This window comes from Dermacentor andersoni, chromosome 6 (genome assembly GCF_023375885.2).
Source record: "Dermacentor andersoni chromosome 6, qqDerAnde1_hic_scaffold, whole genome shotgun sequence".
Classification (NCBI taxonomy): Eukaryota; Metazoa; Arthropoda; class Arachnida; order Ixodida; family Ixodidae; genus Dermacentor; species Dermacentor andersoni.
The window spans coordinates 39,871,544-39,943,632 of record NC_092819.1 but is presented as its reverse complement, the minus strand read 5'-3'; the positions used below and the strand labels follow the sequence as shown (position 1 = coordinate 39,943,632).

Genomic DNA, 72,089 nt, shown 5'->3' with positions numbered 1-72,089 from the left:
CCCACTCCTTACATCAAAAGTATCCGCTTTTTATACCGTGGTCTTCCCTAGAAGATTACACTAGGGAACCTGATGACCGTATCGCGGCCAATCACAATCGTCTAATCGGTCTCAAAATATCTCTCCCACGATAACGCACCATTCCGCCAGCCTTCACTTCCTATATTGCACCTTCGCCCCCCGCATATGGGGCAAGCGCGTAGCAATTTGGGAATCCGAGGTCGAAGCGGTTCCCTCAGTAGCCTTCGACGTTGGCCCCTTTCATCAATTAGTTTAGCTTATCAGTGTCACGTTCAGGCAGAGGGATCTTTTGTTGGCCAGTCAAAAATCGCTGTCAATGATGCGTCGACTTCTGGATAAACGCTGATGAATGGGGGCGGGGGCTGGATAGGGCTTGTCTCAAGGGAGACACCTCAGGATTGCACTTTACCGTGTTGAGATCTAACAACGGTCAGTTTCGAAGCCGGAACAGTTTTTGTCAGTGCAATTCGCAACTACACATAGCGATACTACACACGTATTTGCTATTTCTCAACGCTTTATTTCAGCTTCGATTGCCAACCAACGCTTTGCCAATGCTTTGGGAGCCTCAGAATGTGAACTACTACTACTGTAATACACGTCAGAGAAAGAGCAAGAGAGAAGGAAGTGATACTAACGTCTGGCGTATTACACCATGGAAGGGGGGGGGGAGGTCTCAGAAAAGAGAAATAGGGATAGAAAGCAAGATATTTCATTCGAATTTATCTTTTATATATGCTAAAACCACGATTAATTCATTCAAATTGCTTAAGTTTTGAGCAAGTTAAAACAACGATAAAGATTTTAAAAATCCGAGGGCACCTAAGCAGTTCTTATGAGTTGTAAATGCGAAAGCATTAATGTCCAGTTGAACGCCGCTTCGAGTTTTGAACTCCTCGCGGGCAAGCGAGCGCGTAGAGATGCTTGGCCAACGCCTCCGAGGTAGCACAAGGCCGGTGCATATCGATCCGCGACGTCATTCTACCGTGCCCGACTGCCATAGAATCTAAGGAGGATGCTCCCGAATAAGCCGCGGTGATTTTGACGTCACCGCTTTCGTCACGCCGGGCTTGGCAGTGGAAATATTGATCCAAGTAGCAGGATGTCACAAAGCAGAGTGCACAGGCTTGTTACCCAGGAGGAGCTGGTTTAGTCCACTGGGTAGTGGGTAAGACACTCGGCTCCTGAACGCGGGGTCGCAGGTTCCATAATCACTACCGCCAACATTTTTCCTGTCCAATTTGTTCCGCGTTTTATAAATTATTCTTTTTGTAGCGGTTACCAAGGTGAAGTTAGAACGCAGGCGAGAGCTTGCGCGGTCAGGGAATGCGCGTCTAAGACAAGCTTCCCAGAGCGAGCGTGACGTGGCGTCGCGGCGATGCCCTCTCCCCTGACGTAACACTTCGCATCAGCGCGGTGGCAGGCGTTCCCTTATGCCCGTTCGACTCTGTGGAGACGTGCACGTTATGTAGCGTCGCAGCCAATGGGAATTTAGGCGCCGTTTCGCAACTACAGACGCCGGAGCTTTCGCTCAGTGGGCCATTCGATGCGTTCGCATCAAAATAAGCGCACAATGAACAAACGCTATGTTCGCGCAGCGTTGTGTGTATTAGATATCACGCATTGCTAAAACTGCCGCCGCGGCGCAAAGCTAGCGTGCATTGGTTCTCGTCATTGTACGATTACCTGCGTGTGCTCAAGGCCCAATATACGCGATCCCAAAACCAATCACGACGGCGCGCTTTTTCTGCAGTTTTCATAAAAGGGCCCTGACTTTGCCCAGACGAAGACGGGGCCTCTTAATAAAAAGCGTAACCATACGAAACACACAGGCTAGTGCGCTATATATATTGAGTATTACAGCTTCCTGCCATCTCATCAGGACGTGCATTCATGGGATGAAATTGGGAAAATCAAAAGAAGACACGAGGAAGCAGGCGGTACATTATTGCAGAGCTTTCATGAAATAGAGAGAAAAAAAACTTTTGGTGATGTGGCATTGTTTTCGCCGCTCACGGGGGAAGTGTCAGTTGCATATGGTATAATTATAAGATCCTCTACCATAAACACCGATGTAAAAAAAGAAATAGACTTGTTCTTTTTCTTCTCTTCACTCGAATAAGTGATCCTAATATAGAAGCGTCGTCTGTCTGTAGCAAAAAAATAAATAAATAAAAAACAATGATGATGCTATGGATAGAGCAATTCCACAGGTAAGCGCTCGGAATAAGGAACGAAGAGGAACAAATGAAATAGTAAACCCGGCCTTCGGAAGGACGGCCGACTGTCTCCACTCATTACAAATAAGAATAAATAAAATATGAATCAGTACCTCCAGAGAGTAAGCGCCATTTATAAAAGAAGATAATCAATGCAGAAGCCGGCCGTCTTCAGAGAAAGACACCAAAGCGCTGGAAAACGGACAGACCAAACTGAAGATCTAGCACATTTTCTTGTTTTGTTTTTTTCATGTGCCCGTAACGTTTAGGCCATTCCCGTTACTCAAAAGACCAGGCAGCCCCCTCCCTTACGATGCTCGGCAATAAAAATCGTCTGTTGTGAAATAGTTACCTCTTGTGGTGAGACTTTCCCTCTGCCCACAGCGTGAGCGCCTCCGCAATGGCCTCTTCTCTTTTCGTGTGAACTAAGTGGCTATTTCCCGAATCATTGTGGAGATGGTCGACAAGCCCAATGCTAAATGAATTAATACTTGATGAAGCCATCTACCACTTGGTCGCCAGCGGGCAACTCTTTACGAACGGCTTAAAATCATTAAAGGGAAAACTTTGTAAGCTGTAATCTTTGTACCATAAAAAAAGAGGCATCCATTATTTCAATTGAGTTAGTAGGACGCCTTGAGTGGACAAGGGTTCCGAGCTAAAGCATGAAAACATTGCAGCCCTCATAAAGGTCACTGGGACGGAGCAACTACTAACCTCGTAACCAGTAAAAACAAAATAAGTGTCTTGTTTAGATAGATCCATACTCTGTTCTTCAACACAAACATTCGTGAAGAGCTACGGACATAGAAAGGAGGAAATAATGACGAAGTTGCAGCAATTTCCGTGTGTCGTGGAATCATTTACAATGGTAAACGATTGCGCTCGCTCTTTCTTTCTCCGGCAGCTTCTTTACAAGGAGGTGGCTAAGAGCTGTTTCATTTTCTCCAGCACTTTCCACACACTGCCTCTTTCGCGTTACCTACCCTGACCCAGAGAACTTGTTTTATACGCAAAAGCGCCCAGTGAGTAGCCATCGCCGCTGACTTGTTTTTCTTTTTTCTTTTTAACGATAAAAGGCAGTTCAATGCCAGGAATTTCAGTTGCCGAACGGCGGCCAGTGAGGAATACGGTGCCGAATTGACAAAGCTTTTCGCTTGTAAGCACTTTCTGCCATTGGTCAGCCACCTTCAATAGTAATATCTCCAACAACCAGATCGGCTAGAATTCGCCTTTACGAACGATTCTAACGTAGGAGCTTTTTTTGAATACGGACATATTGCTTACGTAATATAAGCTTTCTTGAGAAATTATACTTACGTTCAGCATTCCTGGTCAGTATAGGAGGCTTGCATAAGCTAATTCGCTGATACTTTAATGCAACATTCGGATATGTATCCACAAATATATCTGCCGAGATAGACATCTACGCAAAACCCTGGGAAGTGGGCTAGGAAAGTATCGCTTTATATATAGGTACTGTGTTCATAGAGATGTTTCTAGACAATAAGGGCTGCTCGTAACATCAGGTAATAGCCACGAGGGAGAGAAAGACGTGAAATGTTGGGAGGCTAACCAGACGCACTTCAGGTTTGCTACCTTGCTCTGGGGGAAGGGCGTATAGGGACGAAAAGAGGGAAAGTGGAAGTGAAAGAGCACTAGTTGCAGAGCACATGAAGGCACGCGAAAAGTCTATAAACAGTCAGAGACCTCTCGACTCCATACGCTGCAGCCACGACCTCGTTTCTTTCTGAAGCCTGCCATGCACACGGTCATGGTCCAAGGATATTCACTATATCACAGCATCAGCTAACAGTGCTATAGAAGGTGGGCGACTACAAACCAACAAATTTGTCTAAATAACAGCTCCGTGAACAAGGATGCAATGCAACTGAAACAGCGGCCATATTCTTTTTTTTTTTGACAGACGTTGGAGGGCACATCTCCCTTACATGCCACGTTGGTGTGGGCCGTAGTAGCTAAATACGTATAGCACCGAACTCCTGCTTCTTTATGTTCACGTTTCAATATTCATTCTCGTGCTGTCGCAGACAGACGACACAGATGGCATTTAAATTACACAAGTGAAACAAAGAATTGCCTGCGTCACTTCAACATATTTCTCTCGGAGTAAGAATTTGTACACACAATCTCACTCGTTTACTTTCGAAAGGTCGAGTGGGGTCGGGCGGCTCACTTGACGACGACAGTCGTGAAGTGAGCCCCCCCCCCTCCCCCCGGACGTTTCTCTTAGCTCCATAAACGGAGAAATGAAAAAGAAAGAAAGAAACTCGGGGGCCTTTTCTCGGACTCTGCTTTGTAAAACGGACACGCCTTAACATTCTGCACGACACCTTTGGGATTCATTTTTTTTTTTGCAGTTTTCGGCTACCGTCACAATCACCTTGTACTTGTTCTCAAAGGTTGATTAAAATGGGTTTTCGAAGCCGGCTTTGTGCTGGCAGTCTACTCTGCAGCTTCTTCTGCTGCCACCGCTCCACGGAGCTCCGGCTATGTCAGCTTCAATCAAAATGATGACTTTGGATGAGTTGGTAGGATAGTAACGCCGAAAGCAATAATCAAAGACGGGCTTAGTGCTCAGAAATAAACTTTTCTAACCTCTGTTTCGTTTGCACTGCTTTTGTCTACGGTACTAGCCGATGAGAGACGCTTGAGGCCGATTTCGTACGCGACAGAAATCTCGCTGAGTCTTGAAGCAGCGCTGTAGGAGTGTTTATAACGGCGTGCCCCCGACGTTAACGCGCTTAATGCACTATAACGGGTCTTCGCGTGGCCACGTAGGCCGGTTTCTTAATATATTGCAATAAGAACGCGCTCGCGTTCAGAGATACAAATGCATGCTAAAGGGTCCAAGAAGTAACGAAATCAATTACAATAACGTTGGGGGTTAGAGAAATCGTCACGAAGTTGTCCAGGTATGATTCACTACACGCGAAACTGCATCGCCACGGCTGAGCTGCTTCTAGCTAACTGCGTCAGAATGCCAGGTTCGGCGCGCGTGCCCCAAAGTGTCCCAATAAGTATCAGAATAAATTATAATAGTGCTGTGGGTCATAGAAAGCGTCATGAACTTGTCGCAGCAAGATTCAGTACACGTGAAACTAACTGCATCACACAGTCGAGCTGCTTTTCGCTAACTGCGTCACAAAGTCGGCTGCGGCGAGGGTGCCGAAAAACTGTACCGAAGTAAATTACAATAATGTTGGGGCTCACAGAAAGTGTCGCAAACATCTCCTGCAGTACGAGTCATTAACTTAACTGCGCCAGGATGACCGAGCTGTTTCTCGCTGTGTTACAAGTGTCGACTCCGTGCCGTAAGTCTAATTGCATGAAATGCGTCGCATACTGTCCAACAACCTTTCTCACCTTACCATCGTGCAATAGTGCAGTATATAGTGCCGCGTCGAAGTGCAGAAGGAGCGCAAGATTATGTTGGGAGCCCACTATACCAGTGTACAAAAAGAGAAAAATTCATCAGCCATTCCACTCTTTGAAGAAGGACGAGTAGCGAAGCTGTGATCGACGCATCTATGTATATACAGGTATTATTATTATTATTATTATTATTATTATTATTATTATTATTATTATTATTATTATTATTATTATTATTATTATTATTATTATTATTATTAAACATAATTTGACTGTGGAGTCATTTATTCTTATTCTTTTATGAAGTAGTGACATGTGCAACTACCACTGCATGGCAAACGGAAATTCCACAATATTTACAGCTTCACTGTGAACTACACAATTGCGAAAAGTAAGTGAAACTTGGCTTAATGTTATAGTCGTTGTAGCGGTTAATTGTCCTATAATTTGTTTCGGGAGTTACAGTCGTTTTCTTTTAACCACGCTTCCTGGGAACTAACTAATTATTACAAGAAAATGAAACTTGGTGCAGTGGTAGAGACGTCGTAGCAGCCAATTTCAGCATGATTTGTTTTGGGATATTTTCTATAAAACAAGAGTTATAGCACTTTTCAGTAACCATACTCCCTCCGTAGACGACCGTGCATCAACACCAGACGGGAATTCTGTAACGTTTAAAACTTCAGAACTAACTAATTATGACAAGTAAATGAAACGCAGCGTAATATTACAGTCGTCTTAGCGGCCAATTTCAGCACAACTTTTTTAAGATACCAACATTATATTGAGAGCTACAGAGCATTCGTGAGAAACTGGAGACGACAATTTTTTTGTGTCGACGCGACGCGTAGACGGACGGACATCGACCACCACCGGGGGTGGCTATATACAGCCTCGCTGTAAATATGTTAAAAACGAGAGAGAGAGAGAGAGAGAGAGAGAGAGAGAGAGAGAGAGAGAGAGAGAGAGAGAGAGAGGGGGAGGGAGAGAGCGTGTCGCCGAAGAGGCGAACTTCCCATACGCAGCCGGCCTCGCTGGCTTCAGTGCTGTGTCTGGCGCATGTCGCATGTATCTGGCGCGTCAGGCGGGCCCTTAGCGAGTTGGTAGCCAACACGAGAAGAATATATATATATATATATATATATATATATATATATATATATATATAAAGCAATGTCTGCTAACTTCAGTTCACATCGCCTTTTTTCCGATGCTCGCGGTGCCTAACGGACTGCATTAATATTACCCTGACGTAGTTCCTGTTGCCAGTTTTCGCAGAGTTTCCCCTCTTGTTAATTTTTTTTTCTCTATGGCTCCGCTGTAAAAAAAGAATGAGCCGAGTGCATTAGTGAAACATCGCTTTATCATTGCATTCCAATTGTTTGATATATTGTTTTGATGGGTGATTGAGGGCTGAAAGCATGTACATTTCCTTGCATCTATGTCCTACTTTCGCTGGTAAACATATTAGCAGCTGTCCTGTCTCCAGATGCATGTGGGAAAATATTTGCAAACTGTTCATACGCTAGAATCATTTGCAAGAAGAGATTTCGAACAATGCAATATTATTAGTTACAGCGACTAGCCAATGTCACAGACCAGCTAAAGAAATATGGAGAGAGAGGGGGGAAGAAAGAAGAAAAGAAAAAATACTTTGTGCCTTACCCTTGTATTTTTCCAAGGTTGATTTAGTAAATGAACGAGAGGTCAATGAAACTAAATACGACCCGGGATGAAGGTTATTCGGTGTTTCATCAGCATATTGGTTAGAGTATACGTCAAGCGTATCGATATCGAGTTGCTCTGTGGGGAATAGACAGGGAAAAGAGTAAGTCAGCATCAATGGTGGATGCACGCGCAAAGAGAACGAGTAGGACGGCAACAGAGACAATATTTCCTATCCTTCTTCATCTCGTTTTAAATTTTTCTTCATGCATTATTGTGGCTGCAAGCTCCCGATTTAGGGAGCTCTCCCGTCCTTATTAAACAACTTGGGCGAAATAGAGCGCTGGCATCTGGCACGACAAAGCCATTACTTGCATTTGCTACCAGCGGCCAGACACATGGCAATCCGATATTTCGATATCAATTACATAAAAGCAGGAAGAAAAAGCGCCGGACTACTTTCGACAAAGCGTGTCACGCAATCTAGAGCACTGTTCTCCATACACGTCCCGTCATAATAAAGAGAAGGCAATATTTTTCGTTCAGCGTTTCTGGAGCTAACTTTAACGGCCTTTTGTCAGTGCGCAAAGACAGGGTTCATCGAATAGCCGTCGTGACATTGGTCAATATTCGAAAATCTTGCTTCATCTCCAATCTCTGTCTCACTTTTCTTCTTTGGGGCGTTGGTCCGTCCCCCCTGTACATTCTTGATGGGAATAAAATAGTCAAGTTTTGAGAGATAAAAAGAGAACGGCAGTAAGGTTATCTCGACATTGTCATGTTAGCTAACCTATACACGTGTGGAAGGGGTTGGGGTAGTGAGAGAAATAGAGAGAGAAACGGCGTTAGCCTAGCTCATTCACACGCATTAAGCAAGGTATCGTGTATCTACAGTCAGGCACTGAAATCTGTTGACTTCATGTACTGCACACGAGCTTGTGTGGCTTTCTAAGCTGACGAGCTTTTAGACCAGCCTCTCAAGAGCTTTGGTTCAGTAAAGGTTTGGAGACTTAGAAAATCGAATATGAAGCTGCCGTTGTACTTTCTGGGAAGCCCCTTATTAGCGCGCCTTCCTATAGGGTACCGCTTTCATATTTCACGTGTCCCCTTTTGTACGAAACACTTCTTTGTTTTACTATCATATCTAGACCCCTGGCGTTCTTGCAGAGAGGCTACGTGGCTATAGGAGGAAATTAGCGGCGAGAAAAATTTTAATGGTAATTTCGCTTTTTAACTAAATATGCTGATTAACCTTTTAATTACTTTGGGGCACGTGTTGTAACTGACAAATTAAGGCGTAGGAGCAGTAAAGTCTGGTCTGCTTAGCAGCAATCCTAAGACTGACACCTCTTTCGGTAGGAGACCTCAAGATGCGCTGTGAAAGAAACTTGAAGTTGGAATTAAGTTTCCCGAAAGCATATCTCTAACAGTTCGGGACGATCTCGACTGTAACACTAAGGCATTTTTCTGTAGATTTTGGACACGGATATCTCGAAAGTAGTGCCTGTCGTATGATTTCTTCTTAGCAGACATGACTTTATCATTTCTCGTCTTCACTTCTGCAAAGAATAAGTGGTTCTTGGTGGATGGCAGTGCACGATCTGCGAACCCGCTGCAATCTCTGCAAATTACTCCACAGGTGGAGGAATCCCTGAAACCAGCTTATGTTGATTTATGCGATAGCACTGTAGGCGGACGTCAAACACTTTGTACGTATCCGCCCTCGGAAAAACGAGGGGCCAACCACGGAGGCCGTGCAGGAAGTAAATGTGGGCCCATCTCTAATTCACTGCAGTCTAAAAACGCGCGCCCATCACGAAGGCCGTGCAATCTGCATATGTGGGCCGATACAGGAAGGTGGTTCACTATTACATAGAGTGTCTTGAAACGTTAGCTGTCACGAGGGAAGAATGCGAAGGAACTGGCACGTGACGAATGCGCGACACGTTAAATGTATGGACTTTGGCACGAGAGAAGCTTGTGGGTGACCATGGCCTAACAATCAGGAAATTGGGTTTCATTGCTGGAAAGAGACAGGTCCAAACCCACCATCGGCCCCGCAGTTCTTTATAGCATTCTATGCAGACTTCACTTTGGAGGTATGGAACAGAGAAGTCAATGTATGACGTGCGTACACGACCCAGTGTGCACGAAATCGCAAAAGAGATACTAATACGGAAGCGTGACTATAATAAATGAGATTGTGCAAGGTCGTCCGTAACGCACGAGCACGCGGCTCTCGAGACGTCGCAATCATCAAAGTATGCCTTCGCATACTAAACAATTAGCGGTGCTAGGTTATTGCCTACTTTTTTATTTTATTTTTTTCTTCGGCGCAGCTCAGTGCATTTGGAAAGGGCTATGCTTTTGGGTTTTTTTTTTTTTTTTTTATACGGAGCTTCTTGCGAACGCTGCTGCCTTTGCCACGTCCAACGGAAGTTTCCAGACATACTTGCTTCTGTTTAAGTATGCACAAGCTGAAAGTAAGGCTGAAGTTAACAACCTGTAAATATATATATATATTTAAAGACGTACAAGAAAAGAATTGCAGAGAGTGTACCGACTCCCCACTGCAACATTCGCGAAAATTTATCTAGGAAGAATAAGGAGGAGCTCGGCGGAGTGGGGGAGGGGAGGGGCGTAGGGAGCATTCCACTTTGTATTGAACGGCTGTTTGGTACTAAAGCTTGTTATTTGCAAGGAAGCAAAACTTTTAAATATTTTCAGTGTGTATATATGGTGTCTCTACGAAGACATTAAGTAATATTTAAACATAGCTGTTTTGAAATAAAGACGGTTCCTTCGGAGGCATGCCGTCAGTGCTGGCGACCATGAGGTGGCTAGTGGTACATGCTAATTAGTCGTTAGTTAATAACAATCCTTTAATAAATTTAATTTTTTTAGTTTCAGTGGGCTCATCGTAAATGGGAAATCGATGCGAGCTCTCCGTACAAGCAGTTTCAAATTTTGGATCTGGAAGAATGCGATTACACGTGGAACTGTGGCCCGACGAATTTCGGCTATCAGATCGTGCAAAACCAAAACTGGGAGGCTGCAAGGAACGCAAATGCCACACTTGTCGAGGCGACGTTCTATTACGTCACCTAGCGACGGGAAGCCAAAGCGCTGCAACATCGAGGAGGACGAAGCCCAGTGTTCTCCGACACAATGTATATATTTCTATAATTACCGCAGGAGGGCTAACGCACGTGGAAGCAAAAACGAAGCCACGTGGACAAGCGGTTTCCAAAGTGGTGCATTTTATCAGATATTGACTGGCAGGAAGCTCACAATGGAAGCTTTGGTACGTAGCCAACTTTCCGGCAAGCGGATTTGTCTTCGTCGGGGCCGCGACAAAGACAAGCTATATTTATGGGCTGATGCGTCACTTGCTGGCCTCAGTATAAGTCAAATGAAGCTTTCATCTTCGAGTGACACCTTTTTGTCTTATTCTCACGAAGAGGTTTCAGGCGCTACCAACCAACTAAACTCTGCCGTATCTCGCACCTTGCCTCGTATAGCTCGACTGGCAAGTATCCTTAAAATTTGAAATCATAGCGAATCCTGCAACCCGTCGCACCTGAAATAGAAGACTTTACCATCTTGAGGGCAATGAGCTCATCAACTCGTTCGCTTCTGTTGATTGGGGTAACTTAAATAAAAGGAAAGAAAAAGAAACTAAATAACGACAGTTTATCCATAACTGAATTCAGCCTGGCAGTGACAAACACGAAGTTGCCACACAAAAGGCTGCAAAACCTAACAAGAAAGGATACTTAACGATCTAGCGCAGGCATCATATCATGAACACGTGATATAGGGAAAAAATGCTATAGAGAAAAAAATGCTAAACGTATGCTCATAATGCAAAAAGAAAAAAGAAAATTGCTTCCAGCGCATATTCATTGGTGCGACATTGACATCGAATGTTCTTGCAGGTCGTGCAACTCTCCAACTTTAATTCCACACTGACCGAGTTTCGCTACACGACGTGATGTCAAAAGCAGGCGAAATGTGGCGCTCTCGACCCTCAGTGGCTCACGCTTTCCTATACTACTATGTATAACCACGACTTCCCAATGCGTGCACCGGCAAACTTCGCTGAAATTACTGGGCCTCTCATTTTCAGGCCCGGACTAGTCTGCGCCTGTACTCCTCGCCGCTTAAGCTAGGTAATTACAAGCCCGTGTGCAAAAAAAAAAAAAAAAGTGCTGGTCGGCTTGGTGTTGATACTAGCACTGCAAGCATCCTGAGTTGCCTAAATAGGATTACCGAATGTGCCTTTCGCTTGGAGAAAGCAATTTGGGGGTATTATCAAAATATCACGAAACTTTCCCAGTGGCTGTCGAGCTTAACATCGGCTTAGAAGTTTGAATCCGCCAACTTACACGTGCTGAGGCGATAATGTATCGATGTATGGCTGAAATCGTCGTGCTGTGTGTTAATGCATCTAACCACTAACTGCAGTGGCATATTCCACAGCTCATTTCAGAGTGATCTGTTGTTGCAACTGGGGTAATGCAAGCCATCGTTCAAACTTTATTACGAGAACAAGTGGGCTTTGCAGCTTTAATATCGCTTTGTTATCGCTTCTCGAGTCCCTTTGTGCTTTCAGTGGAGCTTAGTTTGTGTATTAGATAACGTCTGTAGGGCTGCCAGTGTGCTCTAAAATATCTCAGGAGATCAAGGAAAACTGGTACGTTGAATCATACCCTGAGTTTGCAGCTTTGCTGCCTGTATTTGCTTTATTGTAAGGCAAATAAGATAGACTGAACTATGAAGGGGAATTCATTGGGTATGAGAACATAAAACACAAATGAATTTTACGCTTGTTGCACATGCCACTGTGTCAGTGTGTTCTTACAGCGCAGCCTGAACTTCTGCGCATACTTCGTTACAATCAATCAATCAATCAATCAATCAATCAATCAATCAATCAATCAATCAATCAATCAATCAATCAATCAATCAATCAATCAATCAATCAATCAATCAATCAATCAATCAATCAATCAATCAGAGCTTTATTTTACACTGTCGAAAAGCAGATGTGTGCAATAATACTGTTCCAATAGCATATATACGGCTAGTATCTGTTTTACAATAAAAGTCACTGTAGGTGAGCCCCATAGCTATTAAAATTAATGGTGCGAGTCGAACGAAATACCGTCGCATTATTCGAGTCAGGTTCGCTGTCATGTTTTGCACTTTCTAACGTGTATAAACAACTACACACAAATCATGCGTGAGACTGTATACGTTGTGCAAATGCCGTTAACTTTATGTATTTTTTTTATCGAAGGAAGAAACGGCAAATTTGCTTTGAGCACCGTAAGGTACATTGACCATTTGTCCATAAATGCAATGTAGTTACGCATACTTGCGATTACGCGATAGATGATTTTTATACAAACCAGCTTATTGTACCAAAGCTTCGCTTTACATATATTCCGACATGTGCGTTGGATCAGCATAATTTTTTTTGTCGCAATACGTTTCACCGCATGCACACGAAGTAATGTTGCCTGCGAGCGTTACTCAAAACCGTAGCTTGTTCTCCTGTCATACGCAGATCTTAACGGTGAGCTGTTCATGGCACAACATCTCAGTTTCTCACAACGTTTGCCACCTCGTTATAATTCTGCACATGACAGGAACTCCATTAGTGAGAAAAGGTTGGAGCCAGCGTGACGGTCTTGATGACTATTTCTGTCCTCGTATTTTGCGCTGCATTTTCAAGCTCACCAATTGGTCAGCAGGGGGTATCCTAAACGGGAAAATTACAGAAGGTTTCGATGATGTCAAGAAAGAGCGTTTTACTCAAGTACGCTAGCTGCTTCCCCTTTAAAGTTGGAACGCAGTGGACAAAAATAGTTTCGTGGGGCCATTTTACATACCATGTTAATATTTGCGCAATTTCAGGCTTTGATTGATCGATGGCGCATGCCGGGCACATAATTTAGCGGATGCTGAGGGTGTAGAGCTACACGCAGAGCATATACATCACTTCTTTTAAACAAGCCTCATGTTTCCGTCACGTTCTACAACTCACTCTGGTGTTTGCCTGGATACGTCATAAAAACTGCAGCCTCCATGTGTCACAATAAGGTTGGGATTTAATAGTAAAAACAAGACACTGCGATAGCGATATTATACAATGCATCAGTAATGTAAACTGCCAACTCACGGCGTAATCCACGTCGGCTGCATTTTTTAAAAATGGCTACGCTCCTAACTTTTTTTTTCACTCTTTGTGAACGATTGACGATAGATTAGACGAACCTACAGGCCTCGACAAGCGTCTAGAGAGTAGACAGAGACACGTCAGCTTTGTGACATGTATTGATTGAGACTCACGACGCGTACTCAGAAGCACAACACCATCGCAACTGAGCGAACGTAGCGGGCGTCTGTATAATATGAGACACAGACATTTTGTTCTAGATCGCGTTGGTGTGTATAAAGTAAGATAGGGGGGGGGGGGGGGGAAATCTAGAGGAACTCAAATTAAATGTCCTGCTTTAATCGTACCTGTGGTTAGCAGAACAAAAGAAATAATAAAATGGTCTTTGTATTTAGTTTTCAATTGCAATAACTTTCAATCCCTGTTTTTTTTTTTCACTCTTGAATGTTAAATTAGGTTTTCGGATTTTACGCGCCGATGCCACGATCTATTTATGAGACACACCTGCTCTGGTTTTATTTTTACCACCGGCGGTTCTTTAACGAGCGCCCAACGCCCGGCACACAACTGCTTTTTTTTTACTCCGTCTACCATAGGAATGCGGTTGCCGTGGATGGCATCGAACCCACGTCCTCGAGTTCACCAGCGGAACTCCATAGGCACTGAACTACTGCGGGACGGCGGCCCTCTACGTGTTGTCATTTTAGCGATACTTAAGCTCGTCTGTGTATAAATCGCGCCTTCCTCACGAGCAACGCATTCGTTGCTCCGGAGCGATGACAATATTGTAGTATCTGGTCTCATGCTTTCTTTCATAAAACAAAGCTGAGTCTGAAAAAAAAAAAGAAGTAAAGCGTGTAGGACGAGGTCAACTAGCGAGTCGCAAAACGCATTTCTTTTTCTTCAAGCGCGCGTTCAAGTCAATCCTATTTTTCCCGATAGAATTTTGGCGCTTTTGAGTTCAATCTAATTAACAGCGGTTGTGTTTCCTATAGTCAGACTTCATTAGTTATGTTTGCCAGTTCCCGCCTGTGAACTTTAATTAGAAATGCTAACTCCGCACGTTTGTCTTTTTCCGCTCTGGCTCGCCTTTCCCATATCGAGAAACTGCAGCCACGAAGCCGTTCAGGGCGCACGACGGAGCTGATTAGACGGAAATAAAAAAAAAATTGTAATCAGAGGCAGTAATAGTTAGGTTAAGGAGGCAGTTCACGATGAATGCCGGGGACACTTATTTCGTTACTGACTGCGGAAGAAAGCAATATACCCGTCTCCAAGGAGGTTCAAGTATAACATCCACAAGCTAAAAGATTGAAAAACCCAATACCTGGATACGAGCAAGATGCTTGTGCTTAACTTCTGAGGAGAAGCGCTCTGAGAAGACAGCTCGACTCCGCCAATGCAAAAGAGGCGGCTTCTAGCACGAAAAGTCTTCGCGCCGTGAAGAGCAACGGAAGCAAGGCCACACGCACACTGGTATGCAGGAAAAATTTGCGGCATGGAATCGCCTAGCATGGAAACGCCTTGATGATCGTCCTTTACGCGTTGAAACCTTTGCGGAATGTAGTAATGCATGCTTACTGCGCTGTGTTCTAAGAATATTCTTTGATGAATGCGATGTTTTATCTATATATTAACACTTAGGCACTTATTTGCCTTGTTGGAATGACTTAAATGATAAATTTGAAAACAGCGCACGCGCGTGTGTGTCTATCACTCTCTACAGAATAGTTATCGGCACAGGCGGAAATCATTGGCAAGAAAAAGAAATAAATTTATCTAGTGGATAAACTAATTAGAATAACTAACTTGTTTGTGAAAAAGCTTGCGGCACATGCTTACATTGGAAAGTTGAAGGGGTCTAGTCGCATCTTTCTACATTTCAAAACGGTCAAATAAATTGAACTCACTAGTTTCACACCTCAGAGAAAGGGACAAACACTGACCTGTCTGGTAAAAAGCGCCCGTCAGCTTGAGCTCCCACACACACTGACTTATTTCGGAACGCGTTAGCAAGGAGGAAGAAAGAAAACTTGCTTTATGTACGTAAAGCACTGTTGCATTCAATTGGTTTAGGTTAAGCTAAACATATGGTATGCAAGACACCCAGAAAGTTCTCTTCGAATGGTCTTCGATCTAATACAATTAGTGATGACATCAATGCATGCTGGGCTACATTAACATATATGCGCTAAGGTGGCTGCCGACCCGGGCCCTCAACTGCCACGGGTCCCCACAAAAATGTTCCACAATATTAATGGGCACACTCCACCACGGCCCCGTTGGAAATTTCGGTTGTATACGCTAGAAGTTGTAACACGCCATCCAGGGAGCGTTCTGCCACAAGAAGGCATGTGACTGCGCTCGGGATATTTTTTAATATAATTTTCCATCGTTGTCTATTCTTTCGTTTTTTATTTTATTTTTATTTCCCATTACTTTACTATATTATTTTTGTCTCACTTATCATGGCTAGTAGCTAACCTTTACGGCTGCCCGCTACAGAATGAAAAACACCACGCCTTCGTCGTCATCATAATCATCATATTATAGGGTTTAGTAGTAGCCGGAACCGAAGCACATTATGTTTCAAATCAGAGCAAATGAGGCCCCAAGCCTCAGCTATTTTATCCTGCACTTAGTGCATGTCTTGGTGTCTCATGACCGGGGAGATGACACGCGCCTTTGTCCTCATGGAATCCATGCAGAGCTCTAGACTACGCGGAGTCCCTCATAAACCACTGCGCAGCTTGTGATGAAGTCAACGATGAACGCTTTTCTTGCGCATGTGTCCGTAAATGCTGCGAAATTCTCTCCTCCTTCTAATCTTTCAGCCCTCTTTCCCCCTGACCCTGTGCAGCTTAGACAGTCGGGCGGAGCATGGTGAGTCTCCCCACCATTTCTTTACAGACCTCTCTCTCTCTCTCTCTCTCTCTCTCTCTCTCTCTCTCTCTCTCGGAGTATTAAGCCCCCCAATCTAATTTATTTTTGCGAAAAAGGATGTGCCAGCTTTGTTGCCGTAAGTTTGAAGTATGAAGTTTATAAGAGTTTATCAAAGCATGATTACAGGAACACAATAGGCAGAAGAGGGCGCCAAGTTCAGGTGACAGTAGCGGGAAGCAAGTTACAAACAAGAAGAGAAATGAAAACTCATTGATAGATGATTTAGGAATGTTTTTTTTCTGTTGATCGAGCAAAGTGAGTAGGGTTAACATGCGTCAATGAATTGAAGGGAAGGAAGTTGTACGTGAACACGTTATTAAGCATAAGCTGAAAAGCATGGTAATTATTATGAGCAAATAAATAACCAAGTTCGAGTCATATATTCTCCATACGTATAATATTAATATTATTATCTCCACTAATATTACAAGAATGCGTAGGCGCAGTGGAGACAGACGCGAGGCAGGACTGTGGAAAATGGCACGCCTGTCTGTGTCATGCATTAGGCTGACGCCAAAGTAGAAACGTCACAAAACAATAGCGAGAGTCAGCGGGGCACTCAAAGGGCGAAGGAAGAGACACTGGCAAGAAGCTCACGCTCGATTAAGAGGGCCAAGTCCAACGGCTTCCTTCAGTTGGCCGTGAAACCGGTTTTCCTCTCCGAAGACGAGAACGCTGTTATTCAGCTTCGCATAGCCATAGGCGCTGTCGACGAGGAAACGCTTTGACCAGTTTCTATTAAACCGGCCCCCAGGCACCCATCGGTGTATCCAAACTTGGTTGCAGCACGCCGCAACACAAAAGTGCTGCGTAGGCTGCGGTAATCTCGCTTCGGATTGCGACTTTGTATATTTTTTGCACTGGTGTGAAGAGCTAAAGCAAATTCAGCCGAGAATAAGAAATGAAACGTTGGGAAGGTCGTGTATTCTCGCCCGTGAATGGTGAGTGGCCAGCCTTTCCACTCCTTGCTGCCCGTTCTGCCGGGCGAGTGATAAGCGAGCAGGATATTTGTTTTCGAGGAGCAAAATTGCACTGACTTACAAATATTTGCGGCAAGATGATAATAATAATAAGCTAGGGCAGATAGCCAGCTGGCCCATTACAGTTACAGAAGGGGTGTCAAGGGAAGGGAAGCGCAGCCGAGGACGGCAGAAAATTAGGTGAGGTGATGAAATTAGGAAATTTACAGGAGGGCAACTTCAAATAACTTAGTACAAGACAGGGGTGATTGTAAATCGCCTTCGTCCTGCAGTGGAAATAAACATAGGCTGATGACGATGATGATGATGATGATGATGATTGTAGCCACCGCGATTCCTCAGTGGCTATGGAGTTGCGCTCCTGAGCACAAGCTCGTGGGTTCATGCCCGGCCGCGGAGGCGCCGCATTGAGATAGGGGCTTGATGTAGAAACGCTGCGGTGGGTAAAAATAGTGCACTGGGGGCTCGTTATAGAACCCGACTGCCACAGTTAATCCTGTGTCTGCTACGGCACTGCACTCAAAAGGAAAGGCGGGTCAACGAAAGACGACGCGAAAGAAGACGAAGTCGACGTATACATGCATTGTAGATGTAATATATGTGCTGAAATTGGAGCACTAAAGATTCCCTTATGCAATGTTGCATAAGGGAATGACATTTTTCTGTATTATTTGAATTTTCGTAGTTACGTTGTGGGGGCCTAGATTTGATTCCGGACTCTCTTTTATTCACAGCTTTTCCTTCATTTCTCTTTCTGTTTTCTCATATTTTTTTACGCGCCCTAGTTGGCGTTGTTTTCCTTCGCGTCGATTTTGATCAACGCGCCTTCCCCCCTCCCACTTTTTGTTTAATCAAGAGGACAGCTGGGTCGATTCTGAAGATTGTGCGGACAACAGTGCCATGTGGTTAGTTTTTGACTATATTGGCGCTAATTGCGCTATTATACTGTTAATTTTACCTCCTCTGCGTTAATTATTCCTTCTTGTTTCGTTGAGACCTACGACGCTCTGGAAGCGCAAAGGGGCTATCCTAAACCAAAAGGCCAGATCAACACCCAAATGCTACGCACACCAACACCGGTGTGAAAGAGCCGAAGAAGACCGTGTCTTCAAAACAATGCAACACGACCAAGCCGAATCTGTATGCGGGGGTGATCATATTTAAGGTTTATCAAATTTCAGAAAACGAAGTGTAGCGAATATCATATTTCTTGTTCTATAGCTGTACTGACCAGAGAGGTGGACATTACTTCCATGAAAAATCGAAACGCATATTCAACTAATAAACAAAAATCCGCAAATTCACTTCTTAAATAATCACTGTACGGCACACACTGTGATTTAAGAATAGCAGCCGGCGAGTTTTTCAGGCGTAACCACCTGAAATGAATTCACAGAACGACACAAATTTGGAGATATGCGCCATTAAGCTCGCCGTAAAAATGCGCTCTTGGTCCACTTGCCTTTACAGCAAAGCTGTATATGGTTAGGATTCAACGTATTTTTGTTCTCCGTGAACAAACAGTATCATCATCAATGGCTCATACCCACATAAGGCAGAGGCTACAAGCACTAAGGAAAGTGCAGAAAACAGCGCATATATTCTTTGTTTTGTTTTGAAAACATACATACACTTGAAAGGAAAGGAGAAGCGAGGAGCAGGCTGGCAACTGCCACCGAAAGGGGCACAACGCCTGTCTACTCTATAGAAAGGAAACGACATTATTATTATTATTATTATTATTATTATTATTATTATTATTATTATTATTATTATTATTATTATTATTATTAGTATTATTATTATTAAGTATGGAAACATACAAAACACGAAGGAAACCGGGAGGGAGCAAGCTGACAAATGCCACCACGAGGGACACGACGCCTGTCTGCTCTGTTGGGAGGAGGGAATGAAAAGAGGAGAAGAAGAGAACAAGATAGGAAACAAAGATATAGGCTAGAAAATACGAAATAAACAAATGACAGAGACACGGACAAAAGAAACTAGGAACATGGAAAAACATGTCTATAGACGGGAGGCCTACATCAGCTTTTTGCATCCAACCAACAAGGCTCTATGGGCCCGATCGCGTTTAGCAACGCTCCCTCTGAGAAACAGGAAACCATCAAGGGTCATACACTTGAGACCAGTCCGTCCATATTCCTTAATTAGCAGTGCGCGTTGTGTGGCGAATGCGGGACACTCCAATATAAGGTGTTCAAGTGTCTCACAGGAGCCACAGGACGTACGCGACGGACTGTCCACACGTGCTTGACGATACAAACGTTCGCGCGCCAACTCACAGCCAACTCTTAATTTCACTAACAGTACTCTGGCACTACGAGGCAAGCCACGACCACGTATATGGAGAGGGAACGATCCGTTTACGAAACGCTGGTCTGTTTGCTGCTTTAGAAGGTATCGGCGGATTAACCCACGGGCGTTGTCAATCCAGAAACGTAGGAAATCACGCATACAACATACAGAACAGCATACGTTTCAATAAAGAATAAGTTAAAAAAGAAGCATCCGTACCGCATAATTGATTATATAGGGCGCTCGTGATAGCGATGCGAAGCACGTAGCGCTCCCCGCACACGTTTAGCGGTAATGATTACTGTTGCGCAAGCTGCCGCGGTGACGCCAGCTTTCGACAGGGAGTGCAACGTCCCCAGCCTGTCGTTTATAAAATAACCCGCCTAGGAACTGATTTCAATGTCGTTGCAGCAACGCTTTGAGCCGTGGTGTGCTGTCAAAATTACGACTACTCCCATTCCTACCATTGCTATGTGCTGGCGTCTGTGCTGTCGGCACAACTGCCCGATGAATGGAGAGTGGCCCGAGTCGTTCCAATATTTAAAAAAGGAGATCGCCTAAGATTACAAAATTATCGTCCCATTTCTCTGACATCACAATGCTGCAAGCTCTTGGAGCACATCGTGGCAAACTATATAAAAGAATTCTTAGCTGAAAACAGTGTGCTCACGGAGTTTCAGCATGGCTTCAGAAAGGGTTATTCGACTGTAACGCAATTGGTATCAGTGATTCATTCATTTGCTTTATCTCTAGACAATTGAATTATGGGGTTTTGCGTGCCAAAACCACTTCCTGATTATGAGGCACGCCGTAGTGGAGGACTCCGGAAATTTCGACCACCTGGGGTTCTTTAACGTGCACCTAAATCTAAGTACACGGGTGTTTTCGCATTTCGCCCCCATCGAAATGCGGCCGCCGTGGCCGGGATTCGATCCCGCGACCTCGTGCTCAGCAGCCCAACACCATAGCCACTGAGCAACCACGGCGGGTATCTCTGGACAATAATGACCAAATAGATGTAATATTTTTAGATTCCAGGAAAGCCTTCGATAAGGTTCCGCACGACAAATTAATCTTCAAACTTAGAATTATTGGCATACCTGACATTTTCATAAACTGGATTATTGCTTACCTGAGCAAACGCACTCAGTACGTTACAATAGGTGAACATAGCTCGGCCACTCTCCCAGTCACATCAGGGGTGCCCCAAGGTAGTGTCTTGGGGCCTTTACTGTTTTTAATTTATATAAATGACATTGTTAAAACCATAACTCCTGGTGTGCAAATTAGACTGTTTGCCGATGATTGTATTTTGTACAGTGACATAACTTGTCAGAATGATGAGACCGTCTTTGAAAAGAATTTAAATAACATATTAAAGTGGTGTAATGAATGGGGTATGTTTATTAACGCTGATAAATCCGTATTTCTTCGTGTTACTCGTAAAAAAAGCCCACTAACTTTTTCTTATACGCTAGGTTCTTCAGCTCTGCGTGAAACTCACAATTACAAATACTTAGGTGTTACTTTGACTTCCACATTGTCATGGAACATGCTCATTAATGATATTTGTTCTGCTTTCCGCAAACTCTGTTTCCTAAGATACAAACTGAAAAATGCCCCTCCTAATGTGAAATTACTGTGTTATTTTACATTTATTAGACCAAAGTTAGAGTATGCATGTATATCATGGGATCCTTACACTAAATCAAATATCGTGCGTCTTGAAAAAATACAAAGAAAGACAGTCAGGTTTATATTTAATAAATTCGCAAGACTGGACTCTCCCTCTAAAATTATGACAGAAAACTCCATACCTACTCTTGAATCGCGCCGAAAGCTGCCAAGAGTTGAATTCCTTTCCCTTCTTCTCAACAACAGGCTTGAAATTAAACCATCGACTTATATAACGCCTGCAATAACACGGCAAACAAGACAGCATCATCCGGATTCACTAACACCCTATTATGCTCGAACTGACACGTTTAAATTTTCTTTTTTTCCCAGAACAGTATCAGACGGGAACGACAGTTTACGGACACAGTGTGACTAAAATTTGTATAAATTTGTATTTGTTTGTTCTTAATTTGTTCTCTTTTGTTTGTATACATTCTATTGCCCCTCTGCTTGGTCCGAAAGGTCTGCAGTATGTACTAAATAAATAAAATAATAAATAACACTGCACTATTAGCGCTATACTCTAAAGCCATAAAGCATTGCATACCACCCTCAGCAGTTTTCGTGGTCGTTTTCAACAGCTTCGCTGGTCATGCAGCTTCACAGAGTGTAATGGCTCACGTTTCTTTTCTTTTTTCTTTTCTTTTTTTTTTTTGACAAAACGCTCTTGTATGCACCGAATCACAAAATTAACTGGAACGCCCTTGTATTCCATCCGACCCTTTGGGAAATACTATCTCCAAATCGGTGTGATACCGGAAATTAATTTCAAGTCATTTCGTCTTTCAAACTCACCAGCTACAATGCTTAAATTGGAGTATGAGCCGTAAAATAAGTTAATTAAAAAGTCAATATGTCAATAAGTCAAATGTCCGCCTCTTCGAATATTCTAAATCAACGACAAAAATTATGCTATCTGTCACACGCGATTTTTTCCAAATTTCCGTAAGACGTAGAAATGATCACCATGTATACAATATGGCCAATTGAAAGGGCTGGCCTTATAAGACGTGTGGAATGACAATGGACAACTGCCCGTAGCAACCGAAATTATTTTTGTGCATCGTATGCTAGAATTCCGGCAGTTGAAATTCAGCGAATGGACAACGGTACCGTAAATGCTTAGAACTTATTGACGAGAATAAACGCAATATTCGCAGCACCGATTACGAATATCGGATAATATTAAATGCTATAGCGATGATGTTGCATAAAGTTGTGGCTTGGCTTGGCGCGCAAGTATACACAAAATGCGTTGAATAAAATGTGAAGAATCAGTTTTTGTGGTTAACCACGTGCCTTTTTGTATGTTAGTGCCAAAAAACGGCAACAATGATGAACCACGGGAGAAGAGAAAAAAGCAATAAAGAAAAAGTTCGGCTGCGTGCGTTAACTAAATGGCTGCCTGCGGATTGCTTCGTTCGAGAAAGTTTGCAACAACATTGGTTAAACAGGGAATAGATGTGGGTGCTCCATGCATCTCGGTTTTCGTTTTTCTAAGCTTACGTGTACTTGGAAGGCGCACAAATCGGGACGAAATGCAAACGGTGAACCGACAACAATGGCGTTTTTGTTTTCTTTCATCTATTTAGTCAGCGCTGGCACCGAACGATTCAGCCGCCCAAACATGTCGTAAAATCAAAGACGTCCATGGAACTGGGGGATCTTGTGTTTCGTTTGCGCCGATAGCTGGCCGTCAGCTCAATCACGTATATTTATTTTCGAGTTTTTCTATACAAGCGAGAAACACTGCTTTGAGAGAAAGGGGGAAAAAGCATCTCAAACTACCTTATCCCGTTTAGTTCTAACAAGATTCCTATCCTTGTAAACAACTTAGTTTGGGGAAACTCTAGACTAAACAATAATTTTCAGCATGTGCAAAGCCTGTTGCCATGCTGCATACCAAAAGCTCTGGTCGAAAATACTGAAAGTGTAGAAATAGGAAAAGCACTGGCTACGTGGGCTCAGTTTGAACAAAACTGGCGGCAGTCTCCTCGCAGGCGAAGCATGCCGAACCAATGTCCACCGCTTTTCACTGTACATTCCTTGAGAGCCAGTCGAAAAACAGTTTAACGCCATACCGTTTCACCCGGAAGGCAGATAACGACTACAGGTTGGGCGTTCTGGTTAAGAGCTGACCTGCATTGCTTCGAAATAACGAAGGAATACCGATGGTTTACGGATATCGAGAAGAAGCTTAGTCCGAAACCCGGATGAAGGAATTGCAAGCCATCCTATGCTGCATCTTTACGAGGCATCGTTGTGCACTTTCTAACACGAGTGCGGAACGGGCAACAGCGCACACAGTAGTAGTCAGAGTGCAGTAGAATGGCAAGCGGTGCTAAAGGCGAATACCGATAGTTGGCTGCGTCCTTTGTATATCTCTGACGCAGGATTATTACAATGGGTGTTGTTCGAAGAGATAGCTTAAATATACGCACTGTGATGTTCTTCCTCGTTAGAGCTTATTTACGCCTCAATGCGGAATACCGCTGCAGCACCTCTTTTAGCTTCCATATCTCTCGTCGCAAAACATGCTTGTAATCCGAATGTCAAATTATTGTTTGTTTTACGTATCGTTTCCCGGGCTTTTACAGCAATAAGTGTCGCCTACGCTTGCGCTGCTTCAGCTCAGCGTCGCTACGGTATAGGTTAGGCATGACGAAACGCTAACACCCTATACCTGTGCTTGTCTAGCATCATCTGAAAGCATGCTGGCTTACTTTTCTTCTCTCGGCACTATTTACTTGACAATTAAATGAGAAGCATTTCTTGGTGAACACTTGCCACTTTGACAGTATCTATCTAACTGCCTACGTCTTGGTGCTCACATGGTCGTGTCGGTAACTTGGTATGTACCAAAATTGGCATACTATGACAAGAGTGTATGATGAACATAAATAGAACGTAAATGATCGGTCACGACATGAATATCAAGATATGCCTGTCATGTAAGTCATGAAACATCCGCCTACGTCTTGTTACGTACCAAAATTGGCATAGTATGACAAAAATGTATGACGAACATAAATGATTGGTCATGACATGAATGACACTGCATGCGTGTCATGTAAGTCTTGAAACAGCCGCCTACGTCGTGGTGCCTTCATGGTCATTTCGTTAACTTGGTAAGTGCCAAAGTTGGCATATTATGTCAAGAGCGTTTGACGTACAATAATGATAAGTCATGACATGAATGTCATGATATGCGTGCCGTGTAGGTCATGAAACAGCCGCCTACGTCTAGGTATGTACCAAAATTGGCATAGTAGGACAAAAATGCATGCAAACATAAATGATAGGTCATGATGACATGAATATCGCGACATGCATCTCATGTAGGTCATGAAACAGCCTCTTATGTCTTAGTGCTCTCATGGTAATTTCGTTAACTTGGTACACTCTCCGCACATTGCTTCGCATAACATCGTTTCTCACAGGGCGTGGGAAATACCGTTTTTTTTTACGTGCGCCTATTTAGAATAATTATTTCTTTTGCCCTGCTTCCTACCGACCGATTCCTGGCCTATCTCCCTTAGTGGGTACACGCCATAGATTGGGATCATTATAATCACCATTTTGTTTGCTGCCGCTCGAACAACTTAGTGTGAACGCGGTTGGGTATTCGGATCCACACACTCTGAACGCAACTCTTTTGTTTTGTAAGTTTTTATCTTATGCAGCTATATATGTAGAAATCTTTCTCTTTGTCCCCTCCAACACACACACACAATGAAGTCTCATTCTGACTGGTGATTGATGACGATAGGAAGCAACACGAATAGATTACATTATTATTAGATAGGTTTGTTTAACAGACAGATGGATAGATTAATATATATATATATATATATATATATATATATATATATATATATATATATATATATATATATACATTAGATTACCAAATAGACAGGCAGATTAATATATACATACATTTGCTTAACAGGCATACAGACAGACGGATTAACATATAAATGGATTTGATTAACAGACAGACAGACAGACATATATAGATAGATGGATGGATGAATGGATGGATGGATGGATAGATTGATGTATGGATAGATCAGCGAAGGGCAAGTTTTCAAGATCCCATAAAAATATGGCACAATAAAGGATAATAGCATGTATGAAGCTTTCGTACTATGTTTCGGCCGGGGCTCGGTTATGGCTGTTCTGGTTTTAGTAGAAATAAGGATAGCAAGCAATTCTTACAATAATAAATGTCAGTAGGTGGGTGATACTTTTGTATGTATACACTTGTTGAACGGGCAACAGTATATTGTCCTTACTGGAAAAGATTTTGCGCACGCAGTAACAGGGCTCCGCCTGGTGAATTATCGGCATTATCTTTTGCTGCCAGAAATATGAAGCCAAAATATGCGGGGCTAAGTGATATGAAGAACGAAACAAGAGATTGAATGGAGTGCAATCATTCACATGCGCCACCTATTAACTGAAGCTTCGTGCACGTCATTAGGGCTAAAAGCGTCGCAGTGTACCGGGTGATAATTTTTAAGTTTTGTGGAATTTTGAAAAATCACCTGTCTTGACATTTTTGTCCTTGAGCTGGAATATTCGTTGAGGTGTACATTACTAGGACGATAAATCGAAACACATATTCGACTAATTATCAAAAATAACAAATTAACTTCTTTATAAAATATTTTAGGGCACAGTTTGTAATTTACGATTGTAGCCGGTGAGGTTGCAAGGTGTATCAACTTGGAATTAATTTCCAGAATTACGCCAATCTGGAGATACGCCCCATCATAGTCGCTGTAAAAATGCGCTGTTGTTCTACTTACTTTCTTTTTTAATAAAACGCTTTTTTATGCATTAAACCGCAAAAGTAACTGGAACGCCCATGTATTTCATCCCAAACTGTGGTAAATATTATCTCAAGACTGCTGTCATCCTACAAATTCATTTAGAGTGGATACGTCTTGCAAGCTCTCCGGCTACAATTAGTAAACTGCAATATGTGCTGTGAAGAAATTAATTTAATTAGTGATTTTTTTTAATCAGGTGAACAAATGTTTCGATTTCTCGTGCTAGTAATCTCGGCCTCTTCGACTAATCCAGCTCAATGCCAAGAATTATGCTATCTGCCACAGGCGATCTTTAAAAATTTCATAAATCTTAAAGAGAATCACTCCGTATAGAGCTGCAGTCATGCAGCACTGCATGCAGTCATTAAAGGGAGGAAATACGCCCAACTAGTGATGATACGTCCGCGTAATAACTGTTGACGCTGAAATATTCTTGTGTGCAAGAGAACGTGAAGAGCGTGAAGAACAGCGTGATGCGGAAGGACTATTTAGAAAGCTAAAATACTATGAATAATATTTGTGTGTAATTATAGCGCTCACAAAAATAGCCGCAGTGATGTGGGATAGATCTGAAACGCCATAGTAATATTTCGTGCGTATTTTGTAACAATTATTCTTCTTCATTTTTTTTATTGTTTTTGCCCTCTATCATCGCATTTCACGCAGCCCCATCTCCGCCGTCACATGGATCAGCCACTCGCAGCGACGGATAAGAGTTCTATCAAATCTAAATAACAAAACCCTTTCATGATAAAGCCTCAAGATGTTTTCACAATATGTCTTTTCACGTGGAATCGCCGGAAAACCCGAGTGGAGATGAATTATTACAAACTAGCTTATAGGTGCTCCTATCTAAATACATGTAGAAGGAGAATTCGTTTTTCTCGGCAGCCACTGCACCATATTTGACGAGGTTTGTTGCATTTAAAAGAAAAACGTAAAATCTAGTAACTGTTTATTTCGAATTGTTTATTTAGGTCTTCAATGTATTTATCATAAATTGGCAAAAATCGAGAATTTTCACAAAACGAAACTATCAAGTTTACAACTATCTAACTCAGCAACGAAAAATGATACCACACTTCTGTGAATTACACCTAATAGTACATCTAAAGCAGACAAAATTGATATGTTACAGAGGAATAATACAAAAAATTTTAATATGGAAATAAAGCTTTTGCAGAACCCTTTTTAAAAACGTAACAAATGCACGTAAGATATATATTGACATATTCAATTTGTCCGCTTTCAACGATATAACGGACGCCGTTTACAGAACTGCGAAATCTGTTCATGATGCAGAGCTATTAATTCGCAAACTTCGTGTTCCTATGTTTTAATACCATTGAATTTTTGAAAATCTCTTTATGAAAATTCAGGCTCTAAATCGAAATTCCGCTTCCAACAGTCATTATAATTTAACCTTTCTCTCTCCAATACAACAAATTTCATTAAAGTTGGTCCAGGGGGTATCACAGAAAAACGTTTTTGCGTTTTACATGTATTTGAATAGACCACGTTGAAGTTGGGCCCGAGCTAAAGCTTCCTCTTAAGTCCGGAGTCACCGTTTTACTTTCAAGAAATCCGCCTCTAAAGTACGCTGGCTGCATAAACCGCAATTCAAAAAGTGCTCCGCTCGGGAATATGTGAAAAAGTTCTGTCCGCAGTGCAATATCGGAGTTTAAGGCAGCTAGTCTCTGTGGCAGCAATATACGCAATGCCTAATTCGACGTAATAAGAACTTGCCAGCGCGAACCACTTGATGTGGCATAAAGAAAATCACGAAAGAAGAACAAAAGGAACAGTGGAAGAAAAGTGGCAACGAAAGCTCTCACAGAGTATGTTCTTTTTATGTAACGTCTAATGTAAACCAGCAGCGACAAAGCAGACGAAAGCCGAAAAACGGTTCGAGGCCTGATCGGTTGTCGTCCGTCCCCAATATAGTGCGGCCTTGTACCGAAAAGAGACAGCCGGTGCTCCCGGGACAATTCACCAGTCCCGACGGCTAAGCCATACTCCGCATCGGGAGTGGTTCCGCTATAGCAACGCGATTCACTCTTGCTCTCAGCAGCCGCATGGGATGCTCGTAAATCGCCGCAGGCATCTTGGGGATTCCCTTCTTTGCAAGGACGACGGTCTACATCGGCTGCTTGGGTTGGCCGGTTGGCTGTGCGGGCGCACTTTTTCATGGCACTGATAGGGAAAACAGACGGCAGCTTTTGCGAACAACGCGACGAGCCGGGGTACGATAGCCTAAAGGGATGCCGTCGCTTTCAGATACGGAGCAGTTGGCGTTCGCCTGCAATGGCCAACCAATCTCGGTGCTCTCACACGTGCGGAATTCGCTTATTTATTTATTTATTTATTTAGTTAGTTAGTTAGTTAGTTAGTTAGTTAGTTAGTTAGTTAGTTAGTTAGTTAGTTAGTTAGTTAGTTAGTTAGTTAGTTAGTTAGTTAGTTAGTTAGTTAGTTAAATACTGCCGGTCTGTAGTTGAGGCCTTAGGCAGAAGTAGATTCACAGTTGTGTATCAGAACATTCGCTACATGCGCAGAACTGCGTAACAAAACATGCGTGAAAATCCAGTACGAGTATAAGAATACAAGAATTTGCTGTCACGTACACTGTGAAGAATGTACATGTGAAATACAAGAAAGAGCAGCACAAGCTTTAAAATACAATCTTCGAGAAACACTAATCACACTTTTGACTACAAGTTTTACAACACAAACCTTGAAAAACGCCAATTGCAGAAGTATTTATTAAACTGTATGTAGGTGAAGTAAACGTACAGGTACGAACAACATGAATATTACATATAGGAATGATCAAATGAAGTAACGCGAGAACATTTGGAAGAACACGAAGCTGTGTAGTAGTAGACATAATAGATGCCATGTGGAAAAGTATTAACAGAAAGTTCACAGTTCAATACTTTTTTTATTCTTGTACCCTAAAGGCCGTTTTACAGGCATTACATAGGGGTTTACATAACATTACACATTACGGTGAATAAATAATGAAAACGAGCGCCATTTGCTGGGAACAGAACTTGATAAAACCTACTGAAAAATACTCTGCAACACTAAGAACATACTAGAAAAAATAGAACTGAAATGGTAGTGGAAACAATAGAGAATAATACAATTCCAAGCAGTCAGTACAATACAATTCTAACAGTCGGCGCGTAATAAGCACATCAGTTTGCTAACAAAAGCGTCGTGGTTATTGACAGAAACGATTTTCGCAGGCAGCTTATTCCAATGGTAACTGGCAAGGAAGAATGGCGAATGACACATAAGCTTGGTACGAGCGATCTTTGGTTATACTTTAAAGCCGTATAGTTTAATCGGGAAAAGATGCGATGTGCCGGTGTCCGGTGCTCGCTAAGTGGAATCATTTTATTGTGACTGCTATCCCACAATATATATATATATATATATATATATATATATAAGTATATATGCTGTTTCAGCGAATACTTTCAAAAATTCTTGCACGTTGAAGTGGCAGATAGCACGATTCTTGTTCGCGAGGTGGTCTACTCGAAGCGGCGGACGCTACTTGCAAACAAAATTGAAATGTATAAACGACTAATTAGCGAGAATTCTCTAATTAACTTTTTAACTAATTACCTTATGGCCTATATTTCAATTTACAAATTCTAGCAGCGGAGTTCGCACGGCGGATCCACTTGCAACGAATTATACCAAGGGGACACCAGTTTCGAGATATTAATTCCCTAACTTTGCGGAGAAATGCATTCGCGTTCTAGTTACTTCTGTGCTTGAATGCGTAAAATGAGGTTTCGTCGTTCTGTTCTGGCCACACATCTAAGAAAGGAACAGCGCAACATCAACGCGACGATGGCGTGTACAAATCTCTAGCGATGTTGAGTGAGAAAATTCTCATGGCAACTATACCAATGGCTTTTCGCACCTAAAAATTGCTACTTTATTTTGCATCGCCTATGTATACATGAAATGGAAGCCTGTACGTGTGTATTAGCAAGCTGCAGCGGTTAGAGGGCGGTGCGACGCTCTCGAAAGAAAACACAAATAAGAGATAGGCAAAATGCTAGAACGGGATAGCTGCAGCAAACCCTGATTAGATGAAGCAGGCTGGGCGATTTATTTGCCACCGCGCCGTTTCAAAGGGGATGCCCACTAACAGAGTTTCCTACAATAATTACTAGAGGGACCTCTGGCACCGCAATAGTTCAGCCACCACGGTAATGATGGGAAGTACATGGATTTGTCTGATCTTTGTACTTGTGGATTCAGACGTTCTTGAGGCTTTGTTTATTGCGCTTTATCTGTCTTTATTGTCCTAAATTTCAAAGCTATCTATGCTTCTTGAAGCATAGATTGAAGCGAAGCTTGTATTGGCTCACAAGTTTCGGTGGCGTTGTGGTGGTCACGCAAAAGAAGAGAAAAACCAGTTGCTCACAGAGCAGTCAGTGCAGCTGTGGGAAAGGGTGGTTTGATGAGTTGACAGCTGCACCGGCGCCGGAGCGGGAGTCATTATTAAGGATTCCAGCTGCACAGGCGCCCGCGAAAGGGCTCGCCGTCGACGCGCCGATCCAGCCGTTAGAGCCGTTTCGCGCGCGCAGCTACCGGGTTCGTTTCCGTCACGGGGTTTCCGTTCAGTTCACTCACAGCAAACGGATGGGACGGCCGCGCGTTGTGCGTTCCCCTGAGGAAAACACCGCCTTCGACGAGCAGCGGCGAGAACTCGACCGTGAAACGGCTCGCTGTCGGCGCGCCGATCCAGCCTTTAGAGCCGCCCGAGCCCAGGCAATCTGACAGAAACGAAAAGATCCCAAACTGAGGGAGTGGGAGGCCGAAGCAATCTGGCACCGTTTCCTCTAGGTTACTTAACAATGTCGAAGGTCAGGTGCACGCAGGTCAAGCTTCGCTTACCCCCATTTTTCGGTAGGGGATGGGTCGGTCATTTTTTTTATTTATTTATTTATACGCGTTGCTAAGGCACGGCGTGCGCTGGACTACAGATTTTGTCTGAGTTAGCGCACAGCACTTATCACAATGAATGCGGAGCGTTACACGAAGAAACGTCGGGCTACGTTCGTTCACTCCCCGTTACACAGGCTCCAAGAGCACTACAAACGGAAAAATTGGTAGGTTAAAATGTTTTCTAAATGATTATATGGGTTCTATGCTGTCTTGTCCGGTAATCGATGGGCATGAACACATGGTGCTGCACAGAATTGTGAGTGCTTCAAGGACTCTGTGAAAAGGTTTTGTATGCACCGCTATATTGTGAACCATATATTGTGGCCATAACACTTTTCATCCATCGAAACGAAAATTTTTGAGTCATCTATACTGGATGCACAATTCTAGGAGAATAAAACTGAAGTAGCTTTTGAAACCTCTCTCGCAATGTCACTTATTCACATCTTATGTTTTCAAGTTCCTGAGGAGTGTGCTGTAGCAACCGCCGTTATTGACATCCTAATTAGGTTCACTTTAAAACGCAGGCCCATTCCTATAGGTTACCTACACGCTGACACTCAGAGAAGAAAGATTGCCGGACCCTAAGTAATTTCAAACATTCGCGCCAAGTACTGTAAGTTCTCGACGCCCCTTCCGCCTCCGGTTATGATGTCATGCTTTCTTCTTTATTATTTTTTTGTTCTTTACAGAAGTAGTTTTCACGACACACCAATCGCGGCGGTTGCGACAAGCCACCACTTTCTAAGACATGTGGGCTTCTGCGGAAGCTTCGCTACCAGTTTCCACGTATACCTCGAAATCAGCACGTTCCTCAGCTCGCAAGCGTCGCCCACGTGAAAAAACCGCTTTCGGAGTGGCATAGCAGGCATAGGTCGTCGCAGCTGCGCCTGCATGGTTCCACAAGCGCTCCCAATTTCCGCAACAGAATTTGCAGCACCCGGTGTCTTTTGTCGACCCTCCCCACCACCAACAGCTGCAGCGTATGCACTATCCCACCACTTGTTTCGCGGAAAGCACACCGCGACGAAAGCCTCTGTGGTTTTCAACCGCCACTTGCTGCAGAGACACGGCGAGCCGCCGCTCGACAGCGATTATCAGACAACAAGCGTATCTCATTGAAAGCCAGCGGAGTACGCTCTACCGCCCCCCCCCCCCCCGCACCCCCAACCCCGCACCCCTACCCCCTCCATCTTCCTTACACTCCCTTTCACCTCCCCCCAGCCGAGGCGAGGCTGACAGGGCCAAGGTCGACGAACCACTCGAATCTTTTGCCCGTACTCGTTCCGAGCTCATCGCGAACGCTGTCTCCTAGCGCTCGGCGGTGACTCCAAGGCGCAGTGCGCTATATTTACGCGTTGGGTCGACGTTGAGTTTCAACTCGCAAACTTCTCGCGTATACTAAGTGTTAAATAACACGCGTGGCTGTGGGGAGCCTGACGGGGTTGACTTTGCGCCAGGAGTCGTCGAAGGAAGTCACTCGCAAACATGGAGCACCCCGAGCGCAGCACGTCGCCACGCTTATCACGTAAGTTTGAAGATGAACGCTTTTCTTTTTTTTGCTCTCGTTTAGTTGTTCTACAGCGCCCCCGGGCAAAAGTTGTCTCGAGCGCGCGGGCGTGCAGAGCGCTGGGAGTTCGAGAAATCGACATCTTCACCGCAAGTTCGGGGTTTTAGGCAAGGCGCACGTTCGTGAATATGGTGTACTTCTACATTTAGCTGCACGTTGGCGCACAACTTCTTTCAATTTACGCAACGCAATACGAAATCGCGTTTCTTCGTCATTTTCGTTTGTGCCGCTGCAGCAAAAATTCACCCGCGCAAGATGCAGATGCATTTGGAGGCGCTATACAAGCCTATGAAATGGTCTTTTAAACAGGAATGGCGGTATGCGTTCGTGACAGGTCCGCGATGGCCTCGTCGAAGCTGTTTCAACTGCCGGGAAATTGTAGAATCACAGTTCATTTGTGGAAATTGGGTCACATTACGGGTATTTATTATACACAAAGAGGCCCCATACTTAAATACTCTATAGGGACCTCCTGTACAAAGACAGCTATGAGAGTTTAAAACTCAAAGGAGCAGTAGCAGATCGATAAGGTGCTGCAGAAAAAAAGAATACTTAACGGAACAAAATACCGCAAAGTATAAGAAGGTTTAGCTTATCTCATGGTAGCAAGCAAAAGTGCAACGTAAGAGAAGAAATGTATGGATATGAAAGAAGACGAGAGTTTATTCTTATTGTTAGAAGTGAACTGATTGAAAAAAAAAAAAAATGGACACAATAAACCTTCTCGTTATTCTGTCCATATTAAGCGCATTTTTACTTTTCTTTTAAATTTAAATAAAGATCTTGCGTGTTTCATTATGAGTGGTAGTGTGTCTCATATTGATATTGAAGGTAGTTTTACAGTCTGTTTACCATAGTTAGTCCCGACTCTCGGTAAACGAAAAATGTTATTCTACGCGAATCTGGTGGAGCTATAAATCATTAGGTTAAATGGTTTAAATGTTATCGGTGGTAGGTCATTATTCACAAATCTAACAAAAAAAAAATACGTAAGTTGTATTTGGTGAGTCCAGAAATGGCAAGGATGTTGTTCTGTGTAGCAGGGATTTGCCATTAGCAAAGTGTTAACTGCAAGCAATAATGCTCATGGCTTACTTCTGAACTCTGTGTAGGGACATAATTTGAGTGTTGTATGCGTTTCCGCAGCATATTATGCGATAACTAATATGTCAGTGAACAAAAGAGAGGTAAAGCTGCTATTATGACAACAGACTTGGTTGTTTATCGACGCCTCAGGATTCGCTTTTTGCAGCTGTCACGTGCGTCTATTATTGTCACGCGTGCCTTTGCGTTCCTAATTGCAATCAAAATGACGAAACTTGAAAAGAAGTGCTTCACTCTCCCACGAGCTGATTCTTCATTCATCCCAACTTTAACTGCACTCAACAACACAATAAATGGCCTGGCTATACGAGACACGTTAATTCCGAAGATAAGTACCGTCTTCTTTTTTTTTTTTTTTGCGAAGATGGTACACCAGGTGAAACGAACAATCGCCGTAAGAATCAACGACCGCTGCTCGTTCAACGACGGAAGGAGCCTCAGCGGAGGAGCAATAACGCATGCGCAGTGGTAGACAGACGCGTGCTGAGACAACGTGGTTTCCAATAGAAGCGCGTGCTGGGATCCGGCATGAACGGGCACCTGTGCCCTTGCATTGAAAGCCGCACTCTCGGGACGTCACTTCCAATACAATGCTGAGGTGGAGCAGCCTGTGCGACATTTCCTTGCATCGCAGGGCACCGAGTTTTACCAGAGTTAGTTTCTTAAAACTGATTGCACGCTACGACGAAAGTCTCAATGTCGGTGGCGACTATGCGGGAAAATAGTGCAAGGTGTATAGTTTGTGATGTCATGGTGTATCTTTCTTTTTGACAGTTAAATTTCCGTGTGAAAAAAAATGACGAAATTTACTTTCGGAACGTTCCTTGTAAATTAAGGTGTAGTGAGATTTTGAAAAGTGGTAGGTAAGAATTGAAATCAGTGGTGTCATTAATATGGTTTGCTTCTTCAAATGTTTTTCTATGGTATTAGTTATAGTCTGGCTGCTTATAAAGAGAAAGAGAGAAAGAAACATTTATTATTCGAAACAGTGACCCCAGTGAGGCCCGGTATCACCCTAAGGTGGGAGTCCAGCAACCTTCTGGCTTCGACTGCCCTCTTGGCCCTGGCGAAGAGTTGTCGTTGGTCTTCCAGGTACCAGAGGGTGAGCTGGGCCTCCCACGTTTCGCATAGGTGGTTTGCTTCTATTGCTCGTTTTGCGTGCGTTTCTGGTTGCATTTCACTGCCTTCCTGCCACGGGCATTCCAGGAGCAGGTGCGCCACAGTGTCGGGTGCATTGCAAATTGGGCAGAGGTAGCCGTGGAGCGTCGTGTAGAGGCGATGCATTGTCGTTCCATGAGTCACGGCCGGTCTCTAGGGGAGCGCGCGCTTTCCTTCTTAAGAAGAGAAGCGCGCGCACCCCTCGAGACCGGCCGTGCATGAGTATACGTGTTAGTTTGCAGGCGTCAAAGGATCATGCTTTCTTCTCTGCCGAGTTTAGGGTGCGGTGGAGGGCACACTCGACGCTCGAGCCTGTAGTGTTGTAATATGGCCGAATAGTTGGTGGGTACAGCCTCCGCCTCTTCTGCCGCGGGTCGGAGAGCGCGTGGGGAGAGGGGAGCACGGCTGGCGTGCTCGCGTGCAGCGGCGTGGGCCGATTCGTTCCACTCTAGTCCCTCGTGTCCGGGTACCCACGTTACGCAGGCGCACGGGAGCGGAGTGTTCCGTCTTTTTAGCATCTTGAGTGTATCGGCCGAGATGCGGCCCCTCGAGAAGTTTCTACAGGTGGCCTGAGAGTCGGTGAATATAATCGCTGCGTGTGTGCATGTGGTGGTGGCGAGAGCGATTGCCGCTTCTTCAGCCGTTTCCGGGTTGCATGCCTTGGCGGTTGCGGATGCTAAATCGGAGCCTCGGGAGTCTACGACGCTGAGAGCGTACGTAGCTCAAAATTTTTAGAAAGTCATGTTTCCGTTTTTTGTTAGTATAGATGTTGATTTTTCCCAAATTTATCTTTCTTGTCAAAGACTACCAGACACAGAGCTTCGAAATTTTGCAAAATGAAGGAAAATGCTATGCTATACCGCTGGAATTGGAACTATATCTATCTGTAGGTATGTAAATGAATTGAGGCAAGACAGATAACCTTCTTTTATGCTGTCCGACAGCCACTAGGATGTGCTTCTTTATTTGCTACAAGACTACTATTCATGTGCAGATAATAACTCTAGTTCCATATTTGTACGAGGCACTAACACAAACGACAATAAAATTTAAATCACACAGACTCAGCGCTCTCAGAAAGATGCAAATAAAGTGATGTAAAACTGCTTGATATAGCAAAACAACTCAGGGTTAGTCTGTTTCGCTGTAGAAATTGGCGTACCTTTCTTTTTTTCTGTACATGCGGTCCTTTATTTGCTCTATTGCTTCAGCTTTAAGTTTGAAGTCGCTTTTATTTTTCCGCCAGTGATAGCGCATACATGGAAGCATACAAATGTCCAGGAGTGATCTCTATACTTTGGCACGCTTGAATTGTAGCATTTGTCATAAAACTCACGTCGTTCTTTGTATCGGTAGTTGTGTTCCCCCCATCACTGACACCGAAAAAGGCACGAAATTTGTCTCTGACGGACGGGTGTACTCTACGAAGAGCGCGTTCCACCACAAACAAATAAAAGAGGAGCGAACGATAGCTACCGAGTCGTCCCTAATGACTGTAGAATGCATTACATGGAAGAAGAAAGTCCCAAAGAAAAAAACCGGAACTTGGTTCATGCACAAGTTGTTTTCATGCAATGAAAGCTTCGTAGGAAATTTAGATTCCACGACGGGGCATTCCCACTTACCAGGCAACGCAATAACTAAAATGAAATAAATATGTGTGTTAGAAGCGTCATGTATTTTTTTAAAGCTACACACATTCGCTGTAAAGAGATGGCAAAATAAAGAAATCGGTATCTTGGACCAAACAACGTCTCACCCTGCATGAACGTGTCGGACACTCCCATGTTCTTTTGTGTGTGTAAATCGAGTACGTGTTCTTCTTTTTCTTTTTTTAAATCTCTATCTTTTTCTGTAAGTGCTTCTCATTTTTATCTTTCCCTATCCCCTCACCTATTACCCAGTGCAGGGTAGCAAACTGGATATTTATTTTCCAATTACCCTCCACACCTTTCGCATTTTATTACTGAACGACAAAATGTCCCACGGAATTCTATGGCCCAACACGAGGTCACGTGCTCGAATCGCAGCTGCGGCTACCGTTTTCCGATGGAAGCGCAGCATAAAAAATTAAAATTAAGCCTGTTTCATTCGGTGTGCCTGGCGCCCGTTCAAGAACCGACGGTCGTCAATACTTACCTGTTGTCTTCCACGTTCCACGCGATGAATCAAGCAATACTGTCATACATCTTAACAGCAAGGTGATATGTTGGCATGAAATGACCTAGTTGGAATTGAGACCACGTGCATTCACCGACTAAAGACCGGATTGCACGTTCTGAATGTTGTAGTGCTATAAGAAGCTCTTGTTTACTTTCTGTCTCCTGAAGTCATCGTACTCACGTTTACAGCGAATTACTAATGACGCGTGCCTTGCGAATCGAACGCAACAAAGAGGAAAATGGCACATGCTTGCCTGATCGTGCGCATAATAACGTTTTTTTTTGTTTGTTTTTGTAATGTACCCAATGTGCTGATTGCGTCGCTCACTGGTGGGCTGCGAATTGCATAACGTAAAACATACTCGGCCGCTGCACCTGACGCACGACGATGTTCCCCGTCCGCGTCATTTTTAAGTTGATGTAGTTATTGCTTCTATCAGCCATGCGACGTGTATTCGAACTGCATTTAGGCTTCGGAACCGTGCGCAAGCCACCGCGCATCGCCAGTGATTACGGGTAGTAGGAAGACTATCTCTTTTCTTTTAACTTGAAATGAGAGTGCCTTCTGGACACTTTGTTAGAAATGGTCCCCGTGCAGAAGTAATGTACCCGCCGTGGTAGTCGCTATGGCGTTCTACTGCTGCAGCACGAGGTCGAGGGCTCGTTTCCCCTACGCGGAGGCCACCTTTCAAAAACGACCATTCACTTGGTTTTAGCTGCACATCACAGAACCTTAGGTTGTAAAAATTATTCTGGAGTCCTCCACTACGGCTTCCCTCATAACCCGCAGTGCTGTTTCGGGACCCCGCAATTAAGGGATGTGATAATTATAGCAATACTAGTTATAGTTACCTCTTGTTCAATAAGTAGGCTGCATTGCAGAAAAAAAAGAAGCATAATGCCTGTTACTACACTCCTGCATATAACATGCCAACGATTTCCAACGGGGGTAACTGCATAATCAAGAGTAACAATCACCTTCCTATTTTCTTCAATAAAAAATATTGTTTCCAACCTCAGAATCTTTTGCAAATCTTTCTTTTTTACATTTGCAGTGTAGCTCGGCTTAAGACATGAAAGCGTGAGATCCCCTGCTGATGATGATGGCCTCATATTATGGCTCATACCCACACTGGGGGATTGGCCAAGAATCTCGTTCTGAAGTGATTGCCTATTCTTTTGAAGTGCTACTTATTCGATGAGAAAAAAATATAACAAAGAAAGATAAGGAAACCTACAAAAACTAATAAATTACAAAAGAACAATAAAAAAGTTATTCGTTTTGTTGATTGTATGTAACCGCAGACGGCATTAAACACGTCCTTGTGGCTGACCCCTATAATTGACGCACGGAAAGATAGTATGATTTCTGATGATAATATTAACCCTAATTTAGCAAGCGGAAGTTCTAGACGTCTTAACAATTTGTATCGCCGACACAGCAAAAAGTAGGAATCTAATCATTTTATTTCTTGGCAGTATGGACACAGAGGCGATAGCGTCATATACCAGTCCTGTGTAAATATAGCTTTAATTGAGGGACACGGCAGCGTAATCTCGTGATCACTATTTCTGATTGTCTTTATGGGCGCCACTGGATTTTCCACGCAAATTTTAGGTGCTGATATTCTGTCCATGTTGTTATTAATTCATTGACATCTCTATGAATTGCATATTTTCTATATCTATTTGCTGTTATGCGCACCTCTACTGGAATAACCGAAATTATCAGTCCACTCAGGAATGCTCGTGCTAATGAGTCTGCCATTTAATTTGAATGTAAGCCACAGTGGTCAGGTACCCATAATAGTTTTATAGAATTCAACTGTGGAGGAACTAATGTTAGAAACGTCCTTAGAGTTGCCGAATTGGATGAAGCTGTAAGCGAAGTACAGACCGAAAGGGAATCTGTTATAATAACCGCACTTATTGAGTTTGAAAGGAGTTTCCGAAGCACTAAAATCACTGCTAAAAGTTCGGCTTCAAAAACGGGTGTGAAATCTGGCAGTCTCAAGGAGAATGACCAGCCAAGCGGAAGCGAGAAAATGCCTACGCCCGCCTTTTTGTTGTTCACTGAAGCGTCTGTAGCTATTATGTTATTTGTTTGTACGTGCTCTAAGTAATCTTGCAACAAGTTATTTAAAAAAAGTGGCTATGCCTCAGGGATTCTTCTTTCTCCTCGTATCGATATTGTTCGCTACGACAGCAAGATTGGAAGATTTGCGATAGAGACACGTATGACTGACACCACATGGATTAAGCGATTCACAAAGAGAATGAAGTCATAGTACAGCATTACAGTCTAACCTCGCTTCATTGATTGTTTCTATAGAGGCCCATGCAATCTTGCATTGTGTTACATAATCAGATCTCATATATATATATATATATATATATATATATATATATATATATATATATATGTAAACGAGAAGAAAGGGGGTTAACCGAGGGACCCGATATTTATTAGTCATATAATGAGAAGCCAACAAACACTGACGCCAAGGACAACATAGGGGAAATTGCATGTGCTTAATAAATGAAATAAAGTAACGATAAATTAATAGAAATTAAAGTGGATGAAAAAAGAACTTGCCGCAGGGGGGAACCGAGCCCGCAACCTTCGCATGTCGCGTGCGATGCTCTACCAATTGAGCTACCGCGGCGGCGTTTCCCCATCCACTTTCTTGGGTATTTATGTGTACTAGTAGAACCCTGGGAGTGTTAGCCAGCGCCCCCACTCACAGACCTTGGCGGCGGACGTGGAACGTCTTTTTTGCCGCAGGCGTCACGAGAACGTGATCTTTTCGGGTGAAGGCAACTGGTCAATAAACCCACATATGCTACCTGAAGGCATCAATGTTGCCGGATTCGAGACCCTCGTTATGTAATAAACGAGAAGAAAGGGGGTTAACCGAGGGACCCGATATTTATTAGTCATATAATGAGAAGCCAACAAACACTGACACCAAGGACGACATAGGGGAAATTGCATGTGCTTAATAAATGAAATAAAGTAACGATAAATTAATAGAAATTAAAGGGGATGAAAAAACGGATGTGGATGGGGAAACGCCGCCGCGGTAGCTCAATTGGTAGAGCATCGCACGCGACATGCGAAGCAACGTTACTAGACTAGCTCCAGTTTTAAAACTCGGCGCCGTTGCGCGGAACCGCCACCCGCCCGCGCCTTCGTGGCGCTGCAGTCGCGCCCGGCTTCACTTCCTTACTAGCCAGCTACGCGGGCGGGCCGGACTAAGCACGCGGTACAGCGTTGGTGTAGTCTGTGGTTCGTTGTTGACAGCGAATTTCAGCAAGCATGTCATCCGTGTCATCCTTCGCCGAGTTTCTTAAGAATATCAGCAGACGATGCCGACGTGCTGCGTACCTGGCTGCATAGGCCGCTATCGGAACGATGTCGACAGTTCGGCGCACGACTTTTTCTGTGCTCCCGGCAATGCGACGCTTCGCTCGGCGTGAAACAGAGCGATTCCTCGTACCGACCGGGAACTCACTGCGAAATCAACGGCATGCGCTCGTGTCACTGCTCCCGCGTTCGTCGTCGTCTTCCACAGCTGGCTGTGTGGCCGTTCATCTTTCCAGCGTAGAATTTCACTTCACTTCTGTCGTCGTAATGGGGCGGCCGCGTTTACGGGGGTATGAGCCATTGCTTAAGGGAGTATGAGCCACTCATGCTCATACGTAATGGAAAGATTTAATTTTCAAGAAATTTAATTTCGAAGTATCACAAGCGGCAAATCGCAGGCGAAGGCTGCTAACCACTCTGCCGAGCAAACTCGAATCATCGAATGCAAGCGACAACTGCGGACATACCGTCAGTGACGTCGTTCTCTCTCGCAGCCGATTGTGTGTGTAACCTCATAACTGAGAAATACTTTAATGAACCCTCGGGATTAACCCAGTGATAAACACAGGGGCCGCACGTTTCAGCTTCGCTGATTAAGCGTCTTCATGAAATAAAAAATCCGACTTTTTGTTGTGTGTGTGTGGCTTGTGTGTACAAAGACCAACCTCATCTTTATTTTTGTAGCGCTTCTTTGGCGTGGTGAGATGCTTCGGTGGGGATGAAGATCATCCTACAATCACGCACTTTGGCCAGATATTCAGGCTCGTGAGCCTAAACTGCGCGAAACGTTAAGACGACAGGAAGAAACGACATTTAGAAACGCAGCTTCTGCGTTTCGCTGTATGCGTTTCTTCGTTTCGTGCAGTTTACCCTTCTTTCAGTATTAACGAACTGGCGCGATAAATCTTGTTGCTGTAGGTGGATACCGCTTTCTCGTGGTATCACTAATTCGGACAAGGGAGAACGCCAGCGAGCGTGAAACACGCGCAAACTGCCCGTCCGCACGAGCTCAAGGCTGTGACGAGGCGTCTGCAGTGGAGCCCGATGGAACAGCGTTGCCCTCTGGCGGCTGTCACAGAAGTGGCGACAGCGGCTGTAAGCGCGCGGGCGGGGAGTTTTACAACTGAAGCTAGTCTAGTAACGTTGATGCGAAGGTTGTGGGTTCGGTTCCCACCTGCGGCAAGTTGTTTTTTCATCCACTTTAATTTCTATTAATTTATCGTTACTTTATTTCATTTATTAAGCACATGCAATTTCCCCTATGTTGTCCTTGGTGTCAGTGTTTGTTGGCTTCTCATTATATGACTAATAAATATCGGGTCCCTTGGTTAACCCCCTTTCTTCTCGTTTATTACATAACGAGGGTCTCGAATCCGGCAACATTGATGCCTTCAGGTAGCATATGTGGGTTTATTGACTAGTTGCCTTCACCCAAAAAGATCACGTTCTCGTGACGCCTGCGGAAGACGTTCCACGTCCGCCGCCAAGGTCTGTGAGTGGGGGCGTTGGCTTACACTCCCAGGGTTCTACTAGTACACATAAATACCCAAGAAAGTGGATGGGGAAACGCCGCCGCGGTAGCTAAATTGGTAGAGCATCGCACGCGACATGCGAAGGTTGTGGGTTCGGTTCCCACCTGCGGCAAGTTCTTTTTTCATCCACTTTAATTTCCAGTAATTTATCGTTTCTTTATTTAATTTATTAAGCACAAGTAATTTCCCCTATGTTGTCCTTGCTGTCAGTGTTTGTTGGCTTCTCATTATATGGCTATATATATATATATATATATATATATATATATATATATGCTGTTACTGGTAAAACCATTTTCAATTTTTAGACGGGGAAGCATATAAAATGTTATCGAATAACTAGAGATGCGACTTTTTTTCGTGAGAGGTGACGTGTTGTCGAAATCCCAGTGGTGTCACCGGCCTGGCGCGATATCCAAGTGTGAAGCTGCCCACAACGTTCGGCACCTATATAATATGCGAATACCAAGAGAAAGATTTCTGCTTATTTTCCTAATTACTGAAAGCGAGATTCCTCGAAGACATGCATAATCAACACTTTCCTAGTTCATTTGAACATTAGACATGCAAGGATTAAGTTTAATATCAGACCAGTGTGCGCTCTCAGGACTACAAAAAGCAGCAGTTTATAAAAGTGAAGCTAAAGAAAGCGAAAGAACCTACAGGAGGCAAATTAGCGACACGGTAACACGTTGCCGGAATTAGAAAAGGCTGTAAATAGATTCTGGCAACGATCAAGTTTCACAGAAACAACGGATAACACAGGAACCGGGCAGATGACATCGATAAACTTGTCCAAGGAACACATTCAAAATATAGCCTTTTGGGACACGCGCAAGCACTTTCAAGGATACAAAAGAAACGAATACGCACAACAATGTTCAAATGACAGTCGCAGCGTAAGAATAGAATGGAGAGTCGGGAGCTTATAGCAGGCGGATGGTTTGAGACCGTTGTTTGTGATAAACGTCAGAACGACTCCCGCAACCAATAATTTATGGACGAGGTCTGCGCTCACAATCCCACGGTTTTCCTGAAAGGCATTAATAAATGAAGCAAGCTTGCATGCGCCATTTCATTTTACTGTTTCTTCGCTCAGCCCTCCAAACTACAATAGCATCCACGGTGAAAGCTTTGTTAACAATCGGGAAATATGCCAATATATAGTACGCGCAGTTTTATTATTTTTTTCTCCGTCTTATTAGTCCTGTTCACGCTACGCTTACACCATTATTACGCTGTTATAACGAAACGTATTTTGCCTGGGCGGGTAACAAAGAAGTTATTTTAGCGAATCCCCTTTTTTTATTTGTTTCGCGTTGGTACACCTTCCCGTTACGGCTATAAAACTCTCATACAATTGTTTTTTGCATGGCATTCGCTAAATCATTAGATTAGCTTAATAAACGTAACACTTAATTAGAGAAACAGCAGTGTAGGGCACTAAATGCTTCCTATGAACTAATTATTTCAAACATATCTCACAGTCTACCAATAATATATTTATTGACATAAAACATTTGCTTGCTTTCCTAAATATAGCGACCTATATATGCTCTTAATGACAATGCTGGAAATATAAAAGACTGTTCCGTAAAACGCTAAACAAAGCAACAATAATAAAATTAAATAGGAGAGCTAGGTTTTAAAACAACTTTATGCTACCAACACTATTTGTTCTTCCCTGCAAGATTTTTTAATCTTTTGATAGGCTCCGCCGAATCGCGATTTCCTTGAAAAGTTCTTCTTAGAAGGGACAAAGAAAGAAGACCGAAAGTCTGGGATTTGCTTTTCATTTTTTTTTTGCGTTGAGGCCTAGAGAACATGAAGCTACCTGGAGATACGTGTCCCTGCGTCATATTTCACAATTCTTTTATCTGCCTCCCCACTTGATTTCTCAAGTGTCGAATAGTCCGTGGTTATTCCAAGAAAATAAGATCTTTAATCACGGGAATAATTTTTTCCTGTTTTGATAACATCATAAATGCTGACCCTAACGCTGACGCTTAGGTGACGAATAACTTTATTACGACGATGCGCAAAAAGAAAGCGAGCTGTCTAACTTGGATTCACTGAAGGTCTCACCATATCCTTTCACTCAGGATTTAAGATCGTGGATAAAGAAGCAACATACTTCTGGCCTGCTTTCTTAATGAATGAATGAATGAATCAATCAATCAATCAATCAATCAATCGGTTGTTTGATCGATCACTCAAGACATAGCAGGTGAAAAGAAAATCGAAAATCCGACGGACGTTAAGGGAGATCCGTCCGCCGTCAACTTGTGCTCTATATTTGCCCCCTTCTGAAGTAATCTCGCTTTAATTTTTCCCGCAGGCGTGCAGGTCATGGACAGGTCCTCTCTCAATTTCTTCTGGCACTGGTTCCTCCCGATCTGCCTATTCTTCTTTGTGCCACACGTTATCGTGTGCACGATCTCTTTCGTGGTCACCTACGGGTCATCCACGGGAGACGCATTTGAGCGGGGATTGCTACCCTTCTGGTACGACGCCTGGACACTACATGGTGTCGGCACACCACAGACTTGGGTCTTCCTCGCGTTGTTCGCAGCTTACAGTGGTCTCTCCCTTCTGGTTCTTCCCGGAAAAATATACTACGGGCCACCAACGTTAACGGGCCACCGACCTGTCTACCGCAACTCTGGCTTCACGTACTACGTGATAAGCATGGCCTTGGCCGCATTCATTCTTCTCGTTCAAGATGCGCGTGCCTGGTCCATTTACAGGAACCTGCCTGGAGTGGCTGTTGCCCTCACGATAATCGGCTACGTCGTTACGTTGCTCATATACATCAAAGGCAAACTTTGGCCGTCTCCGGGAGAGTACGGTTCGACTGGGAGTGTGGTGTTTGACATCTACTGGGGCCTGGAGCTCTACCCGCGCATAGGAGACCGCTTCGACGTGAAGCAGTGGACCAACTGTCGCTTTGGCATGATGATGTGGCAGCTTCTGGTGCTGGTCAGCTGGAAGGCTCAAGTGGAGACGACGGGCTGGAATTGGCCCATGGCAACCACAGCTTTGTTGCAGACAATCTACATCGCCAAGTTCTTTTGGTGGGAAGACGGATACATGCAGACCATCGACATCATCGTAGACAGAGCAGGTACGCCGAAAACGTTTAACATTGCTTGGCGGGTGTTTCTTCCTCCGCGCGATAATCCGGCTGATAACGTACTAAGCGTGCAGTATCATCGAGTACAAACGATACCTTCTTTAAATGATCTGTCTTCAGTTTATGAGTTGTTGGCATGAATGGCAAACATTTCTCCGTAGACGTCTCATGCTTCCACAGCAATTTGCAGTACGATGATCCTCTTCACAACTCTGATGACACACCTGCAGTGGGGGCGAAGTAGATTTGGCGTTGCACTGCAATGCCCGAGGGCGCGGCATCGGATCCCAGCCGTGGCGGCCGCGTTTGCAAAATGCAAGAATGCCCGTTAACGTGCATTTGGTGCACGCTAATGAACCCCAGGTGGTCAAGATTATTCTAGAGCCCCCTTACTACGGCGTGCCTCGCAATCATATTGCGGTTTTGGCACCTTAAACCCCAAAATTATTATTATTCACAACTGGCAATGAAAAGCAAAGTGAACCTCGTTTAGTTCAAAAAACAGCCACAATCTGCATATCATTGTGAACGCATTGTTTTCCTTTAGAGGCATTGTTCTTCATCGACATTGTCATGAGCGATAACGATTACGTACCCGGTCGTAAAATTTACGGGAGCTCCTGACCAGTGGACGCCACATTCTCTTTAACGCAAATTTCCTAGTTTCCTTATATATTTTTAATTTTTATTTACCACTATTTGCGAAAGCAATAACTTAGAACGTCGAGAAGCCACATCATGTGCCGGGAAGCCGAGCGACGCCACTGGGTTTTAGCTTGCTCACAATCTTATATCTTGCCATGGCAAACATCATATCCCAATTATTATAAATATAAACATCTACAACCTATAATCTTTAGAAAACCGCTAGCTACACAGCAGTTACATTCTTCATACAACCGTTCTCTACAAGTCATGGATGTATCGCGTTACGTAGATGTCGACTACGCTTGACTCCGCAAAATTTTTTTGTCATTACAGGTTACTACATCTGCTGGGGCTGCATCTGCTTTCTGAGCCTGATGTACCCTCTAACGAGTCTCTACATGGTCGAGAACAGCCCCGAGTCCGGCCCTGTCGGGGCAACGCTCACGTTCCTGATAGGCGTCGCCATGATAGGCCTCAACTACTGGACAGACTATCAGAGGCAGGTGGTACGGGCGACGCAGGGAAAGTGCACCATCTGGGGATCTTCACCGAAACTGATCAAGGCGTCTTACCGGGACGCGACGGGAAAACAGAGGACCAACCTGCTTCTCGCTTCGGGATTCTGGTCGCTGAGCCGCCACATGAACTACGTGTTCGAGATTCTCGCCGCTTTGTGCTGGAGTCTCCCATCCGGAGCCTCAAGCCTCGTGCCCTATGTGTACGTGATCTACCTCTGCGGTTTGCTCCTGCACCGAAGCTACAGGGACGAGGAAAAGTGCTCCAAGAAGTACGGAGAGTACTGGAAGCAGTACTGCAGTTTAGTCAAGTGCCAATTTATACCGTATTTATTTTAAATGCGCGTTAAGATGAAGAGCAGCAAGGACAAGTTTCTACGGTTGTGTGTGAATAAAGTGTGACATTTTATAGTCGTTGCGTATGCAGTTGTCGAAACAGACTACCCGGCATGAAGTGCGGCAACGATTTACGAAGTGTTGATGGCATTGCTTCCCCATGGACGCAGTCACAACTGCCAGTGCTTTTGTTACGATGCGCATTGAGAATACATCATAAGTTTACTTGAATTGGCAAAGTTGTGATTTATCAATTACCGATACATTTTGAAGAAATTACGTCTTTGAGAGGCTCAACCATTACGACTGGTTGCCACAAAGTATTGTTAAAGTGGGCACTAAATAGGGGCATTCAATCGAGCTAGACTGGATGTTTCCTATGTTGGAAACTGTGCACATTCGTTTCATGGAAAAGAACGGGACATTGGCGGAGAACAAGATGGCCACAAATAATTCGTCTTTATTTCTATCTCAAACTGCAGTACCATTCATTTAGGCGTGAAGCCACTGAGTTTGCGTATATTTTTTTTCGTATTTTGGTCTTATCTTGCATAAGTAGCTTGCAAATGCCCTCAAGTTTCCGTTCGTTTCAAAAGTCAAAGTGAATGGCTTGAATTAATGAAGGTTTTGCTACCTCTGACTAAAGGTGACTGCAATAGATGTTGTAATGTGTAAATTATGCTGAAAGTTCACGTTTGCCTCATGCCCAGTGTTATATCTTGGTTTCCTTCTTTTTTTTTTGCATGCCAAGCTTCCGCTTTAGTTCAAGCTTTCCTCCACAATTATTTTTTAAGTGTAGTGTACAACAATAAACTAATTTTATTTTCCAATTAGAATGTACTATCAACATAAATTAAACACGTACAAGTCAGAAACGACAAGAAAATGATTGTTGCACTTACAGGTCCACCTGCGTTCTTACCTGTCGAATAAATATATAGGCTCCAAAACGGATGATGTCCGTGCTTACATCAGAATTCAAAACCGGCAAAGGAGTGATTGCTCGTCACAGTCCCATGTAATCACGCGTAACAGGTGTTCTGATCAGCTTTGAAAGTTGAAATTTACCCAAGGCTATACTCTACGTCGGTCTACTAGTTGTTTTGTGAAGGTGCATAACAGTGGAGCTATTTAAATATATTGGAAGTGTTCCCGAGTTTCTACCAGACGCAGCAGTACAGTGATGGCCGTCATGGCGACTTCGCTGTTGACACAATGCTTGATTAAACACATTCAAAATCTACTGCGAATATCTCCATAGCCGCACGCCGTGCGTTGCTTTTATAATCTGCCTGAAGAGTGTGCCAAGTACGATACTCCGGTCTGCAGCAGACGCAGTTGCAAATCGGATGCACAATAGCGCAGAAATAATCAATCTTCCCGTTTTGCGCAGTGAAGTCCGTCTGTTCCTGAGACAGACGTCCTGTTGTCTCAGCAAAAATACCTGGTTTGATCAGCAATCTAAGAACTCGGAGTTATACCTTATAGACCCGTGTATAAGCTTATCAATTCCGTCAAATCTGAGAGAAAACAGAAAATTAGAGACATCCGTGCACCGCCTGCGGCTTGGTACTGCAGTTACGAGACACTTTTATACAGGATAAAACGTGCCTCTAGTCTGCAGTGTTCTTGTGACAATCCAGACGAAAATGTGCATAATTTACTCCTCGAGTGCACTAAATACGATCCACAACGAAGACGAGCAAATTTCTTGCTTTTAAACAGAAGGCCATTCACTCCAAAAAAGATACTTGGTCGATGGCCAACTGCGGGGATTCAGAAAAGAGCACTTCTTGCTTTGGAAAAGTTTTCCGAGGATATCAACATTTTTGGGAAATATTCAATTTCAGTTTATCTTAATTAACTAAATGAGTGATATAAATCTTGTCCTGGGTTCCAAATTGATTTATGAGGTGGTCGTAGTTTACACGCACACGCAATGTGTAACTACTCGTGTGCAGTGCTTGCAGTGTGATTACATGTGTTCTGTGCTTCTTTGGCTATTCAAAATATTTGACTATATATACGCGTATGTGTACTGAACTCATGCACAAAACTGCGATTGATGTACTGTTGGACTGTGCAGTTCTTTAGTCTTGTGCCGTTCTACTGAGTGCCATATTTTCTTACATTATTCTCTCTTTTTGCAAATATCTGTTTCCTTTGCTAAGCGACAAGAAGAAGCTGGTGCCGCCATAAAGACGCCAACCTCTGCCATTATTAAAAAGAAATCGGTACGCCAGGAACTGTTTTCAGAACTGTTGTCAAAACGCTGTTGAGACAGCAAGCGATGCTGCACCAGGTCACTGTTTTAAAATATTTCCAAGTCAAACTAATCTTCATTATGAAAAAGGTGGCCTTGTTCAGGTGAGACACAGGTGGTCTAATATTGTTTTCGAGTCGCCTTGCTGTCTTGCTTTTGCAATCATCGTTTCAGACTAAACAAGTTTTCGTACAAAACTCGATCGGGCACTGGGAGGGGCAGGGCCGCTGTTGGGTGGAGACCTCAGTCCAGCATCCAGTACAACCTTAGCTTTCTATAGCACAATCTCAGGTACATTCTTAGTTCTCTGTAGGCCTTCCTTGATTCAGGAGCTTTGAAGGAGCCTTACGACCAGCTGTTTCTGTCCATGTTCAGCATGGCATAAATACAATTAGAAATATAATACAAGGCAAAGCCCTTGCCTGCACAGTTACCTCCATCTTCAGGTACTCATTCGAAGTAAAAATATGAAACGGCTTGAAACTTTTTCCAAAAGCGGCACAGCTCCCTCCTACCTCAAATGAGACCGGGTTGAAAGGACACCTGAAAGCAGGCTATGGCTCTTACTCACTACTGCTGTGACAACACGGGTATGTCTAAGGGATTTACGTACTTTGCATCTTCATCTCAATAGCAAAGGAAGCACTCCCGTTCAGAAAAAATTGTCCTTCTATTCAGTCTGGACTATATTCTATTACGCTTGTTTCTTGCATGCTCGGTGTTGTAGACAAGGTGCGTATTTCGAGTTTGTAAGATGAAGGAGGTTCGTTCTAGGGAGCCATCGTTAGCGTGACACCACGGATTCGACATCTAAGGCACATTTCATCATAGCGAGCTAATGGGAACCACTTCTGTTGCCCACTGGGAGCCACTGCTGGTTACGAAAACCTTGCTGCAGTTAGCGATGACTAAACGCGCTTATAGCAGCATGCTGGCGCAGTTCAATATCATGTCTAGCGCAGATGCAGATAAATATGTATAAACATTTTTAGACGTTACGACTGAGCCTGTAGAACGTACCTCCAGGTGATTGCGTAAACTATTCGGCAAGCTTAGTCACACTGAGCACTACCGATGGCGTAAGGGTTTTGCGTGAAAGATTGCTGAAAGGTCGCTTTCTTATACGGAGGCCGCGACGAGACGCGACTGCAGAAAAAAACAAACCCGAAAAGGTTGCTCCACCTCATGACTCCGTGGTAGTCGCTACGGTGGCTTCGCTATGTTTAGCAGCTCTTTCACAAATTTTCTAACTCCGGTTGCTGTTAACGAATGTTTTAGACAGTCGGATTCCTCAGACACTTCGACCGAGAGTTACAATGTCTTCATTATGAGAACTTGAAAAGCCTAACTATACAGGGGCAGAATTTGACGCGAGCGTAAAGTAGAATTTGATCTTGGGCTTTCCGATTGAATATCAATGCTCTTACAAGCAGATGACAATGAGAAGAAATGCACTCGTATTCACGCGCATTTCATTTAGTTAGGGGCTTTCTCGGAAAACCGTCTGCCGGAGGTGGCGTTAAATATTTACGGCACAACCTTGACTGTAGTGTTTCAATCTCATTGGCGACACTTCAATGTGCGTTTGCCAAAAGGAGTAATATTACTGTTGCGAAGGCAGTGTTGTAAAAAAAAAAATGTAGTCAGGTGCAGGATGTCTACCGTAGGTTCTTTTTTCCCTTTGCGCTCATCAGTAAGGGCTGACTGCAGATTACTACACGTAAAATGACACCTAGTCTATCAGGGGTTTATGTATTTGGCAACAACTACAATAAGCCTAATACATTAGGCAGTCGGGAACTGTACCTTTGATTTCGGAAATTAGTTCTATAGGATTTAAGATGCAATTATTTTAACGAGAACAGCTTTGCAGGACGGAGAATATGAAGGCAACCAGGGTTGCGCAAGCTTAGCAAACTTAGATTTTTGAACCACTTCAATGTTACTTGAAACAAAAAATTGAAATGGTCCCCTAAAAAGGAACATCGCTTGCAGATGAATACTTGTTTCCCTAGCTTTAGTGTCGCCTTTGTTGAACCCGCAAATTCATACGGCGTCACCAACGACAGCATTATTGGTGTAAGGTCCGTGATTTCTTCTTGACTGAATCCCACCAAAAATGCACCAGCAATCAAAACGCATTCTTTAGACACTAACCAAGGGAATAACGAATATAGCGTCATAAAGAGCTCTTAAAAGCACGATCAGCAATTTTCTGTCATCAGTAGCGTTGCTAGCGCGCATATTTTTCTTGTCTTCCTAATTTATTTCAGTGATCTTGTTCGCGTTATCTCTCGCTCTACCAAAGCTAAGATCACAAATGAGGGGAAGAGTTATCTCACTCAGACAATGGTATACAATAGGCATCCCTCAATTTACACCCCTTTATATTTAGAGAGGGAGGCGGGGATTCAGGCAAGCTGAAGTTCTCAATCCGGCTACAAGAAGGGCTCACTTATTCAAAAGGGTGGTTGAAATAAAGTACAAAAGACACGAAGGATATGAAACAACAAAAATAATATCTTCAACATAAAATTCAACGGGTATTTAGCTGTAAGTGCGAGAGAAAAATCCCATGCTTTTGCGTATTGACTGAAGAGTGTGTCCATTCACTTATTATTGATACGCGGGTGATATAATGGTCGTAACTTTGTGAGTTGGGGTGTATGTGTGTGGATAAGTTGCGAGAAACGTACTGTGCCAATAAGCGGCGCTGCTGCCAAATTTGTCATCGTGTAAGGATACGGCTCTCACTCCTGTCGACGTTCCTGGGTCGAAGTCCTCGCTTTGGAGGTTGGCGATAGAACGCTGGCGGATTAGTGAACGTTTCGTTCTCGAGGAAAGCCACGCACTGCGAACGGATGGCAACACCGGCCGTCCTTGTGCAGCAGCGGTCCGCGAACTTGACCACATAGATACATTCCATTCCTTAAACGCCAGTCGCTATTTTTGCAGCCAACTACTGCACAGGCATTCCCTTTGCCGTTTCACCATTTTGCAGCTTGAATGGAGCACCACTGCGTTAGTGATCACCCAGTCACATTTCTGACAGATCATAGCACAGTAGCAGGTCAGAAGCGGTAATGGTTTGGCATTCGTGCTTTCGCCTCAGGCAATGCGCGGCGCGCCGCCGAACGCCCCATCTCGTTCCTCTAGAGCAAACTACTCCGCGAAAAGCGATTACAGAAAATATTTGTCTAAATCGGAAACCCTACGTTAGTATATCATTTAATGTCTTCTCCGCTAATTACGCGGGTATGGCGCTAGCAATGACGTAGCATGTAGTCAATGTCTGAAGGGAGCTTACACCCCTGGGCACAAAAGCAAACCGAACTGTTCAATATTAATGAAATTGTGCAGGGACCGTCGCCGATGATTTCTGATGTAAGTGGATAGCCGAGCGTATTAAGAACGCTATTCACTTTATTAAAGAAATTATGTACTTGAAGGAGCTTATTTGTTGTTTAATTGTGTTTCTTCGTAGAGAACGAAGTCGTTAACCAGCACATTGCAGTGGTAGTATGTGTGACTATACACTTAAGCCGATGCGTCCTGTGTGTGTTGGCTGCAGTGGTGCGAAACCCGTCGTGGCTGCCATCCTCTTCTCCCACTGACGTTGCCCTCTCCCGCCGCCAGCACAAGAGGAGAGGGTGTCGGTAGAAGAGGAGGGTTGTTCCTGGGCGCTTCACCACGGCATAGAAACCTTCAGACGCCCTAAAGCTTTCGTGCGAAAGCACGTGGGTCTCAAAGAGATACAATGGACAGTTTTAGTTTAACGTTAGCGTAATAGCTTGATTAAGGGAAGAAGCGTTACCGTTCCGCAAACGAACTTTGCAGAAAGTGAGCTTTAGTATAGCATGATGGCGTAGTTTGCGTGCTCTGGACGCTATTCAATTGCCCTTTAAGTTTATTTATTTATTTATTTATTTATTTATTTATTTATTTATTTATTTATTTATTTATTTATTTATTACATACTGCCAGCCTGAAGGTCAGGCTGGCAGTATGCATAATGCACATAAGTGATCGTATCTATTCAGTAGGCTTGCGTGTGCGCCAGAAAAGTGCGATAGGGAGCGTAATGACACCTGGGAGCGCCTTGTCATTGTACTTTACATGTACGCCGATCCCTGGTGAAAACAGCACAAACCTGCCGTGCATAGAAGCGATCTCGGAGGGCATACGTCGCCACGCCCTGCTCTTGACTGTGCCGCTAAGTAGCGCTGCCACACTGGAAATTTCTGTCGTTAGGGGTCGACGCGTTCCAAACGAGAAGCGATCCTGAAAACTCCGCAAGGTAATCCGTAATAGTCTGTCGTCGAAGTAGCCTGAGACTAAGCAAAAGCCGTTTACCCAGTCATTTGCCACGAATGAAGTGAATTCTACAAAAGCAACGCCAAATTTAGTTCAAAGCTGGCGACCGCGACCACCGCCATGTTATACGGAAACTACGTAAACCTGGCAAAGACGGTGACGTTAAATATGGGAAATAGCGTGCGTAGGCTAAATGCTGTGTTTACCACTCGGCGCATGCGCATTGCATTCCAGCTATTACGCCACGTCCGCCATTACGCTAAACACACTAAAGTAAAGCTGCGCAATAGTTTCAGTGACGAATGCGCTGTGCAACTCGCTCGCGCGACAGCATACGTCATTTGTTTCAGCGCCTTTGCATCGGCCATGAAAGCTCAACCATCAATCACTGACCAACGCGAAAACGGGAGAGAGAGCGAACAAGGGGAGAAATGTATTCGCTTTGACGATTTACAATGTAGGCAACGCGATCCCTCAACCGGAATGGGTCGCCCTCTGCTCTCTTGCCAAGTGTCCGCCGAACGCTTAAAGCGCACTGCGGGCCAATGGAGAAATGAAGCGCAGAGACGACAAACGTCGGTTCAAATTAGCAAGTTGCGTGCTCCATCGAAAGTGCTAGACGAGAGCTCTAACGGATCTGCGTCGTGGACTCCTTGAACGTGGGCTTCCTTGGCAGGGACGTCTGAATCGGCATTGCTTATCATTGTACAGGTAGGTGAAGAAAGTTCTTGTGCAATAAAGGAGATGACTAAGCAAGCGGACAAAATGTAAGCGTCGCACTTCAAGAAACAGCTTTATTTAAAAGGGGGAAAATTATACACGAACTCGTATCACGTTCACGATCAAGCACGTATGCAATTCGCGCACTACATAATACTAAAGAAATAATATTGAGACACGACTGAAGATGGCAAGATCATGCACTCAGTAAACATTTTTATAGAGACGCCCAGGTGTAGCAAATGCCGGCCAAGTCGGCCAGAGTAACCCTGCCTGTAGCAACATCTTCATGACCACCACGACCATCACCATGCCAGCAAGCAAAGCAATCTCCTTTCGAGAAAAGTAAAACTTTTGTAAGTGATGCCTCAATGATGTTAGTTGTCTTGGTGGCGCATAACGGTGGTGGACAAGTGTAGAGACACGTGTCTTTCTTCCTCCTCTTCCCTAACCGGTCTTTCATTTTCTTTTTTGCCAGCGGCATTGTTTATATTCTTTCATCACTTCGGTGCTGGTTTACGGATAACCTATACAGAGTGGCCTGAGCTTATCAACTTAGCACTCAAGAGGCCATACACAGTAGTGTCTAGGCACAGTAGCCTTTCTGCAGCATCGATGGAGTGGCTCGGAGGTAGAATCCTCCAGTATCAAACTGTAGGTCCAGATTTATTTCGAATCCTCGAGGGGCGCTGCGTCTTTGTTAATTATTAAATTCGGGCAAAGCACTTTGCTATACTCTGGGAAAGCAAAGTGGTAGTAGTGGTCATTAAAACGACCAGGGAGTGAGGCCATAACAGCTACCGCTGTAAGAGAATAGTTTTTTTTTTTTTTAATGAGCAAGGCATCTTTGCCTTCTCGTAGGCGTGGCATGATTGGATATATATTTTGCCCCGTTTCAAATAAAGTCATGTGTTTTTAGCTCTTGCTTTATGGCAGTAGCAACGGTAACGTAATGACCTTGACCGCCCGAAATCACCTCCGCAAGTCCAGTGCTGTATACGCGGAAGAGAGGTAACTACAAGTCTTTGTCACCTCAAATAGGAATGTGAAGGACCAAGAACATTGCTGTGCAAGTACCGGCAAAAAGCGGCAACTTCGTTCGAGGTCTGGGTCCGACTGCGGGCTAACATTAAAGAGATGCTCAAATAAGTAGATTTGGCTGGAGGATAAGTTGGTGACATTAGAAACACGTGCCTCAATCCCGCGACACCATTTCACTAATGTATGGACTAAGGCGGTAGGAGTGATAAAAAAAATATTAAAAAACACTGATTAACCCGAAAAGTTGAAAAAGAATCAAATTGTGAATCAGTGCCTCAGAGCTCGAGTGAAAGAAAAAAACGAATCAAATTAATGTTCGGGCGCATACAAACTCAGAACGAAGTAAAAAAAAAAAAAGAAGGGAAATTACAGATTAAAGTTCGAACGCACATATGCTATCAGTATAATTTGAAGCAAGGTTGCGCGACACTAAAGAATTCCGCACACCAGATAATGCCCTCTTCGCAATGCCTGTAAATGGCATGGCGAGGAATGGCAATGCCGTGAATGATGCTCATTGCACAGATTCGCACGGGAAGTTTCCACAGTGAGCCAAACTTACCCGACCTCGTTGCCGCTTACCGACAGCCCCAAAGGCGCCTCGAGCCATCATTTAAGTTTATCAATCACTCTGAGTGTGTCCAATTCAGTTGCCCGTGTGCTTTGTGTCTTACCGACAAGGCAGTACGTTTACGCTCGCGTGTATTTATGGTGTCGTTCTTAATTACGCCTGTAGCCTTGGAACAACTTCCATTCGCGGTTGTCGAACCTGCTCATTGCAAGTCCAATCGTTTTGTGCGCGCTTGGTGAAAGGCAAAATCTTTCGCTGGGTCAGGGGCAACAAAGCGAGCGCAGCACATGCACATACAAGCCCGTGTGTAAGCTAACACAAGCGTGCAATGAGGTGCGGGAGAACTGGTAGGTGTTACTAGTGTTTTACTACGTAATAAAATGCGTTTTGAATATTTTTAAACAGCTTTCACGCGTGTTGGTAGCTAAATAGTGTACTCGTGACTTTGCCTTCTTCTATCGCGACAGAGGAGGACTAAAAAAAGCCCAGAAGCTTACCTGCACTGTATCCAGTTTGCTACCCCACCACTGGCAACGGGATACAAGGTAAGTGGCGATCGAGAAAGGCTGGAAGACTTGAAGCTGTGGCGCACACGCGCATAAGTCAGCATGCGCTCGTCTGAAAAGAAGTAGAGGCAGTTTCGGGCAGTCGTCTTATGCGCATTTTGCTTTCCTGTAGATGCTCTCTTCCACACATACGCTGAAGGAAATGTCGAGACAATGGTTGATCGTGAGTTAAGAGCCCACCGCGGGTTTTGCACGGACAACGTGACAGAGAGTAAATTGTAGTAGACAAATTGAGAAACCTTATAGATAAATACCTACGTACTTTGTATATATGTTGTATAAATAGCTTTTGGAGAGAGACAAGAAAACCTGAACGAAAGTGAGCCCACACTGACACGCGCACATTGTGTATTCTTTTCTAGTGGCCCGTTTTTCACCGGCCAACCACTGTTACAAAGTGACCGCTCGGCGAAAGGCGCGCTTATATGTGTATCCCAGCTTTCCTGAATTTTGTAGCCATGACACTATTCCCATACAAAAAGAGAATATTCACACCGCGAAGAGACCGCACCGGGACATATTAAATAAAGAAAAAGCAAGACAGGCCCCGAGTAGTAACACGCAAGCAAAAGGAAAATTTAACGCAATAACGTGAACATACCGCCCTAGAGGTTAAACATATTATAAGTTTAACTTTGGAGCAATATATTCTTAACATCGCCGAACTACCTCCTTTACCATCCCGCCTCGGTGGCTCAACGACTATGGTGTTACGCTAAGCACGAGGTCGCGAGATCAAATCCCGGCCGTGGTGAACACATTGCGATGTGGGCGAAACGCCCGCGTCCGTCGCATTGGAGGCATGTTAAGGAGCCTAGCGGTCAAAGTCAATCCGCGCAGTCCCGCACTACGGCGTGCCTCATAATCTAAGCATCGTTGTTCTGGCACGTAAAACCCCAGAACTCGCTCGCAGCCGGCACAGCCTAACAGTGCAGCAACAGCATTTCGTTTCAATGTATACTATGGTGGACATCTCGCTTCAGTGGTAGCCACAACCATGTATCAAATACCATAGCGACAACTGCCGACCACCTCGCAATGCGTTCTGCAACGGCGCTATAAAACTCCATTGATAATATTTTTAACACGTGCTTCGCATTGTAATAATGGCGAAGAAACCAATGACTGTGGAACGGTGTCAAGAATCTTTTTACTGAGCATTGAAGCAACTCTTAAAGCTCAACGATAGCAGCGATGAGCACAGTCGTCGGTCGTCGAAATCTGATCCCAGGGTCGAGTGCATCATCTATTCATACACGAATCACAGCACATTTCATAATAATATCCCGAACTCGTTTACCTACATTCTGGAGAGAGAGAGAGAGAGAGAGAGAGCGCAAAGAGAGGCAAGGCAGGGAGGTAAACCAGACGAGCGACAGAATGTGCGAGAACAATAATGAATTTCCAGCGCCAAGCGACAAATCGATATCAGTGGCAATCCGGTAAAAAACAGCCACCGTCCGATAGCAAAACAAAGTATGCGCTTGTCAAGACGAGCAGAGAAAACAATAAGCGAGCACGGCAATTGCCCATCTGTTTGACGCGATTGTCGACAGCGATATTTCTGTCGCGTAGCCGACCTCCTAATCTGTAGAAACCGTAGAACGCCCCGTTTTAGAATGGCACCAAAATCGCGCGACGCAAGAGCGCGATGACTGGTTTTGCTTGCCTTGTTCATTTATGGGCGAGGCAATTCATGAGAACATTCCGCAGAAAATACTGATGCGGATAGTTTAGCTCATGCATGTTCGAAGTATTAAAGCGCAAGCATAAACAGCCAGACCTGTGCACCAGGAAGGGTAAACAGTCATTACGCGTGAAAAGGGGAGCGAGTCCTAGCAACGGCAGCTCTTGATGCTAGAACGAACAAGAATAGCTTCGACAACTATCTGTAGAGCACGAAGTTTCAAACTCGTTGTGCGTAAAGGCCAACGATGTCACTTACAGCGGTGTTATTAATGTTTCAACGATTCCCCTCTTAGACAAGTTTTTTCCAGCACCTCTAAACAAGTGAAGCAATATAGGATAAATTGCCCACGGCAACTCCTTGCAATGTAACGACGTGGCGGCCTTGGAATGGACCCAAGGGTAAATTTGTAGCGGTGAGACATTGATTCTTTTCTTCGAATCACAGATAGGTTACACTGAAATCGTTTCGCAATCTTCACTGGGAGCACCAAATCGCTAATGCGCGTGCCATAGAATACGAGCTATGTTGCGAAATGCTGAATAATGTATGCGTGCTGTACAGCGAAAACCGAACATTTCTCAGCATTAGCAGTCGGTGCACTTTGAAAAAGCGACAGGCAAACAAGGCAAAGTTAGAGTTTCATGAACAAACATAATGCCAGTGACGCTGTACGCCTTTAAATCCGAAAAAGGATAAAGGTACAAAATAGCACGCAGTGATAACGATTCCCACGTTTGTTTGCATTCCATGGCTGGGGTATGCATTTTGCAACGTGGGCGTCCAAATTTTCGTTACATAGGCCAAAATTGGTTGAGGATGACAATTTCGGTAAACGTTCAATGCAGCGTTTTGGCCGCATTAACGAAGCACACGCCACTCACAATTCTCGGAAACATATGCGCCAGTGCATGCACTGCAGAAGATGAAATACCTATAGAAGCGAAAACACTGCAGGCTGCATTTGCAACGACTACACCTGAACAAGTTTCTAATATTAGGAGCGCCTGGTTCAATGTGGTAACCTAACCAATTCTCAAGCACTTCAAGGCATGAGAAATTACGTGAAGAGCTTGAAAGACAAATGGGAAACAGCTAATAAATTCATGTGCCCCACTTGTACAGACCGACTAACCGGCCGATCGACCTAAATGGGTCCTTCTGTTACTTGCCATTGATTCTAGAGTTTCCGGGGTTTGTACATTCAACGCAAAATAAATGACATATCGAAAATATCATGCAAGCACTTTTTAGAGCCCCAACGCAACACGATATCTAACAGGGATGCTCCGAATTAACTTAGACCACCTGAATTCTTGACCGTCCTGCCAAAGCTACTTACGCCGTTGCGATTCTATAACACTCTCGCACGAGCGTCTACCTGAGAGCCCATCAGCGCCATACGACGGAGAACGTGGGCGAAACGATCGAGAATACGCGCCTGGGCGCCAAGCACAGCTCAGCGCAAGTGTCCTTGGCTAGGCTGTTCCGACAGGCGGAACCGTGGTGTCTCGGCATTAGAAAACATTATTATGCTTTCTTGCATAAGTTCTTCGTGGGCGTCTTTTGTAACCGCGAGAAACGATTGCGTACCATGCCATATTACGAAACAAAGATGAATTACAGCCGCAGATTGTTGTACATGATGCCGACGAGAAGCTGCACAAATCTGATGTCATGAACTATAGACAGAGTCCTGTCCTCCACTGAGCGCGGCCCGGTATTATGCTGAACGTGAGGCCCCTCGTCTGCGATAACAATGAGAGAGAGAGAGAGACAAAGGTAAGGCGGAGGAGGCTAAACAGAGAATATCCCCGGTTGGCTATCGTCTACTGGGGGAGGGGAAAGGATACGATGGATGAGAGAAAGGGAACACAAAAGGAAAAGAAACACACACACACGCTCACACACAATAGAAATGTGGATGAAACTGAATTAGGTAATGAATGACACTGGCTGCTTGAATTCGCCCGGCACCATATATTGCTCGCAACCACCTTCTACCATACGAAGCAAACACATAGTGACGCCAGAGAAAGCATAAAGGAAATTTTTATGTGCATTTGAGGACTAGAAGTAATCACAAAAAGTGAAATGAAAGTGGTCTAAAAGAGAACTTGCCGCAAGAGATCCCCATGTTTTCCGTATTATGTGTACGGTGCTTCAGCAAGTAAGCTACCGCCACGGCCATCGTCGCGTCAAGTTTCTTAGGTATTTGTTTGTATCGTCGTCGTTGTCGTCGTCGTCGTCATCATCATCATCATTATCAGCCTATTTTATGTCCACTGCTGGACGAAGGCATCTCCCTACGATTTCCAATTAACCCTGTTCTGTACCAACCGATTCCAACTAGCGCCCGTGAATTACGTAATGTTATCAACAAACCCAGTCTTCTGCCATCATCGACTGCGCTTCTCTTCTCTTGGTACCCATCATGTAACCCTAATGGTGCAACGGTTATCTACCCTGCGCATTACATGACCTGCCCAGCTCTATTTTTTTCTTCCAATGTCGATTAGAATATCGGCTGTACCCGTTTGCTCTCTGATCAAAACCGCTCTGTTTGTGCCTCTTAACGTTATGCCTAGTATTCTCGTACATGCAATGGGAATGCCAGGAACTAATACAGGACAATGCGAGCGAAGCCTTCATCGACAGCCTTCGCGCGCGATTGCAGGCCGCGCTGCTCAGGTCGAACCTGGAAGACCAAGTCTAGGCAGTCCAGCGGGCCTAGGTAGCCTCTGAGGCAAGAACTCTTGGCCGTAACCTCGGCGGGTGCCCTAGCCCACTAACACGCCGGACGCGAATCGTTCTGATTCGAAATAAATTTTTCTCACTCACTCACTCACTCACTCACTCACTCACTCACTCACTCACTCACTCACTCACTCACTCACTCACTCACTCACTCACTCACTCACTCACTCACTCACTCACTCACTCACTCACTCACTCACTCACTCACTCAATCACTCACTCTCACTCACTCATTCGTTCCATCGTTCTTTGCACGGTCCTTAACTCCTTCGCAAGCTTCTTTGTGTATGAGTACAATATTAACCCTACGATGGTATCCAGAGCTGCTCACGGTTACATGCGATAACAGGATATCAGCTGCCAGAACACGGCTACATTCTTCGAGATACTGCAGCTGATGCACCTGTAAGAAGGGTGCACAAAAAGACCCCCCCCCCCCCCAGCCCCATGAAACAAGCTTCCCCTAATAAGATAGTGAAGTCCTCTGCTGCTTAAACAAATATACTGTCAACCGACTTTGCTTACTCGGTGCTACAACGGACGACATTCTGTGCTATTTCCTACAAGCCGTACGTGATCAAGTTCACCGAGCCCTTTTGTTATTTTTGAAGGCTACACATTCAGACTCTTTATTGTTGTCTCATTCGTAATCCTTCTGATCCCTGGTGTGGTCTAACTTTGTGCTAGTTTGTGGGCCATCTGTCAGACGTCGACTTCCGCGCTGATGTGTGTGATGCAGATGCATGTCTTTTTCTTGCATTGTTTTCCCAAGGTGTCCAAAAAAGACGTTTTCTTTGCACCCAACATTTTTCCTTTACCCTCTCCCCTCTTTTTCACTAATTATGTTCCATCCTTCTTAATCGCTGCCCTAGTTTTCGTTCAATAGTCTTTAATGACAAATGGAAAATAATGTTCATAAATGCAAATACGTACGCGCTTCATCCATTCCAGATCGGTTGCCTAACGTATACGCTGTAAACAACACAGTAATTGAAACGGTTCCATCAGTAAAATATCTAAGCATTTTCTTCAATTTTTATTTATATTAGACAACACGTGGAATACATCACCGGCAAAGCATTAAAAAAACTTGGTCTTCTGAAACACCGCTTGAAACTTGCAAACAAAGATACTAAACTTCACATGTATAACACCGTAATCAGACCATCCTTAGAATACGCTTCGATAGGACGGCACCCGCGCACAGCAAACCTTACTGATTTGCTGGAATCTGTTCAAAACAAAGATTCACGGATTATTTTGTCATCTTATTCTTGCTATGAAAGTGTATGTTCCCTTAAACAAAGTCTAAATCTTTCACCACTTGTCATGCGCTGAAAAGTTTCCTCCTATCATTCTTCCACAGGTTATACCACAGTGATTCGCCATTCTACCGAACCTTCATTCACCCGGCTTCCTACATTTCCACACGCATCGACCATGAACAGAAGATAAAACCTATATTTTCTCGTACAAAAAAAAAAAAACAACAAAAAACAACAACAGTATTCGCCCCTTGTTTTCTCGATCAATGAGTGGAATTATGTACCCGCTAGCATTGTCGCCAAAACACAGCAATCAATTTTCCAATCTGCTTTAGTTGCTTTCCTTGAAACTGATCACCATATTTAGTCCTGTTAACGTTTGATGCTGTAAAAGCAATAAGTAGTGCTTTTGACATGTACGTGCTTTTTATATTTATGCTGTGGTCTTTGCTCTATTTTTTATGACTTACTGCATTTCCTTCATCCCAACATGTTGCTTTGTTAAGAAAGACCACTCTTGTTCATGATTACTGTATGTCATCCCCCTTATGTAACGCCCCTTTAAGTCCTTAAGGTATATAAATAAAATGGAATATATGTACATTATTTCTTTTAGAACAAGTAGGCGTTTTCCTCCTTCTGGTGGTGGGTAAGCTGCACCAGACTGCACAGACCAAACCCTTCGCTGCAACTAGGACCTCCAGCCGGACTGCACCGACGCGAAGCGTCTCTTCTGTGTCGGTTGTGGTTGGGAGTCGCCTTCACATAAGCTTATTCAGCAGTAACGGAATAGCTGACAGTCCTGCATGTGATGTTTCTGGCTGCGAGGAGAACAATGACCACTTATTGTGTCATTGTTCTCAGTTTTAAGTACAAAGGGAGTCTATGTCCGACGTATTCAGAAACTAAAAAGTCGTCCTCTGAGTGAACAGAATACAATGACACCGCACCCACCGATCATTGGCTCAGAAGGCAGTGAAGGTATTTTTGTGCTTTCTGAGAACGTCGGGATTGTGCGGTTGCCTTTGACTCCGTAGTGCTGTCCGTGCTCGTCTATGTTCCTCTCTCTTTTTCCGTTCTTTCTATTCCCCTTATCTCTCCCCGCAGCGTAGGGCAGCCAAGCGGACTCTTGACTGGTTAACATCACTGCCATCTTTTTTTTTTTCTCTCTCTCTCTCTGTAACGGTGGATGCAAGCTAGGTTGTTTCGTTTCTTCTCTTCGCAATCGTTTTTAGGTGTAGAAAACAAATAACACTGACTTAGCAGAAAACACCTCGTTGAATCGGCAGTCAGTATCCCTCCATTATTTTCAATTCGTCCTTACATTCAAGTGCTCTTTCCGCCAAACTATACTCAGAACAGATATATTGTAACGTTTCTTTTTTTATAATTCGGAACATTCTTTGCCAAGTTAAGGCTTTTTCAACGTATCCATGCATCTGTCTAGCCTTCTACGTCACAGTGCTGGCAGGAACTACCAACCTGAGCCGTTGGATGTATGCTCGTGTTCGCGATGCCGCTGTGGTCGCAGCATCGTCGTCACACGAGCTTTGTCATCCTAATTTGCCTTTCATTCTCGCGCACTACTTGCGCACGAGCCAACTGGCTCGCGTAAGAAGATACGGGTATCTCGGCTGTGGAATACCGGGTGGTGCGTTGCCTCCGTACGTAGAGCGATTCAAAAGGAAGTATCCCGCAAGCGTTGATTTCTGATCGCCAGACAGCAACGTGTCGCATGTCCTCGTTCCTCCCTACGCTCGCTCCAGGCTTTCACGGCCCTTCTCGCATTTACCAGGCCTTTCAATCAAGCATAGCGAGGCCTCTTTCATCCTGCACGGGACATCTGAGTACGACAATGCTGCGCCTAACTCCAGCGCGGCAGCGTCATTACAGTGGCAAGGAACGACGACATCGGCTTTTGACGCTAACAAAGAAGCTCTCAGAGGGCCTCAGCTTTGTAGGAAAGTGTGTCAAACGGAATTTGCGCTCCTCAGGGGTATACTTGAGCAGCGAGAAGATGTCCTGCTATACAAGGCCACTACTATGAGCAGAGGAAGAGCAAATTGTTCGCAATGATCAAGCAACTAGGCAAGCCCGCGCTCCCTGTGACCTTCAGCATGTCCGAGTTTCACAAAGAGCACCTAATGCTCCGCATATCTTCGATTCCCACAGTACATCAGATCTGCATAATTTTTACACCATCGTCTAGGCTTCGTAAACAACGTTTACGCGGCGCGTTTTATTTAGAATGCAATGCGTTACTAGTTCGAAAAGCCAATGCAGCCACGGCCCAGTATTTCGTGACTACGAGACAAACGTGGAGGGGGAGTTAACCATTCTTTGATATAAGTACATATTATATACATATATATACGGATGAAGCCCAGCAATGGCTATTACGGAGAGCGCTTGTCGCTTCCATAATCGTCATGAGAGAGAGCAACACCTCAGGTTTATATCGAATATCTGCGTCCGAGCGCGAAATTAGAAATTCATGCTTAACTTGTTATAAGCGATGCTTTGCGTAGTTAACTAATAGTTGCGCCACTTCTTACCCATGCATGAAATTGTGCGAGCTTCGGCGCTTCTCGGAATTCTTCCGGCACTCCAGCTCATTCGCGAAACTGCATGCAATTGCCCCGTTTTTCGGATCACTTTTCCGAGTTTATCTTATACTCTTGCGCGTAAGTCTGCGCTCGTGTTCGGGCACTTAGACTGTCGTCAGTGCTGTTCCCTGATTTCTTCCGCTTTCCTTTTTTTCCTGCTCTGACGATCGAGTTGCCGGAGCTATTTAATGGCTCGACAACTCCTCTTTAATGTCCGATCAATGTACATAAATGTGCCCTAAATAGGTACTTATGCCTAAGAATGAGCCAAACAAATAAAAATGACTCGCCGATTATGGCATGTCAACGACGAGCACATTGAGCGCTTTGCTGCATGGTATGCTTATACTTTGTCTTATTCTTCCCCACACACACACAAAGAAAAAAAAAGAAGAAAAAAAAAACGTTGATAAAGGAACCCCGTCTTTAAATTCACTTGCAGCACAATTCATCTTCTGTACGCCGTAAGGATTTTCTCAGCTCTTCGTTCAAGCGATTTAAACGGAATACCAGAAAACACCGAGTGATCGCTCTGAAAAAAAAAAGAAAATGGAAAGGCGCCAAGGCTAAGAATCGTCGCTCTTAGACTGCGAAGAACACAATACCTTACAAGTGAAAGTCGAATGAGTATGAGAATTGAAGGCCAGTATAAAAGTTGTATTGAGGTTATATTAGTCTAGTGAAGACGCTTGTTTTTAGAGAGCTCCCCTTCTTGACAAGCTGTAAATGTTACTAGGGGGCAAATATGCAAATAGAAATTCAGAGAAAATTTTACGTCAAGTACCGTCAAAAGGGCGTTCAGTTTGAGGGGAAGTTTTTTAGAGCAGTAAAACACTTCATTGTCTCCATATGTCAAAGGAATGTTCATAATTTCGCTTGCGGGGCTATTTTACAGCCCGTCAGTTTTAGGATGCGTGTTTGGGTTACAATATTTCCTTCCTCTTGAAACCCCGTAATTTTTTTATACGCCCACAAGGGCACCAAATTCTTTCTTCTCACAAATCCCTGACATTATTCCTTCCTGTCTTTTCATTCTTTGCCTGCTCAGACCAGTATTACGACGTAAATTCCACTGTCGCGACAGCTATTCCTTCCTTCACCTACCTTATACATGCTGCGTTTTAGAGGAAAACGGCTGAAGGATATCTTAATGCGCCGTGGTTTGATGCAATGTGGACTATAACTTGGCTAACGGCAAGTTAAATAAGCCCCTTAAACGTGACCACGCTCTCTCAGGATAGAAAACATTTGCCCAATGATGCGTATATCTGGTTACGCTTCCCCATGTCCTTGTTTTCTGTATGGCGCAACTGGAATTAATGACGCGCGGGCCGAATATAGATTGAAGATTAGGAAAATACGCTGAGCGTCTGGAAAGCTAGCATTATCCTGAAAACCCCGAGTAGAGCCGGGCTAACCGGGTCGGCCAGTACAGCAAACATTACAAAAGTATCGCACAGTTTAGTCTGGTTCGTGGATGCTCGCAAGATGAGCTAAAGCGCACGCCAGACGATAGCTCATGCGGGTCGGAGTTGCAGCGGCCAAGTTTTGCGACACGTAAAGCCCCTGCTTCGGGGGCAGCGTGCATTTGTTCCGCTCGATATAACAGCAACGCGAACTGGATATTTATTTAGGTACGCAGCAGCTGCTTTTACCAGGAAAACTGGTTGGCTGAATTTAGTAAGTTCAATTGGTCTGCTGGAACGACTTGTTATTCATCCGTGGTATAGTGTGCCACCGTGTAATACTTTTTCTTCCAGCGCTGCGTTTTACCGGAGAAACGTGTGCGGTGAATCGGTAACGGGCTCTTTCGCATGTATGCTTTCCTGTTGAACAGAATTTCTTGTCGCCAAACTTGAGCTTTGTAGGCGCTGTGGGTAAGCAGCGGTTCTGTATTATTGATCAGTTCGGTGCACTGCTGCTTCCATTTCGGGAAAACTGATGTCTTTCTTTGGTGACTTGCTTCGCTGCCGTAAAAACTCGTATGCAGCTACCAGCCGACATTTTCGTTGAAAGACTACAGCAATGAAAGTTATATTACGAGTGCGCTCACATGTGAGAAAAGGGTGAAACAGATAAGCGTATGCAGCCGTTACTTTTATCAACGAACGCGAGAGCGTGTGTTCAAATTTCATGATGAGCGCCAAGCCTGCTCAACAATTCACTGGTACCCTCATTTCTGTGAAACATAAAACATCGGAAGGTGATATAAAATCAGTTTTGTTCGCCGTAGAAAACAGGCGTATCTAACGTCGCCGAGGAATAGCCGGCATTTTCTCTGTTTGAACTTTGTATTGCCGTTCTATGGCTCTTGCGGCTGGTCTAGAAGTCGACTCTGACGGAATTTAAAGCCTTTGAAAAGTCAGTGAAGATAACTTGGCAATGGTAGATATACGTATTCTAAAATTCGGACAGTTCTGCAAAAAAAAAAGGAAAAGCGAAAGACGAGCCTTTAATACAGAAAATTATGCAAAAATATTCATGTTCAAGTTTTCGTGTGTATGTTGTTGTTGTTGTTGTGCACCAAAAAACACTAACAGTTGCGAGGTTTTCCTTTTACAGCGAAGCTGATTAGAGGATGATGACCAAACTCCCTGCCTTTTCTCTCTTTCTCTCTCTGTTAGCTTCCAACGCAATATTTATGCGGCGGCGCGGTAGCTTGTCGGGATGCTTGCGTTTCAGTTTGACTGCACAAGATTTAATGTAGAGAACATCCCCTCAGCTCTATAACTGCGATGTAATGGAAAAGGTAATGCGGCTTATACGATGTGCGTCCGTCTTTCAATGAAAGTCGGCCCGTATTCACACACACACAAAAGAGATGGAAAAAAAAAGAGGTTCCTAAGCCTAAGGCACATGGAGCGAACTTTTACAACTAACTTCGCGTGCCAGAAAAACGAATCGGCGGCATAACGCAGAATGTTCGCCGGCTTGCGCTACATGCAACGAAAAAGGTGGATGCCGTCGGTCACTCGCCTCGTTGATGCCAGTGTGACCTATGTAAGACTTATACCTGCTTCAAGACGCACCAGCATGATTTGCGACTGCCTGACTGTGTGTTAATTTTGTGACACTAGACACCCCTGGCCATCGCCACCGGACAAAAATAATTGCTTGGACGCTGATAGTGCGGCCCACATAACTTAGCCTTCGCACTAGTAGTATTCGTAAGAGCAGACTGAAGCCAATTGTGTTGATAGACATATGAGCGAAATTTCAAGGCAAAAAGCACATAAGAACGAAATCCTTTCATTCGTTCCCAGAGGTTGGTCCCAGATACGTCCACGGATTTTCTTGCGAGAAGTTGTTCTCGCAATTCTTGTAGTGCCGTAGTGCACAATTCTACTTGCCTATTATACACGTTCACAAGGATGGCTAGGTGGGCTAGCTGGTAAAGTCTCTTAAATGGTTAACAGCGCACATAGATGGGGACAGAGTGAAGGACTGTTTCCTGTTGTTCTTCACTCTGTCCCCGTTTGTGAGCGCTGCTAACCCTTTAAGATATTATACACGGGAAGGAGGGATATTGCGAGCAAAAACAAATTTGTTCGGGGCATGTATCTGGTGTATTAGGCGATCTTATATTGCCTTTTTCATCTATCTATCTATCTATCTATCTATCTATCTATCTATCTATCTATCTATCTATCTATCTATCTATCTATCTATCTATCTATCTATCTATCTATCTATCTATCTATCTATCTATCTATCTATCTATCTATCTATCTATCTATCTATCTATCTATCTATCTATCTATCTATCTATCTATCTATCTATCTATCTATCTATCATTACACTCACTGGGTCCTCTTATGCCGACCCATTGACTCAAATTATGTACTAGCTTGAGGCAATAGGTATGTGCTCGTGTTCGTGATACCGACGTGGTCGATCCGTCGTCGTCATTCCAGCTTGGTCATCCGACTCTCATCATGACATTGCAGTAGGACGATCTTGAGGGTTAGTTGGTTCGTACTTGAAGGGAGGTTGAAACTGCGCGAAGAAATGAGGACAAGCGAAATGAACAAGCAGCACACCACGAGTGCAGTGGTTGGTGTGTTGTGTGTTTCTTTCACTCGTCCTCATTTTTTCGTGCAGTTTTAACGTCCTTCACGCCATCGTGGTCACGAAATCTTCGTCACACTGTATTCGTGCCACTGTCATCATTTTAGAAACGTCCCACAATTGTCGTCATGCCGTAGTCGTCAAACCACGTTCAGCTTTCCGTCGACGTCATTCTTTTTTCGTCATTTCATCGTAATCATGCTGTCAACCCTAAATAATGATTATGCCGCCGTTGTTATGCCATCGTCGGTCATCGTGTCGTGGTCATACGATGGTTGTTATAACTTCGCCATGATGCCGTCGTGGTCGTTCCATTATCGTCACTTCAGCATCGTCCTTCGATTGTCGTCCTAGCATCGCCGTCATAAACCGTCATCATCCCACTGTCATGCCGTCAACGTAATTCGGCCGTCTTTATGCCATCGTCAGCATTTCAGAGCCATCATCCCAGTGTCATCGCACCTCCGTCATCATAGCACCTTCTCCACTCCATGGACGCCATTAGCACTACGTCATTTCGTTGATGTCAATGCGCCGTCATCAAGCCGTCATGGTCACGGCCGACCCTGGCGAGCAAGTGTCATAGCAAAGTGGGTCGATCCCGGAGACAATATATACCTCATATAGCCTAAGCAGTGGAAATCTCAGAATGGCCAATGCATATTCTATATAGAGGTGTCTTCAGCAATACGGTGGGTCGATACACTGCTTGAATGTTAATCGCATTGACATTCGACGGTCATTGTGACATAGGGGTTCTGCCGGACTTTTTGTTGTTGTTTCGTTTGGCAGAAACTTTTGTGCTCCTTTTAAGTAACAGCGCACTTCAATTTCATTCGCTGCTTCTTTGCGAGGGGTTAAGTGCATACATACATACATACATACATACATACATACATACATACATACATACATACATACATACATACATACATACATACATACATACATACGTACATACGTACATACATACATACATACATACATACATACATACATACATACATACATACATACGAGTGACGTTCTGAAAGTAAGTTTCGTCATTTTTTTGAAGAAGATGGTACAACAAATGAAACAAACAATCGCCATAAGAATTCACTCCCGTTGCTGGTTAAACGAAGGAAGGAGCGTCAGCGTAGGAGGAATGACGGATACGCAGAGCGCCGAAGAAGAGAGAGTAGCAACACACCGGCGTGCCCGAGGTTATTCGAGTACAAATCACGATGTCAGACAGACGTGTGCTGACTAGGTGGTCGCTAATGGAAGTGCGTGCTGTTATCTGGTATGAATGGGCACGTGGACCAGTCTGTCCGTCATCCATGAACGCCGACAGATCGTGTATGCTGAAGAGGTCACGTCTCGGGCCTTGCATCGCAGGGCAACGAGTTTTACCAGAGTGGTTTCTTAAAACTGATTGCACACTACGACGAATGTCTCAACGTCAGTGGCGACAATGTGGAAAAATAGTGCAAGTTGTTTAGTTTATGATGCCATTGGTGTATATGTTTTTGGCTATAAAGCTTTAGTGTGAAAATAAAGATGAAGCTTACTTCAGGAACGTCCCTCATAGTTAAAGGGCTACTTGCTTCGACTTGCTTTGCGCATTTCAGACGGTACAACTTTCATAACTATAAAAATCAAATACCTAACGCGCGTCTTGCATGCGCAGTCACATCAATAACATATGCTAGCTGCAACCATGTATGATATTGATGTACTCAAATGGGGGGGAGGGGGGGGGGGGCTTTAATATATATTGAGCGACAGCTGACGCTGGCATTCGTTAAGTTTACTTTTTTTTGTCTCTCCATGCGCGAATGCAGCCCTTTTCGGCCATCTGTTCACATATTGCAAAGGAAGGAAACCCGTTCAGCTGTTCACGAGTCAACGCGGGTTTCAATGGCGCTCTTTGCGACCTTGAAATACCAAAGAACGCCTGCCACGAGGCCTCGCAATTGTGACGCAGAGCCAATGCGTGCTTGTTCACCAAATATGTAAATTTTTTTAATAAAGGACGTCTTCTCTGGCACTTATAAGGCGCTTCGCAATGCGTGGGCTTCATATATGAAAGAATGAAGTACATGGCAGCGTTTATGCAACAGCTGAAAATATCAGGTTCCTTCATCTATTATACAACGCCAAAAGGGTAATGTGAATCCTCTTTGATTTGGTCAGCCCTTAATATTTCAATAGAAGTTCATTGCACAAGCCTTATTCAGTGCCGCCAGGCAAAGTCATCGCGATAGATAATAAACCTTAGCACCTCATTCTCCCCTTACTTTGACCTCAACTAACTTGAGATAGAGATAGAGAGAGAGAGAAAGAGAGAGAAGAGAGAGAGAGAGAGAGAGGCGGAATAAGCCCTGAAGGTAACCAGATATCCGCGTTGCTGCTCTCCGCCTAGGTAAGGGGAAAAATGGTTGACGAACAAAGGACAATGATTTAACGATCCATGATGAATTAATGCGCAAGTTGTGTGTGCTGCGACTTAGAGTATGCTAATTTGAACTTTCTGTGAACTATGCACTTGCACGTCCCACTTTTATTTACATTTTATTTTATTATTCACTCTAGCCCTTTTTTGTTCGTTTGCTTTAGCCGGCCTATCTTTGCTATGAACTGTCTGTCTAAGCGAGGATTGCATGATAGTACAATATGAACGAAAAGCCGACCTAGCAAAAAGAATTTTTTAGGACACAAAAACAACAAAATGCGGAAATCTCATGCTTCGTGAGGCTGCACTGATATAAGCTTCCGGTAGCTTTGTGTAAAATCAAACAGGAGACTTCTGAGCTTTAGGTTATTTTCCCCTGAATCTGCAACTCTCTTTCCGTCACAGAAGTGAAGTTCGTGCTTTTTGTTCAGTGCCCCTCTTGAACTAGACAGAACAGAAAGACATGGTTGATCCAGTTTATACGCTTGGGGAAGGGAGGAGGACAGTGAAATACGAGAGGGAAAGGGAAGACGCAGTGAAGGCGGGCAAGTGCGAAGACGGAGCCGCTCAGTCAAAACCATCCGCACGTGTCAGCTGTTCAGAGAAATCACAAAACTCTTAATACACATACTGCTGAAGTGTTTTAGCGACTGCTTTTCAATGTCGTGCCTGTTGGCTAATCTTTCGGGAGATATTGAGGAAAATCGACGACCTCTTACGGAAACAGTGCTAAACGAAATTCTTCAAACCCAGAAAGCTATCTTGGAAAAAATTACTCTATTACAAACAAAAGAGACATGGTCTGAGGCGGGTATGTTGCAAATGCTGACTAGGTTGGCAGCCATTGAAAGAAAGCTCGAGGTCTTAGATAAAACTCAAATAAGGCTTTCAAAGATTGAAACTTCTGTGAGTGACTACGAGTCCGAAATTCTTACGCTGTCTAAACAACTTGATAATTTGGGAAATCGGTCCTACCGTAACAATCTGGTCGGGCGAAGAAAACACGAAGAAGAAGGTGAAAATGAAGAAATATAATTAAGAAAGGTAAACAATGATAT

At 44.0% G+C, this 72,089-nt stretch overlaps 1 protein-coding gene across 3 annotated transcripts; it reads left to right on the top strand.

Annotated features, from left to right (window-relative positions):
* The first annotated feature begins 17,217 nt into the window (after positions 1 to 17,217).
* Positions 17,218 to 47,565, top strand: LOC126521935 (uncharacterized). 3 transcript variants are annotated; one of them, XM_055066185.2, is made up of 4 exons: positions 32,461 to 32,738; positions 34,874 to 34,986; positions 44,442 to 45,227; positions 46,218 to 47,565. In XM_055066185.2, the coding sequence occupies exons 3-4, from the start codon at positions 44,453 to 44,455 to the stop codon at positions 46,736 to 46,738; spliced, it is 1,296 nt and encodes a 431-aa protein (XP_054922160.1). In that variant the 5' UTR covers positions 32,461 to 32,738; positions 34,874 to 34,986; positions 44,442 to 44,452; the 3' UTR covers positions 46,739 to 47,565. The 3 variants fall into 3 exon arrangements, with proteins under 3 accessions (XP_050026638.2, XP_054922160.1, XP_050026637.1); XM_050170681.3 differs by lacking the exons at positions 32,461 to 32,738; positions 34,874 to 34,986 and adding an exon at positions 17,218 to 17,369; XM_050170680.3 differs by lacking the exon at positions 34,874 to 34,986.
* The last annotated feature ends 24,524 nt before the right edge of the window (positions 47,566 to 72,089 follow it).

Excerpts from the sequence above, each read along its gene's own strand:
- LOC126521935 (XM_050170681.3), top strand. The coding sequence starts at position 17,330 with ATGAAACGTTGGGAAGGTCGTGTATTCTCGCCCGTGAATG. Across the intron at positions 17,370-44,441 it reads TGTATTCTCGCCCGTGAATG|GCGTGCAGGTCATGGACAGG; the intron begins GTGAGTGGCCAG and ends TTTTTCCCGCAG. Across the intron at positions 45,228-46,217 it reads CATCATCGTAGACAGAGCAG|GTTACTACATCTGCTGGGGC; the intron begins GTACGCCGAAAA and ends TTGTCATTACAG.